Source organism: Chenopodium quinoa, unplaced genomic scaffold, assembly GCF_001683475.1.
Source record: "Chenopodium quinoa cultivar QQ74 unplaced genomic scaffold, ASM168347v1, whole genome shotgun sequence".
Lineage (NCBI taxonomy): Eukaryota > Viridiplantae > Streptophyta > Magnoliopsida > Caryophyllales > Amaranthaceae > Chenopodium > Chenopodium quinoa.
The window spans coordinates 5,094,103-5,166,191 of NW_018742390.1; the positions used below are offsets into that span (position 1 = coordinate 5,094,103).

A 72,089-nucleotide genomic window follows, 5' to 3' on the forward strand; every position below is an offset into this window, starting at 1 on the left:
TTATAGTATAATAATAGACCGCAAACTTCAAAGTTGATACATTTTATCATTCAATTAAATTTCACAATCAAAGTAGTTTAAATTAAAAAGTATAAATAACAATAAATTCGTAGTTCAATCTAAAAATTTAGAATACTATCATATTCAAAATAATAAAAAAAATCATATTTAAAATAATTAAAAAACAACAAAAAAATTACTTCTATTGATGAATTAAACATATTAATTACCTTGGACGGTGATAAATACTCCAACAAATCAAATTCGACTGCTTCCAATCGCTATTTTCTTCGTCTGAGTTCTCTGAGTTCGAGTAGTAAGATTTATTTTAAATCTAACTTTTGAGATTGCTTAGTGTAAATTTATAGGAGGAAAATTTAAAAAAAGGATAGACAAGGGGATTATTTACCACATGTATTTTAATTGTGAAAATTTTAGGAGGGAATAACAGATGAAAATAAAAAAATTCCCTCTCAATTTTTGGGGTTAATTCAGTTTTGAAAATTTCACTATTTTGGATCATAATTCCGCCAAGATGATCAAGAATTTTATTATTTTCCATTTTTTCTGATTTGTTGAAATTGAAGATAAGTTAGGAAGATTTGGTGGGTTGTTTGCTTCTTTTTGGGGAAATAATGGCGGAACATACGAAGGGCTTTGTTTAAGGTGTTGGGGTTTTCTTTTTTTTTTTTTCTTTTTTTTGTTTTGCCTTATTATATTTGTTTGCTTTCCTCCGTTTTTTTGTATGGGATGGGAAAGGAACGATGGGAAAAGATTGAGATCTAGAGTACAATATACATTAACATTATACAACATACTTTCATACATTATACAAAATGAGTTGACTTTTATTGCACTGTTTGTTTACTTAATTTAACTAAAGGTTTTATCAATACATAAAAAAAAATGTGTTGCTATGTAAAATACCTTTGCATTGGTCTTACGTAAATTATCATTGTATCAAATTTTTATACTTAATATACAAATATTTCTTCGCACAAATATAAGTCAAATTGTTCTAATTATTATGAAATAGAGAAGGGTATTACAAGTGTACAACATAAACTCTTGTCTTATGTGTAGTATAAAAAAACTCAAGTGGTACGTAAATACTCCTTTCGTGTTTTTTTAAGTGTTACACTTTGATAGATACGTAATTTTAGAATAATTTAACTAACTTAAATAAAAATAAGAGTAGTAGTTTATTACTTATTAAATCACAGACATATTAGAAATATGAAGAGAGTATCAACATATCAATTTGTTGAATATCAAGATACTATTTAAAATTAAATCAATACATAAAATAATTAGAGTTTGTCTTTCCAAGATAATAAGACAAGGTATATTTTAGATAGCGTGAAGTTACATTAGTTTTCCAAGTATTTCATATGTAATTATAATAATTTACTACTCAATTTTATTTATTGTGCAATTGTCACACTCAAATTTAATTATAACAAATTGGTTATATTCACATTACATAATCTAAGTTAATATCAACTTAACTTCAGCTTAATTTTAGTTCAGTTCAGCTCCAATCAGTTCATTTTAGTTCCTAATTTCCTTCTCTCATAAACAATTCATTTCAGCTCTATTCAGTTAAGTTCAATTCAGTTCCTCAATTTCCTTCTCTCATAAATAATTCATTTCAGCTCTATTCAGTTCAATTCATTTAAGTTCAGTACCGCTTAGTTGTTATTCAATAAATCAGAATAGGCCCTTAGTGTATGTATGTAGTGTCATAGTTTAGTCAATATAAGGAAATCTGTTAATTTTATACTCTCATTCATCTACACATAAGCTAGTTTTGCCTTATAGCATGTTCAATTCAGCTTAATTTCAATTCAGTTCAGTTAGCTCCAATCAGTTCAATTCAGTTCAGTTCTTAATTTCCTTCTCTCATAAAATATTCATTTCAGCTCAGTTTAATTCAAATCAGTTCAGCTCCAATTATTTCAGTTCAGTTCAGTTCAGCTCCAATCAACTCAGTTCAGTGCAATTCAGTTTAGCTTAGTTCAATAAATGTGAACAAACCCTCAAAGTCTATAAAAACTCACACGTGTTAATTATTTAAAGTGTTATATTCCTTCCATTTCATATTAATTATAACACTTCTATATTAGGAAAAAATCCATCATTATTTTATAATTTCTCTCTCACACTAACCCCACTTTAACAAGTATTATACTTCCTCCGTTCTTTTATTATTGCACCATAAGGGTTTGACACAAATTTTTTGATAGTGGAAGAAAGGATGAGAGAGAAAGGTAGAAAACTGCCTTAAAAGGTAAGTGGTGCAATATTAAAAAAAAACGGAGGAAGTATTATTTTTCTTTCCTACCAACCTTACCCACATTAATTTTTTTTTTGTTATTTTTTTCTCTTACTAACAATACTTTATATTATAAGCCTATAAGCTTAGTCTACAATAAATATATATAGTATGTTTGTTGTATTGGACTTATTACATAAATTTAAAGAAATAAATACCAATTTAAAAAATAAAATAAAAGGACATCCCTAATGTCGTATACTCGTATTATAGATTCATAGGCCAGTATTAAAAAAAAAAAAAAAAAAAAAAAGGTGAAATAACCCCTACAATGTTGGCCTTAGTATCCTCCACCGCCAAATCTTCCCATATCTTCAATTTCAACAGCACTAGCCCCAAAAATTTATAGAAAATTTATAGAAAGTGAAATAACCTCTATCTTAGCACGTACTTCTCAAGTTCCCTGCTCAGCCACGAGTCACCGAGTCACCGAGACGGAGCTCTTCTCGGCGGCAAGTCGGCGACCTGATAGAGTGACGGTGTTTAGGGGGTGCTCACTGTTCAGTGCTCTCGGGTTCCAACTCCTCCAAGGCTCCAATTAAGGTTCTCTTCTTGAGTTCTTTCCTTCCTCTTTTGTTTCAATTAGATTCTGTTTTTTTTGGTTAAATGGTTAGAATTTGAGATTTTGAGTATGAATTCAATTATAAATTGAATAATTGAATTGAATTGTAGATTTCAATTAGTGAAGTAGGTTGATTGTTGAATTGTTGAATTGAATCTGCCAATTGCCAACTGCCTTACTGCCTAGTTGAAGTTCTAAATTTTTTTTTAATTAAATTGAAGCTGTAATGATGATTGAACTTGCAACTATGAAATAAATTAATAATGATATGTTCTAATACAAACTTAATAAACCCTTTTTTTTTTTTGAAACCACAAACTTAATTACTTAATAATGCTACATTGCTACAGATTTCAGAAATCTAATTTAATGAAGAGATCCCAAGAAAGAAGTATTTCCATTTTTTTTCAAAAAGAACACAAAGAGAACCACCTGATTTGTTACTTATTTGGAGAAAGATTTGTTCTTGAAAGTACTCTTTTCATTATTTTTGTGTTGTGTATAATTGATTATGTAATTGTCATTTATGTGCTATAAATAGTTTATTTTCCTGAATTTCTGTTCGCTTAATTTTGTGATTATTTATTTGCAGTTATGTTACAACATCTTTAATGTAATTAACTTGTTTATACATTCTTACCAAAAAAATAAAAAAAAAACTAATAAAAACATTTTAATATGATAATTATATAGGAGATCATGGTGTCAAAGAATCGCGAGTGGATGCAATACAAAAAAAGTGACCCTAGGTACAAGATTGGTGTAAAAGAGTTTCTAGAATTTGCTTTTTCACAAAAGAATGCCAAAGCTGTAGTGCCTTGCCCATGTGTTAAATGCAACAATGAAAGAAGAAAATGTAGAGACGAAATAGAGTTAGATTTGCTTAAATTTGGGATTGTTAAGAGTTATACACGTTGGTTGCGACATGGAGAACGGGTTGATGATTCAACAATTCTTGATAATATTATAGATGAGTCAAATGAATACCAATTGCATGAGCATGATGTCATGTCTGATATGCTACATGATGCCTTTGGAGTACAATCTGACAATGTCGTGGGGGACGAGACAATTGGTGTGAGTGAAAGCAAAGATCCTCCGGAAGCAACAAAAAAACTTTTACAAACTAATGGGTGATCTTGAGTTAGAGTTGTATCCTGGCTGTAAGCAATTCTCAAAACTGTCTTCCTTGCTTAAGTTATTCCACATAAAATGCTTAGGTGGAATAAGTGATAAAAGCTTGTCTATGATTCTTGATCTATTTAAAGAAGCATTGCCTGAAGGTAACACTCTGCCAAAATCTTTTTATGATGCTCAAAAGATGATAAAGAGCCTTTCCCTTGAGTCTATCAAAATTGATGCTTGTCCTAATAATTGTATGCTACTCTGGAAGGATCATGCTAATGCTGATGAATGTGTAAAGTGTCATGCTTCTAGATGGAAAATTGATGAACGTAATAATGAATCTTCAACGTCACAATGTAAGCCTAGAAGGACTCCTAGAAAGACAATGCGTTATTTTCCTTTGATTCCCAGGCTTCAAAGAATGTATATGTCATCTAAAACTGCAGCAAGTATGAGATGGCATAGTGATGAGTGTGTTGATGATCCTGATGGTATAATGAGGCATCCAGCGGACTCTAAAGCGTGGAAATTTTTTGATGAAAAATATCCTTCATTTGCCTCCGAACCTCGAAATGTTCGCCTTGGGTTAGCAAGTGACGGGTTTAGTCCCTTTAGAAATGGTCATATTGCTCATAGTACATGGCCGGTAGTTCTTATACCATATAATTTACCTCCATGGCTTTGTATGAAGCAACATTCTTTCATTCTTTCAATGCTTATACCAGGTCCTAAGGGGCCGAAAGATAAGATTGATGTTTATTTGCAACCTTTAATAGAGGAGCTAAAATTACTTTGGGAAGTTGGTGTTGTAACACATGATGCTTCAAAGAAAGAGAACTTTAAAATGCATGCATCTTTGTTATGGACTAGAAGTGATTATCCTGCGTATGGTGATTTATCAGGTTGGAAAACGGGAGAAGTTGTTGGTTGTCCGTCTTGTAATAGCGATACTAGTTCTGAGTGGTTACCAAATGGAAATAAACAGTGTTATATGTGTCACCGTAGATTCTTACCTTTAGATCATAAATGGAGATATGATGGAAGAACCTTTGATGGGAAACAAGAGCTGAGACCTGCACCTAGACCATTATCCGATGAGGAAGTGTTACAGCAAATTGATGCTGAACAAGCTGAATGTAATAAGAAAAAGAGAAAGCGTGATAAGAAAAAGACAAAACAAAAGAAATTATGGCGAAAGAAGAGCATTTTTTTTAATTGCCATATTGGAGTAGTCTTTTGATACGTTATAATTTGGATGTAATGCATATAGAAAAAAATGTGTGTGAAACTGTACTTAGTACACTATTGGATATTGAAGGAAAAACTAAGGACAATTTGAGCGCACGTCTTGATCTAGTTGAAATGAAAATTAGAAAGTCATTGCACCCTATAACATATCCTGATAAATCAAAAGAGCTACCTCCAGCTCCTCATACATTATCTTTGGAACAAAAGAGAGATTTGTGTAATTTTTTGACTAATGTGAAGTTTCCAGATGGCTATGCTTCAAATATTTCAAAAAATTCCCTCCTTAAAGAACGTAAACTCTCTGGATTAAAAAGCCATGATTATCATGTTATTATGGAGCATCTATTGCCTCTTGCTATACGTGGTTGGCCTAAATCATTGTCTTCTCCACTTATTCAATTGAGCACCTTTTTCAAAGATTTATGTTCAAAGGCTTTAAAGATTGATGAGTTAGAGAAACTCGAAAAACAAATTGGGGTTACCCTATGTGAGCTAGAAAGAATTTTTCCTCCTTCCTTTTTTGTGATCATGCTACATTTACCCATTCACCTTGCAAGTGAAGCTTTGATTGCGGGACCAGTTCATTATCGTTGGATGTACCCCATTGAAAGGTAGAAAATTTTCATTTTATTTTTATTTTTTTTATAGTAATAATAATAAATAAATATGTAATGTTTAATTTTTTTATAGGTATCTTGGAAAATTAAAAGGGTATGTACACAATAAAGGTCACCCTGAAGGATCGATAGCAGAAGGGTATCTCTTAGAGGAATGCTTGACATTTTGTTCAAGATATATGGAGGATATAGAGACAAAAATTTAACAAACAAGATAGAATTTATGATGATCGTGAAATTTTTCCAATTGATATCCTACCTATATTTGAGACAAGAGGTAGAGCATTCGGGAAGGAATGTCCTCGTTTACTTACTACAAAGGAATGAGAAGAAATTCACTTTTATGTTCTGAATAATTGTGACGAAGTTCTACCATTTATTGAGTAAGTTTTATATATTTTAGTAAGTATAAAGTTTACTTTTATAGAAAATATATAACTTTACTAATTATCAATCACAGTACACTCGCAATGCTACAAGTAACAAGAGGATGATTTCTTCTCATGAAAGAGAATTTATAAAGTGGTTTAGAGATCAAGTAAGTGTTTATTTATTTCCTATATTTTTTCTATTTTGAAAATATATCTTTTATTATTTCATGAAATGGTGTAGAGATCACAGTGATTGATCTAGTTGCTGAAAAGTAATTATTTATTTTGGTATATATGATGTGTATGACTCCAACATGAATTAGGATTTGCTTCATGATCTTTATTATGTAGAAATAGAATCTCATATGTCTTTGTGCAAAAATCGAGAAAGCATATGATTTATGGATGGTTCTTGATATCTTTTTAAGTGGCAGCAACATTAGTTGGGTGAGTTAGAATAAATCAAGACAAGTATGTCAAACTGCTACTACAGTACAATGTTGCATTCATTTTAGTTATCTGAACAAAAGTAATGCCCCTGAAAAAAGGGGGAAGGGGGAAAAGGAGGGATATTAGAGTTGTGTTTATGAGAGGTGCATTGTTATAATCATATACAATTTTGGGGTTGAGGAGCACTGTATTTTTCATTTCCAAATTCAATTGAGTAGTAGTAATAAAAAGGACCCACTAATTAAACTATGATTCATGTTTGGTGTTTTTGATGGCTTCTTATGTTTTTAGTCATATACGGAGTATTTTAGAAAATGATGTATCTTACACTAGCTCATGCTTTTGTAACATTATCACTTTAATTGCAAGAGCTAGGTTGAGTCCATGTGATTTGATAATGATTTGGGTTTCCCCATTTTCATTTTAGACACAAATTTAATGACATAATAAATTTTGGATTTGAGGATGTACTGCTAAACAAAGTTTTAATGAAATTAACTGTTGTATTATTGATGCAAGCATCTTGTGTGATTCTCTTTGGTGAATCTATGCTTTCCTTGATTACAACATAGATAATCTTTTAATACATTATGGTTAAGTATTTTTAACATCATTTTTTTTATAATCTTCTAATTTATATATTTTATCAATCTTATAGGTGACAATTTTATCAAAGGATAACCATCCAAGTGCTACTACTAACTTAAGAGCATTAGCACAAGGTCCAGATCGTGCAGTGATTTCTGTAAACGACTACATGGTTAATGGATTTATGTTTCGTGCAAAGGATAGTGAAAGGGGAAGAGAAACTCAAAATAGTGGGATCGTTGTGAATGGAGAAACTGGATCATCAACCCTTGATTATTACGGCCTCTTACAAGAAATCATAGAAGTTCAATACCTTGGAGGAAATCGCGTCACTTTGTTTAAGTGTGACTGGTGGGATGTGCATAGTCATGGTCGAGGGATCAATAGCGATTGTTTTGACTTCGTAAGCGTTAATACATCAAAGTTGTTAGCTAATGATCCTTACATTTTAGCTACACAAGCTCACCAAGTGTTTTATGTCAATGATGTTTTGAAGCCAAATTAGAAGGTTATAGTTAAGACCACACCAAGAAACTCCTATGATGTTCCGGAGCTCAATGATCATGATGAAACTAATTATATAGATACTATATATCTATGACCCTTTATTATTATTATCTTTTTCTTTTAATATAATTGTAAAACTATTGCCGTCTAAATATAGGTGATGTTATTTTTTTAATATAATGATTTGAGAGGAGTCCATCAATTATTCCAAGTAATTACAGAATGGAATGGACCATAAGAGATTGTCTCAATAAAATTATTATTGCCGTAATAAGAGTTTTATATGAGTAGTAATTTATAGAACTTTCGCAGCTTTCTTATTGTATGTGCTAGTAGCTATGGAGTAGTTGATAGTCTTGCCTTATTTTTCTACTCTTAATATTTATTTAGATACATATTAAATTTATTGTAGGAATACCAAAATTATATTGTAAATACATTGAAAAAATAAAATATAGAGGCAGATATAGATACAAGGGTATAATTTTGGGGACATGGATACCATTAGAAGTAGTGCCTGACTTGGTGTGCCTCCTTTTTTCACTTGTAGATGTTAGATAGTTGACAATTGATTTGCAAAAAAAAAAAAAAAAAAAAAAAAAAAAAAAAAAAAAAAACTTGACAATTATATTGTTACACGAAAAGTGTGATATGAAAAAGGGCGTAATAATTGACTCTAACTCAACAACCTTCGAACTCCATTGAATTGATTTAAATATCCGGATTCTTCTTCAATTCCTTGATGATCATAGCTTAATGAATTATCAAGCCAATTAATTAGAATAAAAATAATAACTAAAAATTATGAAATTAAACAAGTTTACTTGAATTGTAGTATAATTATCCGATATAATTCTAAAAATTTTGCACATAAATTCTGTGATATCTATAGTCTATACATACAAATTTACTCCGAAAAATTAAAAAACTATTAAGCTACTTTAATCTGAGCGATGGAGGGTGTGAAAACTAACCAAAAGGTAAGATCTATAGAGAGAAAACTAACCAAGTAAATGTTGCAAAATGGAATTAAAAAGCTTAAAAGGTTTCCAAATGAAAGGCTTTTGTACAAGGCTTGCACAAGAAGAATAACCACTTAATTATTTCTCTATTCATGAATCAATATACATACAATTTCCGTTTTTTTTTAAAGTCCACTTACAAACTTTTAGAGGCAACCATAATTTCTCTATTGCTATATAAAAAAAAAACTTTTAGAGGCAACATAAAATTCATTATTGCTATAAATTTTAGAGGCAACCAAAGTTTCACTAATGCTAAAAATGAACTTTTAGAGGCAAATATAAATTCACTAATGCTAAAACTAACATTTAGAGGCAACAATAACTTCATTGATGCAAAAAAGAATATTTAGAGGCATCATATAATCCGCTGTTGCAAAAACTACCATTTAGAGACAATCATACTTTAATTGATGCTAAATATATCTTTTAGAGGCTATGAAAAATTATTTGCCTCAAAGTTTTGCCTCTATAGATAAATTTTCTTGTAGTGATTCTCCTTGTTAGCCATTCATAGTGAACCCTTGCTTGGTTTATAGGAGATAACCGTTAATTTCCTTTGATTGCAACTATTGTTTGCCCCTTGCAATGTTTGAATCAATTGAGTGAATCTATCAATTAGCATAATAGTTAAGCTTGCATGTGGAACCTATATCCCTAGTGTTTAGCAATATTGATTGAATTCTTTGATTTTTCTTGATTCTTGATATCCTAGTCACCAACCTCAACTATTGATATTCTTCGATTTAGCTTGACAATAGCTATAGCATAGTTCCTATTCATTCCTTTGGGTTCGACCCTTGACATACCGCATACTTGTATACGGTCTGTTAAGTGTTTATAAATTTAGTTTGACCAAGGGAGAATTAGATGACGACCTAATTTTACCCCTTGTCAAAATGGCGTTGTTGTCGGGGAATGACATTGGTGCTTTGTTATAGTTGTTGAGTCTATTTCATTTAAAAAAAAAAGATTTTTCTCTTTAAGGCTACACTTGTAGCCGTGCTACTAATCATTTCCTTTGAGTTGTATGCATAGAACACGTGATCATTTACTAGTGACATTTGATCCGGAGATTGAGAGGACTATTACAAGATTAAGGGTTGCTAGGGGATCTTTGAGCTCTAGCATTTCAAGTGAGGAAGAACCGCAACAAGAAGAACAAGCAAGAATGGGAGAGAATCCGAGAGTGGCATTGAAAGAATTGAGGATTCCCGGTGCATATAGATTTGAGAGTGGAATTGCTCCACCTACAACACCAGTAAATGATTTTGAAATTAGGCCGGCTATGATCACTTTGACAGAGAGGCGACAATTTAGTGGAGCCAAGAATGAGAGCTCGCTAAATCATCTCAAGAAATTTGAAAAATACTGCAATACTATCAAGGTGAACGGAGTTTCCCAAGAATTCATCCGCCTCAAGCTCTTTCCCTTTTCTCTCATTGGGCGTGCTTTGGAATGGCTTGACAAGGAGGTTAAGCCGAATTCTCTAATGACATGGGTCGAGGTTATAAAAGAATTTCTAACCCGTTTCTATCCACAAAAGAAAACGACGGAGGCAAGAGCTTTGTTTCAAGGCTTCAAACAAAAGCCAAGTGAGAGCCTCTATGAAGCATGGGAGAGATATAAGGAGTGTCAAAGGGAGTTTCAAAGGGAGTGTCCTCACCACGGAATTCCAACCTATCAAATTATTAAAATTTTCTATGGATGCCTAAGTCCCCAAGGCAAGTCATGCCTAGATGGAGGAACCGGAGGTCCCATCATGAATAGGACGGAAGAAGAAGTGGTGGACATCATTGAGGATGTTGTGAGGTACTATAGAGATTGGCAAGATGGTGAAAGAATCAACTAGCAAGAGTAGCTCTTTGGTGTACTCGGTTGATTTTGGTTTTGATTACCATGATGCAAGGGAACCGATAATAATGTATTGATTACAATTGCATTGAAGATCTCCATAATCAATCAATGACCACTTCTTGATTTTGATTACCATAATTTTGGTTTTGATTTTGGTTTTGATTTTGGAGAATAGAGTAGCTCTTTGGTGTACTCGGTTCCCTTGGTTCATATGATCATGATGCTAGTAATTGCCCTCATGCTTATCTGGATGGTAATGATTATTTTGATAACAATGAGGGTGAACATGTGAACTATGTGTCAAAACAATAATAATGTTCAAAGGTTTGATAATCAAAGGGGTCAATGGAATAGGAATTATCAAAACCAAGGTAATTTTGACAACTATAACCAAGGTGGTGGTTATAGGAACCAAGGTTCTCGAGGTAATAATAACAATCAAGGTTATAGTAGCCAAAATCAAAATTAAAATTATGGTAATCAAAACCAAGGTTATGTAAATCATAATCAAGATGGTGGTAACCATAATCAAGGTTATGGTCAAAATCAAAATAGGGGTAATTGGAACAATCAAGGGAGAGGCAATTTTCAAAATAATGCTCAAAGAGGCCCTCTACCCAAATTTGCTCCAAAGACTCATGTTGATAATTCTATTCACAATCCTCTTGATTATCAACATGAGTCTCAAAGAGGTCCAAAGAAATCATTAAAAATCAAACAAAGTCGTTAAACACTTACATGGCTGTAAGTGATAAGAAATTTAATGAGATGATGACTCATAATAAGATGCTTGAAAACCAGATTTCTCAACTTGCTAATGCTTTGAAAGACCATGCTAGTTCTTCTTCTTTACCTTCCCAAGGCTTAGATCCCAAGAGACCCGTGAATGCTATTGTTACAAGGAGTGGTAAGGTTCTTGAGGAGAGTTTGCCTAGGAAGAGTGGAACTAGGGAGGTCCCCAACAAGGTCTTGGTAGAGGATGAGAGAAATGGTGCTTCCGATTGGGCCACTTGGACGGGGGTAAAATACCCAGAACATCATTCAAAATCGGTGAAGGACTGATAAAATTGTTAACCAGATATACATCCAGAAGAAAAGGAAAATAAAAATTGTTACTCGACTCCTCAGTCGGTTAAAAGACAAAGATACCCGGCTTGTGGGCCGGAAAGACTAAAATGGCATACTGTCGTAGAATAAGAAAGGAGGCTAAGCTAAGGCTATTGGGTCTGCTCCGACTGGTCCTGGCCTGCTGGGATGTTTCTTTCATTTTTCCTATCCAGGACCTGGCCATCTTAGACTTGATCAGTCTGGACTTCATTAGCTTGGACCTGATCCGATTGATTAGCAGCCTGCTCTTCCTCATCATCTGAAACTTCAAAGCCTTGCTTCAGGGCTCATGCCTTGAAAAGAGGTGGAGCTTGCACATTTAGCGCCTGAGCATCATACACCGTAGTGGAGTAATCATGTCTCAGCTTGAGCACCTCAAACTCAATGTTTGGGTGGAGCAGACTCCATGCAATCCACAAGCGAGCTTTAGTGTCCCGCTCATTTTCAACTACCATCCGGTTTTGCTCCTTAGCAATCTCATCTTGGTGCTGGTTCCTTTGCTGAACGATCTCGACACCTAGGCGGATGACGTCTCCCCTTAGTTGGGCGTTCTCCTTATCACCTCCCTCCAAGGCCTTGAGGTCAGATTGGGTATTCTTCAGATCCAGCTCAAGCTTGGCCACCCGGTCGTTAGCGGCGTCGTTAGCAGCTGTCAAGTTCTTTATCAGCTCCTCCTGTTTTAACTCTACTGCTTTAATTTCAACATCACACTTTTTTTTACTGAATTCAGCAGAGTAATGAGCTTGGGTGGCCCTCTTTTTAGCATCATTTACCTCTTATTGTTTCCGCCTGAAGGGGCCCGTCTACCCTCAGCATCACCTAAAAAGGTAGGGCCAGACGGTTGGTTAGCTGCACACTTGAAAATTTTAAAGTAAAAAGTATAAAGTGTGAAGTAGGTGCTAAGTTACTTTAGCCAGCAGGCCCTGGATTCGGTCAAAATCCACCGCCTGCAAATCAGGCACATAGTGTTTCTCTGTTCAGGTAAGGGTCCGCACCATCCTCTTGGTAAACGCCTACATGTCTGGCAGCCCTGAGGGGGTATCTACACCAAAAGAAGTACTTGGTGAGACAGCAGCATAGGCGCCACCTGACTCATGCCGGCTGCTCATTGAACCTTTAGACGGGTAGACTCGAGTCTTGACTCTCATGTAGTAAACCGACCATGGGAGTTCGATTTGTGTCTTACCTTGGACTTGGAGCTGAGAATACTCCGCTTTAGCCGCTGTATAGCCGACTTCAGCAGTGAGTGGCTCGCCACTCTTTGATGCTTCAGAAGCATCCGGCTTTTTCTCTTGCTCTGAGCTTTCACTCAGAGCTTTCCTCACAGCCGGGCTTTTTCGCCTAGTTGTGGGCCTGTCAGGGTTGGCTGAAGAAGTTGAACGGGGAGGGTCCTTTCTTGCTGTTTTAGAGGGGGTTTTGGCCAGCTCATTTCCCGGCGCTTGAATAGCTTTGTAATGGAGCGGGGAATTTACTTGCTACTACCCTGCAAATGAGAATCAAGTAACAGTCGGTCAACTTTCAGATTAAGGGAAAGGGGTACATCCGGTAAAAAATGAAGTTGCTAGGGCAAGCATAGCAAGCAGGCTTACCCCTCCTTTCTTAGCCACCTTGGCCTCCAAGGCGGCTCTCCTCTCAAGCAGCTGCTCCTTTCTCAGCCGAGCAGCCGATTTAGCAGGCGTCTTCTCTGAAGCCACCATGTTCTTTGCGTCTTCTGCAAAAAGAAAGGAAATAGTTGATCAAAAAAGATCAACAAAAGCAGTTAAGGCATTAATATAGACGGAAAATTGCCAGATGTGAAGTAAGTCTACCCTGTAGGAACATGGTGCTAAGCTCACAGGCGAAAAGGAATGCATCATCCTTCAAAAAATCTGAATGGGGTATACAGTTCATTGGGACTATTATTTGGGTCTCATCCTCCAAGGGTTCAATCCTTGTCTTTAAAAAGTTGGGCCCCATTATTTGCTCGTAGGCCCTAGACGGAATTCGGGGAAGGGAACATTTTTTCTCAAGTAACGTCGGGTCCTGATTGTATAGGCTTAGAAACCGATTGTGTCCCAACGTTAGAGTGGAGATCTATTAAAACTTCTCCTTCCAGCCGGACCACTTGGACGGCTTGTCCAAAGACATCAGGTATTGCGAGTGTGTGGTTAGAGTGTACCACGCCCCATACCCGTCTGGAGCGCGGATCATGTAATGCATATAAGCAAACGCCGCAAAACTTGGTTCTATGTTTTAAAACTCGCAGGCGGCGATGTAGCTCAATATGTTTATCCACGAGTTGGGGGTAAGCTGCTAGACTCCCAGGTCATACCCCTTCAAAATTTTCTTAATCCCTTTTGTGGAGGGGAAAGCGAAAGCCGGCTTTGATCACGACTTTGTAGCACCCGAAAAAGTTGTCGACATTTTCAAGATAATCCTCCCAGGCAATTGTTTCCTTAGGAGGCGGAACCTCTATTCTCCAGCCTTCCCCAACCGGATGTGCCTCCGCAAAGGGTCACAAGCTGCTTCTCATAACCACCGCTAAGTCTCTAGGAAGCATCGTAGTTTCCAAGGGATTAGGCTGAACTGGCCCCTTAAACGGGTGATAGTAGTCAGCAGCCATGCTCTCTTGACCAGAGACTAATGCCTCTGATCCGGACCTCTCGATGGCTTCCTTACCGCCTGACTCCCCTTCGTTAGAGCCTAGGGAAGAGGCATCATCCTTGTCGTCTGCCTCTTCCAAGATTCTATCACTTGGGGTTGAGGGGGTGCCATCCGTGGAAGAAGTAAGCGACTCAAAAAGGTCAGGTGGTTTTACATCTCAGACTGCGCATGTAGTCCCAGCACCTGTAGGAGTTTGGGGATGAGCAAAGCAGATCCGAATGTCCAGAAAAGGCACCCCAGGTTCTAGATTCAGCCGTACCAAGAGACCGGCTGAAAGACCTAGGCGGTGTTGTGTGTGTCGATTGAGAGTCCATTTTATTTTGGAAGCTTAACTATACAAGTGGAAAAGTATAAAAAGCTTGAAGGGAGTAGAGGCGATTACCTTTGAACATAGCTCTTGAAAATCTGAAAATTGCTACACGCGGTGACCAAATGCGCTCCTCGAAACGCTGACGGAAGTCTTAAAATTCGCATAAGATGAATACAGAGTCTCTCTCACTAGAAATTCTCTCTTTCTCTCTTTAAAAAGTCAAAAGCTCTATTGAAAATGAGAAGAGATAGGGGGTAAAATCTCTATTTATAGAGGGGTAAAACGGGGGCATCCCTGTCATACCCCAGAAGGTGAACAGTTTTTACTGTTCACCAGCCCCAGAATGCCGCGTATCACAAGCACCACGTGGCCCGCCACGTGCTACCTGTGAGGGGCAAATATATGGGGTAAAAATACACTATTCATGTGGACCAATCAGAGAGGGCCATGTGTCCAACCCAGGCAGCTGACACGTATCAACCTCAAATTCCACCTGGAATTGCGGCCTTCGGGGCCTAATTCCCAAGAAATGGCGCAAAACGGCGCAGCCCACCAAATCCAGGTCAAACGACCTAAGAGAGGGAACTTTTCCCAATGACCCTATAAATAAGGAGAAATTTTCCCTATTTTTGGGATACATTCAATCATTTATTACACTTACCCTACATTCTCTTACATCAGAGAACACCTGATCTCATAATCTGAGAAGATCTTACCTAAATTTCGCACCTTTTCCTATTCTCACTCAAGTACTAACTTGATCGTCGGAGGTGGAGCTCCAACCACCCGGAGTCTCCGTTGTTTTGCAGGTACAGGCCGCATTCATCCAGTCTTCGAGCTGTAACTCTTCTGAGGGACAAAAACACCCAAAACAACATGCTTTCAACTACATCCCTAGTTTTCTCATTAAAACCAAAATAACAAATCTCACATGCTTCCCAAAGACTATAACGATTATAGTCCAAAAACCCTATAAGTCTATGGAAGTAGACATTAAAAGACTCACCATCATATTGAGGAAAAGAAAAACATGTCATTTTTTACACAAAACAAATAAAAATCAAATAAAAGAAAAGTATACACAAGGACCCAGACTCAAGAAATCAATAACATTCAAACATACACTGTTCTCCAGCAATGGCGCCATTTTGACAGGGGGAAAAACTAGGTCGTTGACTAATCCTTCATAAACCAAAAAAAAATTGATAATCATTTAATAAACCTAAATAAAGGTAAGTCCAGGATCGAACCCAAAGGAATAGTTATGTTCAAGTGCTTTCAATTGGGCACCTAAGCTAGGTCGAAGTCGAAGGTGAAGATGTAACACTAACAACTATCAGAACAAAGAAACAAACAAGTAAAATACTAGGAATGGGAATCAACAAGTGATAATGACAATTGCAATAGCTTAGGAAGAACCTGCCAATGATTGGTTGTGAAGACTAATGATAAGATCTATTAATTGGAATCAAAGAGATATATTCTAATTGTTAAGCTAGTGGTCTCCACAAATAACAAACTAGAAGAATCACAATCCAAACCAATCGATAATTGCAATTCCTAAATCAATGGTGTGTATCAATAGAAATCACAATGCAATCTATTATAATTCTCAAGGCCTAATCAAATTACACACATGCTAACCTACATTAATCACTTTAATCTCAACAATCAATCAACATAATTACCAAATTAATCACAATCAATCAATCATACAAGTTTCACCCAATCTTTAGCCAAACAACTATTCAAAGATCATCATCTAATCAACAAGCAACTACAAAAATCAAGAATAAACAAAATATGAAGAACAATTACACTAATCAAGAATCAAATATCAAAATCAAATCAAAGAAACATGAAATTAAATAAAGCAATAAAATTAGATAGAGTTAGAAAACCTCATTGATTGATTATGGAGATCTTCAATGCAATTGTTATCTTGAATCTTCAATCTCTCAAATAACCATTGAAATCCCTCACTTTCTCTCTCTAAAACTACTCCTAAACTAACCTAAATCTAGAGAGAGAAGCTCTTAACCTAAGCTAAAAATATGAGATAGAAAGTCTTAGCTAATCTAAAGATCGTTATCCTAAAATAGAAGATACATCTTGTTGATATGAGTAGTATATAAAAACATTTTAAAGCAATCATGAGGGGTATTAAAGGAGGGGTTTGGAATATACAAATTAAATTTTTTTTGTTTACAGTAATGCTTTGCTCGACTAATGTGTTGAGATGGATTGGAGTTCCATCAACGCACCTCCACTATTTAAGCTTTCTCCACCATTGAAGCTTCCACCTTTTGCCCTCCTCGATCTCAACCCACCTTCCAGCAACGCTTCCACCGACAACCCCACCATCTCTGGTGGCTTTGACGCTTAATTTAACGACAACCCTATAAAAAGGGTAAATTTAAAGCATGGGTAACCCTAAAGGGTAAGGATGTCCATTACCCCATGCCATGAAGGTGGATGGTGGTAATGATGGATATTATTGAGATAGCACACGGGAAAGTAGGTGGTGACATTGATGGGTTTTAGTGAGCAAATGAAAGATGGAGAAAGGTGTCGGTGGTGATTTCATTAGAGGAAGAGGAAGCTAGTTTTGGGAAGAAAAATGAAGAATGGCATTTTGGGTATTCAAGCAAGTAAAATTCCCCGAATGCTTTGGGTTTAGACCTGTATGCCCTAAGGGAGGGCCTTAATTATGCGAGGGCATTGCCACTTCAATTTCTAGAAGTGGAAACAGAAAGCTATCAGGACTTTATTCAACAGAGAATGTGATCATATGCACAATGAGCTTGCAGCTGTTATCATCGATGTCTCATGACTTTTTTTTTTTTTCTAAAAACCCCATACGAGGGACTTAATTTATTAAATCATTAGACGAAACATCAACAATACGAGGCGGAATAGCATCCGACCAAAAACGTTGACAAAAATTCCAAGGTTGGAAATGGGCCAATTCATGAGCTACCTTGTTCCCTCCCCTCTTAACAAAAGACCAAGTAATATTATCAAAGAAAGAACATAAAGCAAAAATGTCATCTAAAACTAAATGAAAAGGACTAAAACCAGCAGCTCTAGCTCTCAAAGCTTCGCACACCACCATGCTATTTGTTTCCATCACAACCTTCTTCACACTTGCCTCTTTTGCAAGCTTCATCCCGAAGAAGATCGCCTTAGCTTCAGCCACCCGAGTCTCCCATCTACCTGCACTTTAATTAGAGGCGCACCACAGGACCTCCCCATCCCTATTTCTACAGACCATACCCAAACCAGAACCCCCATCACCCAAAGCACCAGCATCCGTATTGATTTTCACCCAACCTTCATTAGGTGGACTCCAGAAGGATGGCAGCGAACACCCACTCCCTTGCAGCCTCCCCTTAGCTTTAGAACTCGCCCCCAACCCCTCAATGCCGCATACCGTATCACTTTCCCTGCATTTGGCACTTCATTCTCAATAACTAGCTTATTTCTAGCACCCCAAATCGCCCAACATAAGGTAATAAACTTTACCTTATGTTCCTCCTATTGAAGCTCCCCAAAAACATACTCCCACCAGTCAAAAATCCACCTAAATTCTACAGCATCAAATTGTTGAAACTCACTCCTTCCCCAAATTTCTCTGGCCAACTCGCACTCCTTGATAGCATGTAGGGTCGTCTCCTCACTTTTTTTGCATACACCACAAGTCGGGTCAAAGCTATTAATCCAATGGTGAATACCTCCACAAGTAGGAAGAGCATCTTGGTAAGCTCTCCACGCAAAGACCTTAACTCTTGGTAAAGCATTTAAACACCAGATTTTTGCCCAGTACTTAGTCGAAGGAGCAGCAGCCAAGCTCACTATCTGGCAAAGTATGCTATAGATATGAGCTTAGGACATCTTGATCATTTTGTATGCTCAATAAGCGCTGCAACAGCTTATGTTGCTGATCTCAAGGCTCTTTCTCATCCAGCTTATTGGCTTTACAGTATTGTATATTTTCCTAGTGGTTTGTTTAAAAAATTGTTTCTATAAGACTTTGTTTCTAGTTATTTGGTTTAGTGTTGGACTATGTCAAGAGAATGCATATTTGCAAATAATCGCTTCTTTGAACTTTAGGATGTGATAGTTTTAAGGGCTCTGCCCAAGTAATGCATGCACCTTTGTGTTAAAAAAAAAAATTTAAAGATTGTAATTCAATTAAACAATTTTGGTGGTAATTTGTTGCTGCTTTGCCACTGCAGCTCATGCCTCCGTCTCACTACTACTTCTCTTGCTCTACCACAATAACTCTTACTCATGGAAATCGAGCCCAAGGACCTAGTGAAATAAACGCATTAGCTATGAGTAACTATAAAGGTTAAAAAGATTTCAGATTAGTACTACATAGCAAGTGCGTCCTTAGTACTAGATGAATGATGCTTATGTTCTTCCTTGCAAAGAGAGAAGCAAAGAACCACCTAACGCAACAAAAACCTCTTTGTTTCACACAAATTATAAACCTATCGTTACTACAGTAGTAGTGCTACTTGAGAGAGTTGAGAACATTCCGCAACAAACGATCCACAGAGAAGTACACAATATCACACCAATGGGACCATAATTATAATCAATATGAAAAAAGAATTTTTTTTTTTTTTTTTTTTCCCTCCTTAGCTTATTAAAGCTTATAAAATCAAACAGCAGCAATGAATTAAAACCATTAATATGACAAGCAATACTAAAGAACATTAACACGATAAATACTTAACTAGGTAACAGAAAAATGTTCATCAAACCCGTCTATACAAAGGGATCATCCAAACATTACCAGGTCACCGGCCAAACCAGGCCCTCTGCTGTATTTCTCCATCATTCATTAACTTGTCTAACACAACATTTAGGTCAACTGACTGGCCATTTTCTGTAAGTTTGCGAACTGTTGCCCTAACAACGTCCTTGGGAAAGCCCATACTTGTCACCTTATCGACAACATCATCAACGGGAACTCTGTTACCACTTCCTCCAGAATTTGATCCACCACCAAGCCCAGCAGCAGTAGGAATAGGATGTGGTAAAATTTTAGCAGTGGGAAGCTGAGGATAATTGCTGCCACTCCCAACGGGAGAATGTGGTTGTGCTTTAATGGATAAGCCACTGCTATAATGTGAAGCAGGTCCACCATACGGGTACTGTTCACCAGGCCCTGATGGTGGAACATAAGCAGATGGAATACCAGAATTGGATCTGCCAGTTGGTGGTGGCTCATACATAGAAGTAGGGCTTCCATAGTATGGCTGGGAGTGAGGTGGTGTACTGCTTGGTTGGGATGCTGACTGATGGAGATTCGGTGGGTAAGTCTGAGATGGCACAAATGGACTATCCTCTGGACGATGTCCCAATGGAGGTGAAATGTGAGGAGTGCTAGCACCCACACCAGTAGAATGCTGTTGTTGAGGAGGCTGGGGAGGCTGGGGATACGGTGGGGTAAGGGTTGATAGATATTGTTGAGGCGGAGGAGCAAGTGCAAGGGATTGTTGCTGGTGCTGAGCTGGAGGCAGCATTTGATACTGTTGGCTTGGTGCTTCTTGAGTCTGGCTAGGTGGTGAGAAATAGGCATCTCGCTGAGGCCCAGGCGAGATGTGACCTGGTGGAATGTGGCCTGAAGGAAATTGAGTGGTCCCAGGGGGAGGATGACTGTGTTGCTGAGATGGTGGAGGAGCATTAGAAGGGAGAGGAGCTTGCTGAGGAGCAGCAGCAGAAAATTGTGGGAGACCAGATTGCTGAGGAGGAGCAGAGGCTGCTATTTGCTGCACAGGATCTGGATGGAAGGCCTTCGGAAATTCATGTGACTGCTCTGCCTTAGAAATTTGCATTTTTGCTAACTGCATATGACCTTTCATGACTTCTTGCTTGTCCTTCAAATCATGAACACCATTTTGCACCTGCAAACATAAACAAACAAAAAACAATCATGAGGAAATCTAGCAAGGTCTTGTGACAATAAATCTCCAATATCAATGGGGTAAGGGATGTAATGTCCATCGAGCAGGGAAATAAAATTGCATGCAGCCAACAATAGATAATTTTACCAAAAAAAAAAAAAAAAAAAGGTGTCAAAAAAAACCTATGCTGTAGAATTTGGCATTTTCTACATCCTCGAATTTAGAAATAGTCAGAAACACTCGAGACTTAAGAAATAGTTATGCAGTCTCTGTTCATTCCCCAACTCTTTCAACGCCAATTTCAGAGTGATCAAACTGTGAACCTGAGATGTAAATATTACTACACATGCTACACATTTAACTGAAATTAAATGAGCACATATCTGGTTTCAATTTTTGTTCCTAGCGTTCCAATTTACGAGTACGAAATTAGAGAGGACAGAAGATGGAGTCACCGAATAGGTAAAATTGCATAAGGTTAACATAAACTTGGAAAAAAAAATAATAACTACCTTCTTCGTAGTACAACTTGTCACTACTTGGAAAAATTCTATTAGTCTATTATAGGGTACATTTAGAACTTCACTAAAGATTCGCAAAAATTAGTACAAGGACAAAGCGTCTCTTTAGACATTAGGAGTTTAGGAAAAGAATTAAAGAGTATTTTTCAAAAGGGAAGTAACTTGGTTAAGACTTGTAAGAGAACTATTTGCAACAATAGTTGTCCTAAAATGATCAAAAGTTACCCCAATATAAGTAAAAAGTTAGCTTTATATAAATAAAGGTATCTATGCTTCATCAAAAGTCATTTACTTTAAATAAGTAAAAATCAAATCTCAGTGTGTAACGATAATACTGTAACAAAATTTATCCCATTGCTATTTTAATTTATAATTATCCCTGCAAATTATATGTCAGCCCAAACAAGTTTAAAAGCTATACCAAATTGGCAAAAGTTTACCATAAAACTATTCAAGGCACACTAATATTTATGTAAACTAGATTTAAACAATAGTTTGTGGGTATTAAGATATCCCCGTGTGTGGGGTATGTATTGGAGTCTTAGACTCCGGAGACAACCATTATGTTTTAGAGTAATACAAGTGTAATATTAGCTAAAAATATCAACCAAACTTTTACTCCATTGTCGTTCTTTAACCACACCATTATCTTACACGATTACACCCACTCACTTTTTCCTAACAAACCAACAAATAATAGAAAAAACTAAAGACATAAACTCCAACTGCTCCCATTCGTCCAATTTAGCATACTTAACAGCGTACTAAAGATGGATAGAGAAGACCTAGATCTAATATTGATGGCAAATATATTAACCAAAAAAAAAAAGTGAAATGATGGGGCTTTATGTCACAAGGCTTAAGGAGAGTTGAAACCATGGATGTTGCTTTTGCCGGTAGTCTTCTCTTGCGACCTTTTTCAGCTATGGGCAAGTATGCCACTCATTCTCTTTTGTTCTCTCTCTCCGCACACAACCTTTTATTTATTTGTCAAGACATACATTATTTGGAAACAAAAAAGTGTTACACCTTGTGAGTTTTTTTAAGTGCCCAAGTCAAAACTTTGACCAATGATATTTTAAATTATAGATAACATAACTTATAAGCTATGTTACTTGGACTCGAGCCCCCATGTCCGACACGGGTGCGTGTCCAAGCGTCCGACTCGGCTATTAGGAATAAAAACCCACAAATAATAATACTTAAAGCCCACAAATTAATAATTCTTAAAAATCGTATTACACACACACAACCACACACACACACACACACACACACATATATAGGGGAGGGATCCGATGAGAATAGGCTCATATGTGAGAATCTATTAACCATTACTAAAACAGAAATATGCTGACATCATCATCTTTTTCAAATGTATATGTGTCACTTTCTCATGAAAAAAAAAATTCCCGCCAAATGCATTTATGATGTCATATATGTTTTGTTTGTTTTTTTTTTGTTTGTTTTTTTTATTTTAGAAATTGGTAATTGTTTTATTTTTCATTTTTAATAATTTACATTTCAATCTTTTGACTGTGTCAATAAATATATAAATAAGTTTTATTTTTTATTGGAAAAAATAAATTGATATCTAAAAACTGGCTTTCAATTTTATATTTTGATACCCATGTAATTTATAATGATAGCTGTATATTTTTTATGATTTAAGTTATAAGAATATACGAGTAAATAAATAATAGAAATAAGCTATTTCATTTCAATTATTTTTGTAATTCGTGCATCGCACGAGTCTAATCTAGTTCATACTTATTTGAGAACATATTTTAAATTTAGAACATGTGAGTAAAAATTTAAAACATACGAGGAAAAATTTAGAACATGTGCCTCAAATTAAAATTTAGAAAATATGAGTAATAATTTAGAACATCCGAGAACATCATACTTAACTTTCTGTAGCATAGCGCTAAGAACAAAATGCCTAGAAATTTAGAACCTAGACTCAATGATTCTTAACATATGTAATAGTTCTTAGAAGAAAAAAATTAGCTTTTCAAAATATAGTTTTAATTGGAACATGATACTCAAATTTTAAAACCTTAAACTCAAAAACAAATCTCAACATGTATGCAATATTTTTTAGAACATATGCAACATATTTTAGAACATATGTAATAGTTTTTTGAACATACTTAAATTTTTTAGAACATAATTCGTTAATATTAAACACGAATTGAAATTTGATTTCTGCAACGAATTGATTTGAAATCAGTTTATTCTTGATTTCCAAGGTAACAAAAACATATGAATTGTTGTTTAGTTTTTTATATTCAATTAAAATTCCCTGAAATTTCTAACTCTATAATTTGCCCAATTTGATTGATTTGGATGAAAATTTTTTGATTTCACATATTAAACTATCAACTAAGCTTAGTTTACCTTTGATTAAGCTTCACAATTTGAATTCTTGACTACAATTGTTCAAAAGTTGATACAAAACACATGAAATTCCTGAGCATGTGGTGATGGTGGTCGTCGTGGAGAGGAGAGAGAGTGTTGGCCATGATGTCGGGAAGAAAAAGAGTGATAGTGGTGGAGGTGACGGCATAAAGGCTATGGAACAGGCAGTGGTGGTGATAGAGGAACTAGAGATTGGATAGTGTTGGTTAGGAGAGGAGAGAGAATGTTGAGATTGAAGATGATGGGTTTAATTTAGGAAATTTTGCAAAAAACCACCTTTTAAATCTTGTTTTCTGCACATAACCACCTTTTAAAAAAAATGTTGCAAAAAACCACCAATTTTAAAAATTTTGTTGCAAATTACCACTATTTTAGCCAAATTTATCAATTGTTTTACATTGAATTGGTAGTAAGTTGCAACAAAAATTTTAAAATTGGTGGTTATTTGCAACATTTTTTTTTAAAGGTGATTAAATGCAAAAAAACAAGATTTAAAAAGTGATTTTTTGCAAAATCTCCTTTAATTTATTTTCAAAACATTTACCTTAACATATTAGAAGATAAATGTGTTCTTACATATAAAGTTTTCTCACATAAGAGAGGTGTTCTCATATGAGCCTCTTGTTTAGGGTAATTTTACCCTGCCACGTGGCCCAATCAGAAGGTGACACGTGTCAGCCCCAAATTGGTCTAAAATGGACCAATTCCTTTTCGACAAGTGTCATTCCCGAAATCAAGGGAAAAGGCGGCCTTCAGGCCCAAATCCCGAGAATGCCGCCTAACGGCGCAGCCCACCAATGATTAGGGTTCAGTAACCTAATCAGGGGCACAATTCCTAAAAACCCTATAAATAGGGAGATGTCCCTCATTTTGAGGACACGTTTTTTGATCATTTATTGCACACTTACTCTTTGATAGAGACATCCTGAGCTTGGAATCCGAGCAGATACCTACCTAAATTTCCGCACCTTTTTTCTCCCTTCAAGTTTCTAACTTGTGCGTCGGAGGCGGAGCACCACCCAACTGATGTCTCCGTTTGTTTTGCAGGTACAGCTCACCCCGGATGAGTCTTCGTGTTGTAACTCTCCCGAGGGACAAAAACACCCAAAACATTTGGCGCTGTCTGTGGGGAGAGTACCTCGAAGATGGTTCAAGAGTCTGTACCACCCCCTAACCGTCTGGGCGAAGACCCAGAAGTCTTTACAGACCATGAGGATGAGGATCCTCAGAGAGACTCTGGAGCGGGGCGCCTCACAGGCGGGTCCGAGCAGACCCACTGGGCAGCCGGAAGGGGCAACCCAAACGACAGCTGGATCAGCCCCTGTCACCCGAGACGAACTCATGAGGTTTATGACGAGTTTCAAGGGTGAAATTACAGAGCTGATCACCAAAAGCAGGGCTGGCCCAAGTAAAGGTCAGTCGGCGAAGAAGACTCCTCCAGAGAAGGGGAAGTCAGTCAGAAACCGGCAGCCCACTCCCCATCCAAAGGAGAAGGCAGCCGGGACCATTGATTGGTAAAAAATTCTCTTTCCTGGGGGGAACACCAATAACACTCGTCGGCCTCAGCAGCAGCCGGTGAGAAGTAAAAAATCAACTCTTGATGCCCGGGAGATTATTAACCGGAAGAGAAACCAATCGCTGTCTGAGTCGGCTTCAACGTCGAACTTTCCAGACAGCTTCAACAACATCTCTGCAAGGAGTGTACCCTCCTTGCATGAGAGCCAGACAGGCGGTAATACCGTCCATTCTGGCCCTCATATGATTGGAGTTGTCCCGTATGTGCCTACTCAGGCTTACGGGCAGTATCCTCCTCACTTCATGCAGCCGGCCTTCTTTAGGGGTCAGGCGGCATATCCAAATGTCCAGCCATTGGACTGGCAGCTTCGTCTGTTGCGCCTTGGTGAACAACCTTCTGCGTTCACTCGGGAGATAACCGAGGCGGCACAGCCGGCAAAGGTTAAGAATGTGTTGGTTGATACCTATGATGGTACCACCAATCCGGAAGATCACCTCATGGCTTACACCAACCTCATGTATCTGCAGGGGTTGGACGATGCCACTTGGTGTCGATGCTTCCCGGCTACATTGAAGGGCATTGCCCAACAATGGTTTGGCAATCTGCCAGCCGGATCCATAGATAGCTTCAGGAAGCTTGCCTTCCTGTTTGCTTCCAACTTCTCAATGAACATCCCTGCTAAGAAAACAAGCCTTGATTTGAGCACTGTTAAGCAGGGAGAGAGAGAAGGGCTGCGCTCATATGTCAGGCGGTTCAAACTGATCAGAATTTAGATTCAGGGGCTGTCTGATGAGGTAGCCTTTACAGACTTTTTTAAAGGTCTGAGAGACGGGTCGACCTTTAAGTTCGACCTAGTCAGAAAGCTACATTCAAGCTACCGACCTCTGCTCGCCTGGTCAGCTCCAAGAAGTCTGACAAACAGAAAGACAGCCGGTCAGCTCAGCCGGCCAAACACAAAGAAGAGAGCAAGAAAAGAAAAGAAGTCTGGGCGGTTACTGACTCTCACCAGCCGTCCCAGAAGAAAAAGAAAGAATTTAAACCGTACGTTCCCAAGTACGAGTTTAATAAAGACTGCAACTCCATCCTCATGGAGGTAAAGGACCGACTGTCCATTGAGAAGCCGAATCCTATGAAGAGTTCTGTCCAGACACGGAACAAGAATAAATTTTGTCAGTTCCATGAGGAGGTTGGCCATGACACCAACGACTGCTTCAGTCTTCAGCGTGCGTTGGACCGTCTGGCTAACAAAGGGCTATTGAAGTCCTACATTTCTAAGTCCCCAGCCGGGGCAAAAAAGAAAAACAAGGGTCAGTCCTCCAAGACTACCCCCCAGCCTGCTAGTAGCTTGGATACCGATAAGGAGCCGGTCTACACTATAGCAGGCGGGTTCTCATGTGGTGGCCCTACCATCCGGGGCACCAAGAGCCATCTTCAAAAGATGGACAAAGAAGATGATGAACAGGCGCCAGCTCCTCCTTCCCAGACGTCTTGATCATTGAGAAGGATAGGGGCAGCGTCCGCCGCCCGCATGATGACCCGGTGGCCATTGAATGTAAGGTTGCCAATCAGCTGGTTGGACGGACCCTTATAGACACCGGCAGCTCATCAGACATCATCAGTCTCTGGTGTCTGCAAAAGCTGAAATACAACGTCAGCAGCATGCATCCGGTCACCCACCCCTTGGTTGGTTTTGGGGTGGGATGGTCTACCCAGCCGGGAGAATTGACTTACCCATCCGGCTGGGAGAGAAAGGCCAGGGACGACATATTGTCGTCAGATTCTTGGTCGTTGAGGAGTTGACCGCCTATAACATCATTCTTGGCAGGCCAACCCTCAACGTAGCCAAGGCAGTAATCATCCCGTCCCTCATGCTCATCAAGTATGAGAGGGATGACGGCTCTGTTGGTTCCTTGAATGGGGATCAGAAGACAGCCCGAGAGTGCTATCTCTCAACCGTCCGAGATACTGTGGCCCCAGGCGGTCAGGAACCAATAGACCTTGACAATGTCAAGGATGCCGACCCAGCTCCTGCCCCACCAGCAGCCGGAAAGAAAAGAAAGGCTCCTTTGCCGGTGGAGGTGAAAAAAGAGAAAAAATAGCAATCACTGACCGGTGAACGGTCAGATGAGCTCCGTCCCTAACCGGCTGGCGAAAGCATTGATCTCGTTCTGGATAACAGCCGTCCAAAACGTACTGTTAAGGTTGGGACGGTTGCTCATGCTACCTTGGGTGCAAGCTTGCACCTTTTGCTGAAGGAATTCAAAGACATTTTTGCCTTTGAAGTGGAGGAGATGCCAGGCGTCAGCCCGGATCTTGTTGTCCACAAACTCGCCGTGGACCTCAAAAAGAAGCCCATCCGACAAAAGAAAAGAAACCATGGCGAGAAAAGAAGTCAGGCGGCAGCTGCCGAAGTCAAAAGCTGCTAAACGCCAGGTTCATTCGGCCTTGTAATTTTCCCGACTGGGTGGCCAATGTGGTCCTTGTTAAGAAACTGAATGGGACCTGGCGCATGTGTGTTGATTACACAGACCTCAACAAGGCGTGTCCAAAGGACAGTTACCCGCTTCCAAAGATCGATAGTCTGGTCGATTCTACAGCCGGTCACGCCTTGATGAGCTTTATGGATGCCTACTCCGGCTTCCATCAGATACCCCTGTGGAAGAAAGATCAAGAGAAGACGACCTTCGTCACTGACCAGGGGCTATTCTGTTATACTGTGATGCTGTTTGGCTTGAAAAATGCACCTGCCACTTTCCAACGGATGATTAATACGGTCTTCATTAATCAGATTGGGAGGAATGTGGAGGCGTACATTGATGATATGATAGTCAAATCCAAGCAGCAGGCGGATCACCTTGCTGATCTCCGAGAAACCTTCACCACACTCAGGCGGCATAAGGTTATGTTAAGTCCTAAGAAATGCGTCTTTGGTGTTGAGTCTGGGAAGTATCTCGGATTCCTGATTAATCAAAGGGGAATAGAGGCTAACCCCGAAAAGATACAGGCGGTGATCGACATGAAGTCACCCCGTTCGGTCAAGGAAGTTCAGAGACTCACCGGTTGTCTGGCCGCCCTGGGGAGGTTCCTCGGCCGGTCAGGCGACAAATGCCTTATTTCTTCCAAGCAATCAGGAAGAAGACCAGATTTGAATGGGGGGATGATGCTGAGGCGGCATTCCAGAGGTTGAAAGAGCATTTACATTCTCTGCCTAGGTTGGTCAGTCCTTTGCCTAGGGAGACGTTGTACATGTATTTAGCCGTCTCGGACAATGCCCTCAGTGTCGTTCTCCTTGTTGAGCGAGACGGCGTGCAGCTCCCGGTTTACTTCATTAGCCATGTTCTTAAAAATGCTGAACTCCGGTACCCCATGGTTGAAAATTTTGGCCTTGCTTTGTATATGGCATTCAAAAAATTGAAGCCTTACTTTTTGGCACATCCGGTGGTGATCTACACGGACCACCACTCAAGCGGCCAATGTCTACCTTGGACTCATCCGGGAGAATGTTGAAATGGGCTATTGAAATGCAGAGCCTTGAAATCACTTACGAACCAAGAAAGGCAGTGAAAGGTCAGGCGTTTGCCGACTTCATTGTTGAAATGCCTCGTCCGGTGGCTCCGGATAATCTTGATCAAGTTTGGAAAGTGTACGTAGACGGGAGCTCTACAAAGAACGGCTGTGGTGCAGGCGTAATTTATGAGTCTCCTGAAGGAGACAGATTTGAATATGCACTACGCTTCAAGTTTCAGGCCTCTAACAATGAGGCGGAATATGAAGCCCTGCTAGCCGGCATACGCATGTGTAAGGCGGCAGGGGCCATGAAAATTGACGCCTATTCTCAATTGGTTGTTAGCCAGTACGAGGGAAATTATGAGGCTACCCGTCCGGCTATGATCAAATATCTTCAGGCAGTCAAAGAAGAGGCCGGGGCACTTGAGGAATTCCGACTAAATCAAGTGCCTAGGTCTGAAAACTGGCATCTTCCGCATGCCATGACACGCCTCGGTCTGTCTTTTGGGAAGTCCTGGAAAAGAGAAGCATCTATGAAGATCCCATTGGAGTCCTGGACCGAAGCTCTACCTGGATGGATGGCATCCGGGCTTATCTTTCAGACGACACCCTTCCTGATTCGCCACAGGAGGCAGCCACCCTGAAGAAGCGAGCTGCGAGCTTCGAGTTGAGAAATGGAGAACTCTTCAAGGCGGGGTTTCTTAAACCCCTGTTGAAGTGTGTCACCCCAGAAAAGGGGAGGGAAGTTCTCGAAGACTTGCACTCGGGATTATGCGCCTCTCACATAGGCAGCAGGTCCCTAGCCACATTACTTTTGGCCCACTCTTGAGGCAGACGCCAAGGAATTGGTGAAAAAATGTGACAAGTGCCAAAAGTTTGGAAAATTTATTAATCGTCCGGCTACTGATCTGACGGCCATCCACAGCCCAATCTCGTTTGCAAAATGGGGCATGGACATTCTAGGTCCTTACACGCCTGCTCCAGGCGGAAAGCGCTATATCTTAGTGGCTGTGGATTATTTCACCAAGTGGGTTGAGGCTGAGGCGGTTAAAAACATCAAGACCTCAGACGTAATTTCCTTTATCTAGAAGAATGTTATCACCCGGTACGGGATACCCATGTCTATGGTGTTTGATAATGGTCCTCTGAGACGCCTCAGCTAAAAACTTGGTTGGGAGATCAGGGGATCTCAAGCTATTTCGCATCTGTTGGCCGGCCCCAAGCAAACGGCCAAGTTGAAGCTTTCAACAAACTCATCTCAGACGGCATTAAAAAGAAAATAGAAAGAGCCGGTGGCTTATGGGCAGAAGAATTAATCCATGTCCTATGGGCCATCCGGACAACAGCGAAAGGGGCAACCGGTGAAACCCCATTTCTCATGGTTTACGGTGCTGAAGCCGTCTTGCCCATCAAACATTACGAGCCGACTCTCAGTCATGTTGTATGATGAAGAGGCAAACTGGGAAGCAATGCGCCTGGCATTGGATTCACTCCCAGAACGCAGGGGCAATGCCGCCTTGCGTCATGAGATTTACCGTCTGAGAATGACTAGAGCCTACAACAAAAAAGTACACAAGCGTCCTTTGAAAGTTGACGACTTAGTGTTACGAAAAATGGAGGCAACCGGTAGGGCCAATGAGTTGGGAAAGCTAACACCAAATTGGGAAGGCCCCTACCGGATCTATGAAGAAGTAAGGGACGGCACCTACCGCCTGGAAACCCCAGACGGCAGGCGCCTGCCTAGAACTTGGAATGTAGACAATCTGAAAAAGTACTACTTCTGAGAATGTAAAATTTTTTAAACAAATGAACTAATCAAATCAAACTTTGTTTGCAAGTTGTTATTTTTTTATTCTCCATCCGGGTAATACCCAGGCGGGTTCTCCTTTACCCGACTACGTTTGACACAGTAAAGGTTACATTTGTTGGACCGCCTGGGTAATACTCGGATCCCTTTGTTTGTTTAGGTTTGATACTTTGTTTATTAAACCGCCTGGGTAATACCCAGACTGATCCGTTTAACTAAAAAACTATGTTCGATACTTGGTGTAAATTCAACACTGATTAAGAAACTAAGCACAAAAACGTTTAGTGGCTACACAACCGGTCTCAAACAAGACCCCCTCCGGGTGCAATCGTTGCAGAGAACAGACTATTTGTCGGTTCTACGTATCCATGCAGACGACAAAAATTGAACGACCAAATTGGTCAACTCATAGCCGTCTGACCAAAATAACCTACGAAGAACGAATAAGTTCCTATCAGTCGGTCACCGGATGAAGTTCTCACTTAGGTTATTTATTCCAAAAATTGCACCTCACCCCAATTAGGGCAAGAGTTCAATGGCTATGAAATCTCTACCAAGACGGACATACGCCATCTGTGTAGTGACCGAAACGCCTGTTGGTGTACGGTTGTGCACTTGGTTTGGGGCAATTACTACTGTGATTGATTGACTTACAAACATATCATGTTCTTTGCAGCATCAGACGTTTTCAAGTCAATCAACCAGCTCCAATTGAAACCAATCACACAGCCGTCCAGGGGCAAGGACAGCCGGACTACTGACTAGTTAGGCAAGAAATCGCCGCATGCTTTTGATAAGTTAGGCAAAAGTTAAAATTTGCAAAAAACAAAAATTCAAATGCAAAATGATCAAAACCGACTTAGTCGGTGCAATTCATAAAAGTCCATTCAACCAAATGGTTGTAATGGATCAAATGTTAACCGGGGTCCGGGAGAAAAAAATTGTTAATTAACCCGGCTCCATAGCCGGTAAAAACACAAATACTCGGCACGCAGGCCGGAAAAAGTAAGTTTTGGCATACAATCGCTGAATAAAAAGAAAATTAAAAAAGCAAAGACTGGCATACTGCCGCTGAGGGGTCACTTCTGGCCTGCAGACGGAGCCTCCTGGTTCTCCCCCTTCTCCTCATCATCTGAGGAAATTTGGTGCGCTTCACCGGGACCAGGAAGCTCAGGCGCGGTCGGCTCATTATTGTTGAGCCAGGCTTCAAAGGAGGCAGGCTCTGGCTCGCCTTGCTCTCTCAAGTACACCACGTACTCGGCATAGCTGTGTGTCATTGCCCAGATGCTATAATCAGCGTCTGGGTACAAGGCAGCCCAAGCAATCTTCATACGGGCGTCGTTGTCAGCATCACTCTCAGCAACAAGGCGGTTTTGCTCCGCCTCCAAGGTTGCTGCAAAGTTTTTCTGAGCTTGAGCAGCATCCTTCTCCAGCCTCTCAACCTTGGTTTTCAGTTTGCCAAGGTCCGCCTTGGCCTTCTTGAGCGCCTCATCAGCCTGTTTGGCGCTCTCGTCTGCCTTCTTCTGGGCCTCCTCCGCCCCCTTCTTGGCCGTCTCAGCATCCGTTTCCCGCTGGTCGGCCGCCTTCAGATCTAGCTCCAGCTGCTGGATTTTAGACGCCTGTGTCATAATTATTGCTTTAGTTTCAAGTTCATTTACGATAGTCGAGTGAAAAGCAATATTATCAGCGTCTATGGCGGACTTCTTGGCCCTTTTTACCTCTTCCCGTTTGCGGGAATAAGGACGTTTGAGCCCGTCCACCCGCAGCATGGCCTGCAAAAAAGCAGGCGGTATAAGAATTACAGGCGGGATAAAACGCTTGGAAAAAATAAAATTGAATTGACAAGTTTCTTACCTCAGCTAGAAGGGATAGAATGCGTTCAAGATTGAACGTCTCTATCCCAGGGATATTGTCCTTATCCCTCTTCCGGACGGCTTCCAGCATGGCCTTGGCGTGCCCTTCTGGACGTCTAGCCAGCGGGGAGATTGATCTGCACCACAATCAATACGTGATGAGTGCGAAACTAAGGCAGCACCTATTTGTTGTCGACCGTCTGAGGATGATGTCTGTTGGGAGTGAGATTTCACCCGTAAAGGCCACCCCAGCTCAAGCGGGGATTCAAAAGGGTTCTTACCTTCAGAGCCGGCCAAGCGAGAATCGCTTGCAGGCGTGGTGAACCCCGCGGCTGCTGATAAAGGATTGGCAAGATCAAGGCACATGCTGCCGCCTACCTTCTCGAGTCGCCCCGATACCCGTATCGTCTTAGCCCCGGCTGAGGCGCCAGGAGTTGACGCAGAGGCAGACTTTTTTATTTTATTGAGAACGGCTGGGGCCTCCTCTCTAGCCCGTTTGAGATTCTTCTCAAACGATTTCCCAACTTCTCCCCCCCTGTGAAAATAAACAAGTCAAGGTTAGTATCCGGGCCAGACAGTTTATAAAATAAACTTAAGAAAGGGTCAGGCGCTCAATACCTTGGCCCTGAGCTCGGCCGCAGCCTTCTCCGCAAGATCTTTGCGGATGGTCGCAGAAGACCGCTTGGGAGTTTTCTCCGACTGCAACATGTTTAGTGCTTCTTCTGCAAAAAGAAAGAAATTGGTCAAAATCATAAATCAATTCCGATAGGAAAAATACTACAAATGGTGTGAGCTCAGGCGCATACGTTTATTAAACATGTGCCCTAGCCCACAGGCGGCTAGGAAACATTCATCCCTGAACCAGGCGCTCTTGGGAATCCAATTCTTAGGGACTTTTATTGTTTCCCCGGTTGACAGAGTTGCGTCTGTGAGGCCGAAAAAGTCTGCCTCGATTATTTTGTCAAAGTCTTCCTCTGGGATCTGGGGAAGAGCGCACTTCCTGCCAACAAGTCAGGCTTCTTATTGTACAGACGAAATTCATAATTTTCCCGTGGGCTGACATCAGGTAGAACCGTTGCTTCCAGCCATCGAACTTTGAGACCTTGTCCAAGGTCATCATGTATTGCGGCTGTGTGGTTAGAGTATACCACGCCCTCCAGCCGCCCGGGCTTCTGCTGAGGTAATGCATGCTTGCAAAAGCCTCCCAGCCGGGGTTAAGCCCTTGGAACTTGCAGGCGGCAACAGACCCCAGAATGTTGGTCTAGGAGTTGGGGGTAAGTTGCCAGACCCAAGGCCGTAGCCTCTCAAAATTGCCTTCACCGCCTGGTGAAGGGGGAAGCGAAGGCCGGCTTTGAACGCCGCCTCATAACAGCCAAAATAGTTGTTGGCGTTCTCTTGATCATCCCCCCAGGCGATGGTGCCCAGCGCAGGCGGCACCTGGATCTCATACCCGTCTCCTAGCGGGTGCATTTTCTTAAAATTCTCTAAGTTCTCCCCCATCTGGATTCGGTCCTTGGAGGAGACGTGGATGCTGAAGGGATCGTCCTTCTCACTCCACTTTTTCCTTTCTTCCTCCTCGCTATCCGGAAGAGGGGGCAAGTCATCGCTGCTCTCAGAGGTAGAGGCGGAGCTGTCACTCTCCGTCTCCCCCTCGCTTTGGTCCATGGGGGCAGAGGCGGCCTCGTCGCCGCCTTGGTCACACTCTTCCAAAAAAGAGTCTGTAGGGGTTGAAGGGGCGCGCGGAGGGGATCTCTCCAGAGCCGCCAGACATTTCTCCCTCAGGCGTTTGGTCGAGCCTTCGCTCTTGTAATTCGAGTCTGTGGCCGTCTGCATTGTCCGAGCCATGGTGTCCTGCACAGACACATAACTGGTCGGAATCCATGGCAAAGGGTGGTCCCAACACCCCGAGCCGGCACTCCCAGTCCTAGACTCAGCCGATCCTGGTGACCGGCTGGACTCTAACCTAGGTTGTGCCGTGTGTGTTGGTGATGCATCCATTTATTGCAAGAAATATGTACAAGCGGTGAAAAAAGAAAAGAGCTGAGACAGAGACGGTACCTTTTGATTTGGTATCTGAACGTAGGCGGGACCGGTTGTATTGCTGAAGAACAAACTTTCTTGCTCACATCTGCCTCAAACAAGTGACTTCTGCTCTCTCAAAGTTTTTCTCTCTAGGAAATTTTTGTAAACGTACAAAATTATGAGGGTAAAACGGCTATATAAAGAGGGTAAATTTGGGGGCATTTCCATAATTTATCCGGAAGGTGAACGGTTACTCTGTAACGGTAAAAATACCGCCAACCGGAGCGTGACATGTGTCATAGATGCCACGTGGCGTGCCACGTCACATCTGTGAGGGGCAAATGTTTAGGGTAATTTTACCCTGCCACGTGGCCCAATCAGAAGGTGACACGTGTCAGCCCCAGATTGGTCTAAAATGGACCAATCCCTGCTTGACACGTGTCATTCCCGAAATCAAGGGAAAAGGCGGCCTTCAGGCCCAAATCCCGAGAATGTCGCCTAACGGCGCAGCCCACCAATGATTAGGGTTTAGTAACCTAATCAAGGGCACAATTCCCAAAGACCCTATAAATAGGGAGATGTCCTTCATTTTGAGGACACGTTTTTTGATCATTTATTGCACACTTACTCTTTGATAGAGACATCCTGAGCTTGGAATCCGAGCAGATCCCTACCTAAATTTCTGCACCTTTTTTCTCCCTTCAAGTTTCTAACTTGTGCGTCGGAGGCGGAGCACCACCCAACTGGTGTCTCCGTTTGTTTTGCATGTACAGCTCACCCCGGATCAGTCTTCGTGTTGTAACTCTCCCGAGGGACAAAAACACCCAACACACCTCTCCTTGTATATATATATTTAAAATTTTCCTACCTAGCATAGTGCGATTACACACTCGATCTTTGTACTAAGACATACTACGTATTAGGTAACAAGAGCGCACAAGATTTTAATTAGTTTGAAAATACTCCCAACATTTAGCAGAATATATACTAAGTTATTGTAATTACGCAAACCAAAGAAAAGTGGAAATGGGGACAATGCATGTGGGTACTTTTATATTTTATATTAAAGTGGAGAGAGACACAAGAGTATGTGAGTTATTAAATAAAATTAGGCCAAAAAATGTGGGGTTGTAGATGAAAAAAAAAAAAAGAGTAAGTATAGCTTAAAAAAGGAAAACGAAAAGTCTTTATAGCTTAAAAAAAACCGAAAAGTATGTAGTACTTGGGAAAACGAAGGGATAGAAAAGAGAGGAAAAATTACATAGTTGTCAATATGATTGTAAGTATAATACAAAGCAACTAGTTTCACAAAAGTAAGGGAGTATTATATTTGAAGAGTGAAGGAAGATATACTTACTTCGTTTTTTAAATCTTGCACCACTTGCCTTTTAAAAAAGTTTCATAAATATTACACCACTTGTCTTTTAAAAAAGTTTCACAAATACTACACCATATCCATCTTAGGAAACAAAATATCTCTGTTTACACTAAAATACTCAATAAACCGTTGTTTTAACACTTGAATCTTTACTTTATGTTTACATTAGATGGATAATTTTGTATTTTTATCTTTCTCTCTTTCTTTCCTCCACTACCAAAAAAAAAGTGTGTCCAACCCCTATGGTGTGATATTAAAAGAACAAAGGAAGTATTTATATATTCAAGAAACATTTGTGTGAAAATGTCTTACCGTCATAAGACTATTGTTAGTCACTACAAGCATGTGACCGTATCCCAATTTTTCTCTTTCCTTCGCCCAACATAACTAGAAGGTGTTCATATCATGGTAAAGTGGTCTTATTTAAAAATTTGTATTATCCTAAAATGAGTACATTACAATGAAAAAAAAGGAGGGGGCAGCAATATTTGTGAAACTTCCTAATATGTAAATGTTACAATAATAAAGGAAAATCTAAATTATATTTAATGACGAAAAAATTACAATTTGCAGAGATTAAGAAGCATTATTGTATATACTAAGACACGAAAAAATTCTACACTACTAATACGATAGCAATCCATGTATTGTGACCGACAACAAGAGCTAATCCTGGTATTCAAGTCGGGTTCAGTCGGGTGAAATCAAGTCTTGGTTAAATCAGGTTCATGTTATGTCGAGTCAATCAAGATTCAGAACACGTTCAGGTTCGATTCAGGTCAATTCTGGTTTAGGTTATTCCGGTTCGTTCGCCTTTTCGAATATAGGTCGGATTCGATTCGAGTCAAAATGAGATCGAGTTTAATTTCAGTTCAGGTTGTGTTAGAGTCGGGTTTGGGTGGGTTAATAAGATGGTACATTCGGGTTCGGGTTAGTTTAAAGTCGGGTTTTGGTTCAAGTTCAATTCTAATAAATATCGATATGGTTAAGTTAAACCTATATAATTACGCCTTCCTTAATTTGATCAAGTATTATCAAGATTTTATTAAACGCATATACGAGTAATAGAGAACAAAGGGTATATAAGCTGAATCAGATTGAGGGTTTACAAAATTGTACCAGTAAATGTATGGACAAAAGGTATAAAATTTTATCAAACCTTCCATGACTCGAGTACAGATTTTGATTGGGTCGGGTACTAGTTCGGGTGCGGGTTGTTGTCGAGTCGGATTAAATCGATTGACGGTTACTATCTGGTCGGGTACAAGTTCGAGTTCAGGTCATAAAGTATCGGTCAAATCAGTCGTCGGTTAAGATCACGTCACGTTCAGGTCGAGTTACAAGTCACTAATTTCACCCCATTGTTCGGGTAGATTGGGTTCAGATCAACAGGTCGGGTTCTTGGGTCAGGTTTTTTTTTACAGCTGTACCGACAACATTAATCCAAACAACAATGGCCTAAAAACAAAGAAATTATGTTAAAGAAGGCAGTAAATACCTCTAAAAGGATGTTTTCCAGTTGTCTCATTTTCCCATCACTGCTTCCATGACTATTGCTAACTGATACCTTGAACTCATCAACAGAGTGTTCGAGATGGCGTGTTCTACTCTCCAGCTGGGACAGCCGCGCACTTAGACCATTAATGGCATTCAGGACACTGTCTATATATCTTTTCATTGTTTGATCAATCTCAGATAAAATTGCTGAATCAGTTACTTTCTGAGATTTCTCACAAATTATTCTGTCAGGTTCAACATGATCCACGGAATTGTAGCTCTGAATTATTCATAACGGCAAAAAGTCAGCAAAAGGAAGGGCTACTAACATTCTCAAGTTGAGGAAAAAAAACAAAAAGAAATAAAATTCGATATTTTCTACATACAACAGCTCAAATTAAGCACATTCTTCTTGGGAGACCAGATATTTCAAAATTTCATAAATAACCCATTGTCATTGTTTATAAGCTCCCAATTTCTCAAGAGGCAATACTCAAATGCCTTAATGTAATATTGCTTTTTTAAAACTCCTTATCCATTACCCATTCTCCCTCCTCACATTCAACGCCCAACCTTTGATGCTTATATCTAACAACCCACAGGCATGCAGCCCAGCCATAGAGCAGCTGCTGTAGTTTACCATACATTGCCCCCCATGAGTGGCCAAGACCTGCTAATTTGTTTCACTAAGGTCAGGGCTGGGAGGGGCAGCAACAGTGGATAAGGGAAGGGGTAGTCAGACAGTCAGAAGGGGGTAAGCATTGGTGGAGGCCAGCCGTGTGCCAGTGTTCAAACAGAGGGAAAACTGTAGGGGTGCTTGTACAAAGGAGATGGCTGGAGGGGGTGGAGGAGCAGCAGCAGTGTATTTTAAAATAAAACCATTACATTTTGTTACTCTTATTCAATGAACCTATCCGGTTATTTTTCATAAAACAAAGCTTCATTTAAGCAAGTAACTTCAAGGTTGCTGGTCTGCAATTGGACAAATTAAATTTATTGATATATAAACCTTAAAATTCCTTATTAACACATCTCATATCCTCCACCCTGAATTTTTCTATTTAAAAAATAAAATACATTGGTTCAACAAAAATCCTTAATTGCACACAAAATGACAAAAGTGGTTACATGACTGCATGATATGCATGGCAGTTACTCCCTCCAGTCCACAATGATGTTCTTGTTTGGAATCTTTGACATTTTTAAAAAAGAGAGAATCTTCTAAATTTCTCTTACGCATTGTTTGGATAGCAAAGAAGGAAGGAAAAGAAGGGGAGGGGAAATGGAGGAAGGGAAGGGAAAAGAAAGGGAGGGGGAGGTGAGCTTCATTTTCCCTCCAAATCTCTTCAATTTTTGAGAGATTATGGTTATTATAGAGAGAGGGAAAATGGATCCCTCCCTCTCCTTCCCCTTCCTCCCCCCAATCTTTTACCCAAACAAGAGATTTTGCCCCCCCCCTCCATTTCTCTTCTCTTCTTTTCCATCCATTTCTTCCTATCCAAACAAAGTGTTAATCTATAAGAGCAAATATAGTCATGTGGAATCTAGTTTAATTCATCTTGGTAAGTAGATTACTAATATCTAACTTTTTATAATTTTTGCTAGTGTGAGATTAAAGATATTTGCGGTTAAAGATGGGTAAAAATTTGCATCGATTTACAAAACAGAAACATCATTTTGAAACAGAGAGAGTAAAAGCAAAGAAGAAGAAGCATGATATTTGTCTTTCGGTCCCTAAACTACCTATTACCATTTCATATACAGTCAGTTCCCTGAATCTTTTTTTTCACTAAATATGTGTTCAGCAATAACCATAAACATAACTTGTTTGGCAAAAGAAGAAATTTAAAATCTCCAAAGCATAGCGATAAGGCACACAATATAATCAATTTTTCTACCCACCATCTACAACCAATTCATGCAATTTTTCCATATGATATGTATATATCACCGTCCCACACTTCAATCAATCAATCTTAATCCCATAAGTGGAGTCGGCTACATGAACCAAAAATGTTCATTACGCATAGTCATCCCACGCTTCAATGCTCAATAATTTTCAAACTCGTTGTGAATGTAAATTTACAAATTGCAAGAAAGCTGAAATTCCTAAATTATATATCCCCACAGAATACAGAAGCTAAATTATATCAACCAACACATCAAAAATTGCAGTAAATCCCCAAATTCGGGAGGGGGATAGTTTCTTCGTTGCAAACCTCTAAACTACGATTGATTCCGCACATATCTTAGAGATTACACATATCAAACTTCATAAGCACTCACTAAATTCCCAAACCCCATTGAACAAAAAACACCCACAAACAAAAATGAAAAAATAAAAAAATCGCATAGTTTCACCATTCATCCTAAAATTCAGATAACAATACATTGTCAAACATACAGGAAACTCACCAAAAAAAAAAAAAAAAAAAAAAAAAAAAAAGAGGGTCTAAATTCATCATACAAATGCGTCAATCAATCAACAGAACAAGAGAATAAAGAGAGAAATCATACTCTAAGAGGGGTAGAATTGGACTTAGAATCGAGGGAATTCCAAGACTTAGTGCCAGTAGCGGTAACAGGCGAGGGATCAGCGACGGCGGAGCGATGAATTGGCTGGAAATCGTAGTTGGGTAAAATCTCATCATTGGTATTGTTCAACGAAGATAGTCGAATATCGTTGGTACCCTCTTCTTCAGATTGTGGATTCATCAGATCTACGAAATCGTGGGAATTGGAATCATTATTGTTGTTGTTGTTGTTGTTGTTGTTGTTGTTGAGGTCAGTGCTCTTTGATCGAGATAAGTCCATAATCTGTTTGTCCATGAAGTTTGACGCATTCATTGAACACAAGCGTTAAGTAGAGAAAGTGTGAATTTAGATGGATGAGCTTGGAAGATACAAACAATGGTGGAATATTTGTTTAATCAAAGTGGGAAAGAGAATAATCGACAAGTGAATGAATTCTTTTTAAGGGGAGTTTGGCCTGGCATAGGAGGCTTGTTTTACACTTTTTTGTGAAAATAGGTCCCGTTTAGGAGTGTCAATTTAGGTATTTGAATCGGTTTAGTGAGATAGGTGGGTCAGGTCTGTTTTTAAACTTGAGTAATGCTTAATTATTGTGTTAAGGCGAGTAGTAATCTGAATTTGATTTGAATATTTTTTGGGTAGGTTTTCGGATTGGATGTGATTTTAATATTTGCCCCAAAAACTTACCCGACTAACCCGACCTAACTAGACCTAAGATAACTAGTTTTAGATTTTTAACTCGTATGGATACTTCAATTACCCAAATTGACATTTCTACAAATAAATTTTAATTCACCAAAAGCCATCGCATTTTTCATAATTCACCAAATATCATCGAGTTTTCAAACATTGAGTCCATATCAGTGCATAGCACCATAACACCTATGTACTTAGAAAGTGTATAGGAGGGTAAAAGCATCATTTAATAGGCCTTAGATTTAAAAAAGTGACTTTTGAGATCCCATTATTTTTTTTTTTTTTTTTTTTTGTAATGGTGGGTCGAAATTTTGAAAATGAAAAGATTGTTTTTCGGAAAACAATTTCATTTCCTGTAAATCTTATTCTCTCTCCTCGTGTTCTTGTTTTTCTCTCCTCTCATAAGGTATTGTGCTCTGTTCTAACAAAGACGCGAGGATGGTGTTTCTTGGCAAAGCAAGAGTCGAAGTTTGGGGCGGTGTAATGGATGCGTAAGTTTTAGGTAGCAGCTGCGAGCGTCGTCATTTGATTGAAGGTATGGGCGCAAACCATTTTCTCGAATTATGTTTAATGGTTGTTTGGTGTTAATCATGTATTTATGTGTAAATGTTGTATTTGTGACTTTTTGTTTGTTGTTATGAAGTTTTAAATTATGTAATTTAGGGTTTTACAGTGAATTTAGCGATTTAAGGATTCTTGTGTTGTTTATATGTTTAATTGGGAAATTTTTTTGTTGGTGTGGTTCTAAAACCCTTAATTGGAATGAATTTCTTGTTATGATGTTTTAGTTTATGTGATTTACGGTTATTAAGTGGAATTAACAAATTAGGATTTCTTTTGTTGTTCATTTTTATAATTTGGAATTAATTTGAGGTTTTAAAACCCATACTTGGGATGAATTTGTTGTTATGATGATTTAGATTATGTAATGGTTTGTTAGCCATTAAAATATGTGACCCTCTATCGTTGAAACGTAATGAACAAGCGGAATTGTTTTGGGTGTGGTGGTAGGAGTATTGAATTATGAGTGTTGTGGTATGTGTATGTGAAAATAGTGGAGAAATTTAAGCTTCATCTCTCACTCAAGGAGTCAAGGTTGAACTATTTTACTGTTGTTTGAATTTTTGTTTCTTTTTTTTTTTTTTTTTGGACAACAACAAACTAAACCAACACTAACTAGTAAAACTAATTAAATCGACTCTACATCTATTAGCAATGTCATGGCCTTTAGCAACTTGGTCCCTTCCAACTTTCCAAATGATGCATGTTTTAAATAGCCTTCCTTCACTACTACAAAATCTAGAAAAAAGACCCTTAATAAAAGACCCAGCATCTTAATAATAGGTCTATTTGATGTAGGAGATCTACTTTAAGAGATAACGAGTCTTTTATGTGCAATAGGTCCCACCAATTTATTTAGAGGAGAGATAAGAGACCCGTTGTGGAACCTAACGAGTCTCTTCAATGCAGTAGGGTCCACTAATATTGGGATGGAAAAAACAATAGAAATCTAAGAGACCCGTTGTGAGGCTGAACTGGTTTCTTACCTTATTAATTGTTTTAATTTATATTAGTATTTAGTAAGTAATTTGAGCCTTTATTTCCTCTATTCCCATACCTAACCCGTATCTCTTCCCTTCTCTATAATGTCATCATAGTTATTAACGCCCCACTCTAAAACCCATATATTGAAATTCTCTTAATTATTCTAGCTATCTTCATTACCTTAATTTGTAAATATGCTTTAATGGTGACAAAAGAAGATTCTATTGAGCATGCTTTAATGGTGACGGAAGAAGATTCAATTGTTTAAGCAGTAATTAAGAAGCGAGAGAGAGAGATTGAGAGCTCTTAAAACAACTCAAGCACCTTTCAAACAGTAGATGAGGATTCTTTACAACCCAGAAACAACTCCAAAGATGGAGATGCTGGTAACAATGAAAACAGGTTTTTTATTCTATTTATACTCTCGAATTTTCTTCTTTACATTATATTGATTATAATCCTTTTGTTAGATCTATTGAAAGATTATGTGATTTTGTAATTTGCGCTCTAATCATTGAGATAGATCCAGATTTTTCGAGAAAAGGTCTGAAAATCTATAAGAGAAAGGTCCGAAGATTAAAAACAAGTTTTTTCATGGTGGTTGTTTTAATTTTAGATTTTTTCGTGGGTGAGTATGGTTTTAGGGGGGTTGTTGGGGTGTAGCTTTAGATTGTTTTTGGCTGTGAGGCAGTGGCGGCGGCTAGGGTATATATTTAGGAGGTTTGCTTTACAAAGGCAACGTTGCGGATGTGGAGCAATCTCTCATTGTGGATGTGCTGTTTGAATGATGCTAGGTGTGGAGACTTCTTGCTGTATTTGCTCAGAAGCAGCCTTGTAATTATCAAGCAAAGGATTATTTTCTTTATCTGATTTTTTTAGTTTAAATGTTAAATTAGATTATTGCTCTTCATTTAACTTAATATTGACTTGTTTATTGGCTCATAATTTAGCAAGATATATTTAATTTCATATAACTACATAACATTTTGCATAATTGTTCCTGCTATTGTTATATTATTGGGCATAATTATTCCTAATATTGTTTATATCATTGAAAAGGTAATGCTATTGATAATCATGGAAGGAAGACGGAGTACAAGATACACTATTAATGTATAGTTGTATGGAGTATATACTTGTAAATTTTTCAATAAGCTACCACTTGTAAATTCTAGTAATTATTTTGTAAATTTCAATAATTAATGTATGTGGTTTGTTGAATTACATACTCAAAATGCATTTTCAGTTTCCGCCAATTCAATATAGCAATGAAATTCAAATTTCAAAATACGAGAATTTTTTTTTTTAAAAAAAAAGAAGAAGAAAGAGACCCGTTATGTAGCATATGGGGTCTGTTTGATACCCCACCGAAAAGACCTATTATGTTCAATAACGGGTCTCTTATCCTTCTAAATAATTTTTCAAAGTACTAGTTTGACAAACCTAACTTCTTAATTAACGGGTCTGTTATGTTTTTTAAACAGACCCCTCCAAAGAGGCAGTTTGTTTATCTGACAGACCCCTTAGCTAGATACCCATTGTTTGGCGGTTTGTAAAGCATTTTTCAACGGGTCTCTTTGCTACTTTTTGTAGTAGTGCTTCTTGTAGTATATCTTGTATTGTCCATAGTAACCGAACTTTCCTCCTTTTCGAATGTTGAATTAATTGAACAAGGAAAAGTGACTCAGTACACAGAACAATTCGTTGATAACCTTTCATTCTTGCCCACTTCAGAGCAGCCACACATGCCAAAAGTTCCGCGTGAAAAGAAGAGAGTGCTTTTCCATAGTTACCACCACCTTCCATATAGGTTAGTTGGTCCACCGAGTATGCCCATCCCGTGCCTGCATTTCTACTTATCTTGTGCTAAGAGCCATCCACCATATTGATCACCTCTAATCTATCATCTGTTGGGTGATTAATATCCTCCCTCTCGCAGCCAATGTTTACTCTTTCAAAGCCAGGTGGTGCCCCATTATACGTTGTCTCCTTTACCTTAAAGGCATCACTGCCGTCCACCCTTTGCCAGACAGATAAGTTCTGCATTGCTATATTGTAGTTTCTGAACAAATCCGCAAGATATCCTCCTTCATTACTAAAGACCCTCCCATTTCTAGTTAACCAGAGACTCCAAAGAATCCCAATGAACGTGCCTATTCGTTCATTCTTTTTTCCATCCTTGCTATTGTAGACGCCCATTTGTGTCTCCCCCAAACCAAACCCAGTGATGAATACCTTTCACGTCGAATCATAATCGAATGAAGTGAAAGTGTGGAAAGTCTAGTGTTGCGGTTAGTTTTTAATTCTTTTCTTTCTCTCTGTTTTTGAAGACCTCTTTCATGAAAATAGCTAATCCAGTTTAGTTTGGTCCATAACAAGGGTCCAATAATAGTGTAGTTGGATTGGGCTCAAAAAGACCTTTCCAACGATATATTATAAGCTCAATTTCGATGAATAATGAGGAAGTTATGACCAAATTACTAAACTGGGCCCTGTTTGATTTTTATATGCGGCCCAATGATCTAATGGAGAGCCTATTATGATTAATCATTCATAATGCAATTAGGATTGATTTTGGTCTTCTAGAATCTTCTAGAAGGTTCTTTTGATTCCTAATATAATTAGCATTGATAATTGAGTTTTAAGAGTTTTATTTAGAATAAAAGAAGTGTTTTTAAGGAAATTACAGTTTTACCCCTCGTATGCTTAAATTTTATCAAAATAAGAAAACGCGTGGAAAAACTGATTGCAGCCCGGCACTACAGTCTGTTGCCTGACGATGGGACTGGCGTCGTGGCGACAGGCTCTGTCATCTGGCTATAGGGGCGTGTTTGGCGACAGCGTCGTGTTTTATTCTTTTTGAAACTCTGATTCTTTTTTATCATAATCCGACTGATTTTCTTTATAAATAGCCTCCTATCCGTTTTCAATCACCAACTCTCATCAAGAAATTCTTGATACTCTCTCTCTCTTTTCTAAACTAGCCTTTTCTCAAATACAAAATTCCGCATTGACAAGATCTAGACACACCTAACATAGTTCGAAGTTGCCTTCGCCCTAGACGTGAAAGATTTGATTTCTGAGGGTTTGGTCCTAAATCTAGTCTAAACTTTCTTAATCTTTATTTAATTTAATTGTTTAATTTTATATTTTCCTTGAAGATACTAATGTGTGTATTTTGTTATTAGAAAGAGATACGAGGCATCTAAGTAAGTGCTTTAATTGTTTAATTGATATTTTGATATAAAAATCATGCTTAGGTTGTTATATTGATTCCTAGTATCATGTTAGGATGTTTTATTGCTTCCTAGTATTATATTTAGGGTGATTTGCTTATATCAATTATGATTTCTGTGATGCTTCCTATTCTTTCCTAATATCATGTTAGTATCATGTTAGGGCTAAAGCTTTGATCTTTATTGTTTAGTGACATGCTAGGGTTTGGTATCTTGTTAGTATCATGCCTAGGGTCTTGCTATTATTATGCTTTAACATGAATATGATTATTTTTATGATTCATGATTATTGTAATTATTATTGTTATTATTATGTTGCTTGATGTTTATTGTTATTGCTTGATCACGCCTTTTATGTATGTTTAAAGGGAATTGGTACTTATAATCACGCTTAATAAGACAATTAATAATCTTGTTTAGGGTTAATATGATTATAATCCAAGTGATCGCCAATAATAGATTTATTTGTGCATTAAATTCAACCAACATAGATTAAACAGGTTTAGGGTAAATCTATTGATTGTATGTTAGTCAGAAAGCGCACATGATTACGAGAAGAATAAAGTAGAGGCCTATTATTAGGGCAGGTTCTTTCTCTTTTAGATTGAATTTGTACCTTCATCCCCGAACTTCCAGTCTTGGTTTCAGACTTATTGGAGTTAACGCTCTCTTGTATCATTAAGGGGTGTAACCTTCACCCTGTGAACGGTTTACAAGTTCCTAAAACTTGTTGGCGACTCTTTTACTCTAGCTTCTTTCCCTTTGGACGCCACCATGCTTAAGTGTATGATCACAGTGGGGTTCAAGTTTGGGGTAATGCTTGAAATATACCTTATAATTTTTGGCGACTCTGCTGGGGAGGATTTCTATTTTAATTCCTGAAATTTATTTCGGCAATGATGTAGAATGAGTGGATGAGACTCGAAAAGTTATAAGTATTTCATGTGCGTAATTTTGATTAACATTATTGTCATATGCATAAAAAATATCTCATTGGAAAGACCATCCGTAATGAGTTAAAAACATAGGATTTTTACACGTAGGAAATTTGAGGAATATCTTTCACAACTAGGATCGAAAAAATGCTGCGAAAAACTGGAAAATTTTATCGAACACAGAAAACTCCTGAGGCATGTAGGAACTGGCGTCTAGCAAACAGAGCATGTCGCCGATAATATGGCTCTGTCGCCAGGCGACAGGGCTATATAGCGGTGACAGTCTCTTATGGCTGGCGCTGCGTTCTTCCAATACCGAGCCAGAAATATGAGTTCTAATTTTGACCATTTTCAGCACTGTTGGCTTGATTCTACTTCCTAATTGAGTTTTTCTCACTTTTCCGAAACCCATATGTGTTCTACATATGGACATAACCCTTTGGGAATTCATGCTCCATCTACCTGATTGAACGCTCTATGCAATAAAGGGTACATCCGAGAATGTTGAATTCACCAAACCATGGAAGCGATTTTAACTCGCGGGGTCCCATCCACTCGCGCCAACCCTTCCAAAGGTAAGGCTTCCGCGTGGTGCATCCGGACTCTCTTTGACTAACCCATATCCTGAACTTTAGAGAACTAGAGCCATGGTTAGGTTGCAAACTCATTGTATCATATTGTGCTTACTTGCCTAATTGTGCATTATTTGTTGTGCATACTCTATGTGTTTTTCCTAACCGTTTGTTTGAATTGTGTTTAAGCCTTAAATAAACTAATTAATGACTAAAAGGACTTTGCCTAATTAATTAATTTCAGTAATTAGAGTCTGATAATTTAATTAGAATTGACTTAGTACGACTTTAGGGATGTCTCGTAGGGTAAAAATACTGAAAGCAGTCCCAGATTAATGCTCCAGTAATGGCGCAAAAATTTGGGCTGCAACGCCGAGTGACAACCCTGTCGTCTGGCGCTGCACTGTAGTGTGCGACGATAGTCCTGTTGCTTTGGCGACAGTTCAGCATTTTTCTCGAGTTGTCACGACGCGTCTAATTAAACAGTTTTCTAATCAGTTCGATTATTTTTTTAATAACAGTACCTTTGTTTAGTCCTTAATTGAGTCTAGACACTAAGTCCCATGGTCTTACATACACAAGAGTCAAAGCATGTCACTTGCACTCACAAATAAAGCACACACTAATATGTATGTACACTTTGACCATGTCTAAGAGAGTCTTGTATGTGTGTGTTTTCCGTCATTTTTTTAGGGGGGTAAGTCGGATATTAATTCTCCAATTAAGCCCATATACTCGATTCCCAAAAATATATACCCTATTTTTGCTTTTTTCTTTTTCTTTATAAACCCGTAAAGTCAAAGTCAATTTGAGTCAAGTCATTAAAATAAAAATAGTTTAATGTACAGTGCGTGGTCAAGAAAGGAAGGGAGTTTGATCAGAGACAACCTTTTTGTTCAAGTACAACTTTTTGACAAACCAATCGCTCGAAAAAGGAAAGCCAAGAAGATAATGACGAGTCAAGAAGAAGTTAATGAGCTCAAGAAGCAAATGACTGATGTTATTGAACTGCTAAAAACCTTAACCCTCCAAATTAATGACCCTGTGAAGCAACAACAAATAGAGCTCATGCAAGAAAGCTTGAGCAAGATATCTAATGGTTACAGGTTCCAGGGCATTAGTTCACAAGGGGTCTCGGTGGACAAGGACCTTCTTCCGCAAAAGTTCAATGCCAACGACTTCCCGAAATTCAAGGCAACTGATAACCCTTACTTTCATTTAAGAGCTTTTGAGACAATAATGAATATTAAGGGTATTGATAGAAAAGTATTTCATTCTCTATTTTCCTTATCTCTTGAAACCGTTTGCCAATAATGGTTCTTCTCCCTTGACAAAGAGAAAACTTCTACTTGGGAATCAATTGTAAACGCTTTCATTGATAGGTATAAATGCAATATTCAAGTTGAAACTGATCATAGGGAACTTGAAATACTTAAACAAAAAGAGAATGAAGGTTTCACTTCTTTCTTCAATAAATGGAGAGAAACCTCTGCTAGGATGATTGAAGTACCAAGTGAAAAGGAATCTGTGAGGTTGTTCATCAAAAACCTCCAAGAAAAGTACTCCAAGTGTTTTGGGTATTTTTGTCCCTCGGGAGAGTTACGTCTCAAAGTTTAGTCCGGCGTGAGCTGTACCTGCAAAACAACGGAGACTCCGGTTGGTTGGAGCTCCGCCTCTGAAGATCAAGTTAGTAACTCGAATAGGAGTAAAAAGGTGCGGAAATTTAGATGGGTATCTGCTCGGATTCCAAGCTTAAGATGTCTCTTTCAAAGAGTAAGTGTGTAATAAATGGTAAACCGTGCCTCCAAATGGAGGAAATCTCCCTATATATAGGGTCCTCGGGAATTGTGCCCCTGATTAGGTCATGAAGCCCTAATCATTGGTGGGCTATGCCGCATTGCGGCTTTCTCGGGATTTGGGCCATGAAGGCCGCCTTTTTCCCATTTCTTTAGAATGACACGTGTCAAACAAGGATTGGTCCATTTTGGACTAACCCTAGGGTGACACATGTTACTTTCTGGTTGGACCACGTGGCAGAGTAAAATGACCCCAAACATTTGCCCCTCACAGATGTGACGTGGCATTCCACGTGGCATCTTTGACACGTGTCACTCTTCCATTGGGTGGAAGACTTAAGAGATAGGCGGAAGCCTAGGTTTTGACCTTGCCAACCCTCTATCCGTAGGCGGAGGTTTTACAGCGCCTGTGGGTGGCTCCTGCCACGACGCCCCCGAAGGTAAGGCAAACCCATTTGAGTCCCCGCTTGAGTTAGGGTGGCCTTTGCGTGTGAAATCCCACACCCAACAGACTTCTTCCTCAGACGGTCGATAACAGATTGGTGCCGCCTATATTTCGCACTCATCAAATGTTTATTGTGGTGTAGATCTCTCTCCCCGCTGACCAGACGTTCAGAAGCATACCAAGGCCATGCTTGATGCCGTCCGCAAGAGGGACAAAGACAATATACCTAGGATAGAGACGTTCAATCTGGAACGCAATTTGTCCATTCTGGCTGAGGTGAGATGTAAAGAAGTTAAACTTCAAGCTTTATTTCGCCTGCATATCTAACGTGATTTGTACTTGCAGGCTCTGTTGCGGGTAGACGATCTCAAACGTCCTTACTCCCGCAAGCGGGATGAGGTAAAGAGAGCTAATAAGTCAGCCATAGACGCTGACAACGTTGCTCTATACTCCTATACAATAAATGAACTTGAGACTAAAGCCACGATAATGACACAGGCGGCGAGGATTGAGCAGCTTGAGACGGACTTGGGGGCAGCCAAGCAGAAGGGCGGCGATACTGAGACGACGCTAAAAAAAGCTCAAGATGAACTTGGCAAGGCTCTGGCGGAGCTGGACAAGCTCAAGGGTGTTTCCCAAGAGAACACCGATCTCAAGGCCAAGGTGAAAGAGCTAGAGGACGCGATAGCTTAGGCGCAACTTAACTTTGCGGCAACATTGCTGGTGGAACAAGAGCACCTGGTTGCCGAGAGTGAGGCTGATAATGATGCCCAGATAAGGATTGCCTGGAAGGCCTTGTACCCAAACAAGGAGTACGGCGTCTGGGCACTTGCTCACAAGTATGCTGAGGAGGTTGTATACTTGAAAGAGAAGGGCGAGCCAGAGCCGGATTCCTTTGAAGTTTGGGCCAATACTGAGCTGCCAAAGCCTGAGAATCCCGTCCAAGGTCAAGCGCATGAAATTCCTTCTGAAGAAGAAGAGAATAACGACCATGAGGACCCGTGTGTAGCTTAACAATGATTTTCTGCGGCAGTATGCCATTTTTATTTTTCTTGTTCATTGGCTGTATGTCAAATTACTTTCTTTCCGGCTTGCGTGCCGAGTATTTGTTGTTTTTACTAGCTGAGGATCCGGGTTAATTGACAATTTGCTTCACTTCCTAGACGAGGTCCAGTTAACAATGCTCTACCACAACCGTTTAGTTGGGTAGATTTTAATGAATGTGCCGACTGAGTCAGTTTTGATCATTTTGCGCTTGAATTTTGCATTTTTAGTTTTGCATGTGTACTTGATATTTTTGCCTAACTTATGAAAAGCATGCGACAATTGATAATCCGGCTGTTCTTGCCCGTGGACGGCTGTGTGGTTGGTTTCAACTTTAAGTCGATTGATTGGCTTGGAAACATCTGATGCTTTAAAGAGCATGATATGTTTGCAAGTGAATCAATCACAATAGTGATTTCCCCAAACCAAGTACACAGCCGTCCAAACGACAGGCATACCAGCCTTCCAACCAGACAGAAAAAGACCGTTTGAGAAAATTGCAGGAGGCGAATAGCCGCTTGTCCCTTCATAGGACAGGAGGCAGGTGGCGGCTTGGGGGGTTTGCAATCCAATTATACTTTCCATGTCCTTTACCCCATTGGGAGGACTTGTATAATTTCGGAAGGTAATCTAGGTTAGAACTTAGGTTGGTCACCGGCCGGTGTCTTTTTGGACACCCAGTTCCCGAAGACTTGGTCCCCGGCTGGTGTCTTTTTGGACATCCGATTCCCGAAGACTTGGTCGCTCCTTAGATTACCCAGGTCAGGCGGCTATGAGTTGACCAATGAGTTCGTCCATTTTTTGCCGCCTGAATGCGTACATGAACTCTTTGATAGAGTGCTTTTGTGTGACGATTGCACCCGAAGGGGTGTTACCGGACGCCTTATTTTTCATTGGAGCAGGCGAATTTTGTAAAAATGTATAACCATCTGGAGCCTCATGTCTTTTCCAAGACGGTTGTATAGCCATTGCACAACTCTTTTTGCCCCAACGGGAAAGTCTATACAATTTTGGAATGAAAAGCCTAAGAACTTCGGTCGGTCACCGGCTGATGTCTTAGGACATCCAGTATTTTGAAAACTTAATCGTTCTTTAGATTGTTCTAGTCAGACGGCTATGAGTTGACCAATTTGGTCGTTCAATCTTTGTCGTCTGCATAGGTACGTAGAGCAAACAGGTAGGCTGCTCTCTGCGACGATTGCACCCAGAGGGGTGTCGCAGGACGCCATTTTCCATGTTAGGATAGGAAATTTTATAAAACAAACAACCATCTGGCCATTGGCCTCTATTCTAGGTTGAGACCGACTGTATAGCCACTAAGCGGTTTTGTGCCTGGTTTAGTTATCTGGCTAGTGGCCTCATGTAAATTGAGCGTCAAATTTTCTACTAAGTTTCAAACTTAGAGAGTTCAAAAATTGGGCCGTCTGTGTATTGCCCAGACGGTCTTAAAATTAAAAAAGGAAATAATAATTGAAAACAAAAGGCAATTTCTCAGTAATAGACTTCTTGTTTACAAAAATTTACAACTCAGAAGTAGTACTTTTTCAAATTGTCTATATTCCAAGTCCTAGGCAGGCGTCTGCCGTCTGGAGTTTCTAGGCGGTAGGTGTCGTCTCTATCTTCCTCATTGATCCGGTAGGGACCTTCCCAATTAGGAGTTAACTTTCCCAGTTCATTGACCCTACCGATTGCCTCCATTTTCCGTAACACAAAGTCGCCAACTTTCAAAGGGCGCTTGTGCACTTTAATGTTGTAGGCTCTTGTCTTTCTCAGACGGTATATCTCATGACGCAAGGCGGCATTACCCCTGCGCTCTAGAAGAGAGTCCAATGCCAGATGCGTGGCCTCCCAATTTTCTTCTTCATCATAAAACATGACTCTGAGAGTCGGCTCGTAATGTTCAATGGGCAAGACGACTTCAGCACCGTAAACCATGAGAAATGGGGTTTCACCGGTTGCCCCTTTTGTTGTTGTCGGGATGTCCCATAAGACATGAATTAATTCTTCTACCCATAAACCCCCGGCTCTTTCAATCTTTTTCTTAATGCTGTCTGAGATGAGTTTGTTGTAGGCTTCAACTTAGCCGTTTGCTTGGGGTCAGCCGACTGATGCAAAATAGCTTGAGATCCCTTGATCTCCCAACCAAGTCTTGAGCTGAGACGTCTCAAACTAAGGGCCATTATCAAACACCATAGACATAGGAACCCCAAATCGGGTGATGATGTTCTTCCAAATAAAAGAGATGACATCCTTTAATCTTGATGTTCCTGACCGCCTCCGCCTCCACCCATTTGGTAGAGTAATCCACAGCCACTAGAATGTAGCGTTTTTCGCCTGGTGCAGGCATATAAGGACCTTAAATGTTCATGCCCCATTTAGCAAACGGGACTGGGCTGTGGACTGCCATCAGATCAGTAGCCGGGAGGTGAATAAGTTTGCCAAATTTCTGACATTTATCACATTTCTTCACCAGCTCTTTTGCGTCTAGCTCAAGGGTAGGAAAAAAATAATATCGCCTAACTCTAACGGCTAGGGATCTGCCGCCTATATGGGAGGCGCAGTATCCCGCATGCAAATCTTCAAGAACTTCCTCCCCCTGTTCTGGGGTAACACACTTCAGAAGAGGCTTCAAAAACCCCGCCTTGAAGAGTTCTCTGTTTCTCATCTCGAAGTTTGCCGCCCGCTTCTTCATGACGGCTGCCTCTTGTGGCAAATCAGGGAGCGTGCCGTCTATTAAGAAAGCTCGGATGCCATCCATCCAGGTAAAGCTTCGGTCTAGAATTCCAATGGGCTCTTTATATATGCTTCTTTTTTTACGAACTTCCCAAAAGACTGACCGAGGCGTATCACAAAAGGCAGAAGATGCCAATTTGGACAAGGCATCCGTATGGTTGTTGTCGGACCTGGGCACTTGGCTCAGGGTGAACCCTTCTATGGTCCCAGCCTCCTCTTTGACCACCTGAAGATATGCACATTGCCGGATGGTTAGATTCATATGTACCTTCATACTAGCTAATGACCAATTGGGAATCAGAATAGGCGTCAATTTTTTCTGACCCTGCTGCCTTACACATGCGGATTCCGGCTAGCAGGGCCTTGTACTCTTCCTCATTTTTTGAGGCCTGAAACTTGAACCATAGTGCATACTCACATTTGTCTCCTTCCAGAGATTCATAGATCATGCATGCACCACAGCCATTCTTTGTAGAGCTCCCGTCTACATACACTTTCCAAAACTGGTCAAGATTATCCGGAGCCACCGAACGGGTCATTTCAACAATGAAATCGGCAAACGCCTGACCTTTCACTACCTTTCTCGGTTCGTAAGTGATTTCAAGACTTTGCATTTCAATAGCCCATTTTAGCATTCTTCCGGATGACTTCAAGGTGGACATTGGCCGCTTAAGTGGCTGGTCGGTGTATGTCACCACCGGATGTGCCAGAAAATGAGGCTTCAACTTCTTGAATGCCATATACAGAGCAAGACAAAAAATTTTAACCATTGGGTACCGGAGTTCAACATTTTTTAGTACATGGCTAATGAAATAGACCGGGAACTGAACGCCGTCTCATTCAGCAAGGAGAACGGCACTGAGAGCATGATCTGAGATGGCTAAGTATATGTACAGCGTCTCTCTAGGCAGAGGACTAATGAGCCTTGGCAAGGAGTGCAAGTGCTCTTTCAGCTTTTGAAAGGCCGCTTAACATCATCCCCCCATTCAAACCTAATCTTCTTCCTGATTGATTGGAAGAAGTAAAGGCATTTGCCACCTGACCGGCTGAGGAATCTCCCCAATCCCGCCAGACAACCAGTTAATTTTTGAACTTCTTTTACAGTACGGGGTGAATTCATGTCAATTATCGCATGTATCTTTGTGGTGTTAGCCTCTATCCCCCTTTTATCAATCGGGAATCCAAAAAACTTCCCTGACTCAACACCAAAGACGCATTTTTTAAGATTCAACATGACCTTATGCCGCCTGAGGGTGGTGAATGTTTCTCGGAGATCAGCAAGATGATCCGTCTATAGCTTGGATTTGACTATCATGTCATTGATGTATGCCTCCACATTCCTTCCAATTTTATTAACGAAGACCGTATTAATCACCCGTTGGAAAGTGGCAGGCGCATTCTTGAAGCCAAACAACATTACCGTATAACAAAATAACTCCTGATCAGTGACGAAGGTCGTCTTCTCTTAATCTTTTTTCCATAGGGGTATCTGATGGAAGCTGGAGCAGGCATCCATGAAGCTCATCAAGGCGTGGCCGACTGTAGAATCGACCAGACTATCGATCTTCGGAAACGGATAACTGTCCTTGGGACACGCCATGTTGAAGTCTGTGTAATCAACACACATACACCAGGTACCATTCGGCTTCTTTACAAGCACAACATTGGCCACCCAGTCGGGAAAATTACATGGCCGAATGAACCCAGCGTCCAGCAGCTTTCTGACTTCGGCAGATGCCGCCTGACTTCTTTTCCTGCCGCCTGACTTCTTTCCTTGCCGTGATTTTTTTTCTTTTGCTGGATGGGATTCTTTTTTGGATCCACGACAAGTTTGTGGACAGCGAGATCCGGGCTGACGCTTGTCATCTCTTCCACTTCAAAGGCAAAAATGTCTTTGAATTCTTTTAGCAGGAGGTGCAAGTCTGCACCCAACTTAGCATAAGCAGCCGTCCCCACCTTAACAGTACGCTCTCCGATGGTTGTCGTCCAGAACGAGATCAATGTGCTCTCCGGCTAGCTGGAGACGGAGCTCATCTGACCGTTCTCCGGTCAGTGATTGTTATTTTTTCTCTTTCTTCACCTCCACCAGCTGAGCAGCTTTTCTTTTCTTTTCGGCTGCTGGTGGGGTTGGGCTGGCATCCTTGACATTGTCAAGGTCTATTGGCTCCTCCCCTTGGCCGTCTGGGGCCACAGTATCTTTGACGGCATAGAGGTAACACTCCCGAGCCGTCTTCTGATCCCCGTTCAGGGAGCCAACAGAATCATCATTCCTCTCATACTTGATGAGCATGAGAGAAGGGATGATCACAACCTTGGTTTGGTTGAGGGTTGGACGGCCGAAAATGATATTATGGGCGGTTAGTTACTCAACGACCAAGAATTTGACGACCAGATGTCGTCCTTTTCCTTTTTCTCCCAGCCGGATAGGTAAGTCGATCCTACCGACTAGGTGAACCATCCTACCCCAAAAACCAACCAAGGGATTGGTAACCGGATGCATGCTACTGAGCTTGTATTTCAGCTTTTGCAGGCATCAGAGACTGATGATATCCAACGAGCTGTCGGTGTCAATAAGGATTCGCCCGACTAGCTGATTGGCGACCTTACATTCAATGACGACCGTGTCGTCATGCGGACGGCGGACACTGCCCCTGTCCTTCTTAGTGATCAAAACGTCTGGGAAGGAGGAGCTACCTGACGCGTGCTCATCATCATCCTTGTCCATCTTTCGAAGATGGATTTTAGTGCCTCAGATGGTAGGGCCACCACATGAGAACCCGCATGCTATGGTGTAGAATGACTCCTTATCGGTGTCCGAACTACTAGTAGGCTGGGGAGTCTTGAACGACTGCCCCTTGTTCTGCTTATTAGTCCTTTTGAACTTAGAAATGTAGGACTTTAACATCCCTTTGTCAGCTAGACTGTCCAACGCCTGTTGAAGGCTGAAGCAGTCATTGGTGTCACGGGCAACTTCTTCATGGTAATGGCAGAATTTGTTCTTGTTCCTTGACTGGACGAAACTTTTCTTTGGATTTGGCTTCTCAATAGTAGCTGGTCCTTTATCTCCATGAGGATGGAGTTAGAGTCCTTGTTAAACTCGTACCTGGGGACGTACGGTTTAAACTCTCTCTTTTTCTTCTGGGACGGCTGGTCAGAACTAACCGCCAAGACTTCTTTTCTCTTCTTGCTCTCTTCTTTCTTTTTTGTCGGCTAAGCAAACCGGCTTTCTTTCTGTTTGTCAGACTTCTTGGAGTCTGACTGGCTACCAGGCGTGCAAAGGTCGGTAGCTTGAATATAGCTTTCCGTCTCCCTAAGGGCCGAATGCAACGTAAATTCCCCTTTTCTGACGAGGTCAAACTTAAAGTTCGACCCGTCTCTCAGACCCTTGAAGAAGTCTGTGAATGCTACCTCGTCAGACAGCCCCTGGATTTGGATTTTTACCAGGTTGAACCGCCTGACATATGAGCGTAGCCCTTCTCTCTCACCCTGCTTAACGGTACTCAAATCAAGGCTCGTTTTCTTAGCAGAGATGTTCATTGAGAAGTTTGTGGCAAACAAGAAGGCTAGCTTCTTGAAGCAATCAATGGAGCCGGTTAGCAAGTTACGAAACCATTGTTGGGAAATGCCTTTCAATGTAGCCGGGAAACATCGACACCAAGTGGCATCGTCCCGCCCCTGTAAACACATGAGGTTGGTGTATGCCATTAGGTGGTCTTCTAGGTTGGAGGTACCGTCATAAGTACCTACAAACACATTCTTAACCTTGGCCAGCTATGCCGCCTCGGTTATATTCCACGTGAACGCAGAAGGTTGTTCACAAAGTTTGAGCAGCCGGAGCTGCCAATCCAATGGTTGGACGTTGTTGAATGCCCCCTGACCTCCGAAGGGAGGTGGCTACATAAATGGAAAGCCATATTGCCCATATTGTGCCTGAGGTGCAAATGGGACAGACCCTATCATCATCTGAGGGTCAGTGTGGACGGACTTGCCGCCTGTCCGACTCTCACGTAAGGACAGTGAATTCCTTACAGAAGTTTGTTTGAAGCTGTCTGGAAAGCTCGAGGTTGAGGCTGACTCAGATAGCTACTGGTGTCTCCTCCGCTCAATGATTCGTCGAGCGTGCCTCTAAGGACCTTTTGGCAAAAGGATCTTGGTTCAGTCAAGTCTTGCGGCTGCGTTCTCCTTCTCCTTAGGGTGAGGAGTAGGTTGCCTGTCCTTGACCGGCTTCTTCCTCCAAGATGGAGGTTTCTTATTAGCCGGCTGTCCCTTGCTGGGGCCAGCCTTGTTTTTGTTTATCATCTCCTTAATTTCACCCTTGAAGGAGTTCATAAAAGTCATAAGCTCGTCCCGGGTGATCGGAGCTGATCCTCTGGTCTTCTGGGCAACCAAGGAAGAAGTGTGAATTCTTATATGGTCAATGTGGGAGGGAATAGGCTTACTACGTGAAGCTATTGAATTAGCAAAGAAACAAGGAGATGAACTTCAGAGCAAGTATGCTAAAGTTCCACCTATGAAGAAAAAAGCATTCCCTCTCCAAGTAATTGACACACCCAAGAAGAGTAATAAACTTTATACTCCAATTGGGACCTCCTACGCTAAAATTTTCAAAACGCTTTCCGAGAATGGTAAGGTCAAACCTCTCGAACCGAGACCATTTGAATCTCTAAAGAGGACAGAGAGGTTCTATTGCCCATACCATCAATCAGAGGGACATACCATTAAAAACTGTTTTAAATTCAAAGATTTAATTCAGAAGATGATTGATGATAAAAAGCTAGTTCAAATCCCATAAGAACAAGACATAATCATTAATGGGGTTTGGGACAGCGATGATGAAGATGTCTACCTTAAGGACATGGAAGAACCTCTACTTTCAATGTCATATTCAATAGGTGATTTTTGGGATGAAGAGGACTCACCCATAGACGTCCTCACTGGGAGAATGCAACCTCCCATCTCTACACAACCCATGTCTACCGTGCAACAAGTTCCCATACCTATTATAGAAGACAACGACATTGTCAAGCAATTCAAAAAGACCAAGATCGAAATGAACGTATGGAAACTTCTAGCTATGTCTCGAGAACATAGGTTCGCAGTAATGAATGACTTGGATAAGATAGGGATAGATTCCGACACCACTCCTGAGGGGTTGGCTAACTTCCTTATGAGTGATCTCCCTAGTCCTATCAGCTTGATCATTTTTTCTGACAAAGATTTACCTCCAGAAGGTTACAAGCATTACAAGGCACTAAATCTCACAGTATTCTGCAAGAGGATGAACGTCCCAATGACTCTTGTAGAAAATGGATCAACAATTAATGTCTGTCCACTCAGAACTGCAAGGATGTTAGGCATAAGGGATGAAGACTTAACCCCGTCAACACAAGGAATAAGAGCCTACGACAATACTCGTCGCCAAGATCTTGGTAAAATCACTATGAATGTAACGGTAGGAGCAATAGAACATGCCACCATTTTCCAAGTGGTAGATATAAAGCTTCATTCAACTTATTGTTAGGATGCCATTAGCTTCATGACCTCAAGGCCATCTCTTCACCAGCTTGTAAAAGCCATAGTTGGAGGAATCCCTATCACAATCGATGCTTCACCTATGAGGATTAAAGCTGTTGAAAATCCGATCATTAATGTGGAGCACGATGAGGATGATGAAGACTTGTGGGGCTTTAATGAAGAGGTTTCCTTAATCGAGGAGGATGAAAGGACCCTTCTTTGTCACGACCCCCACTTCAATATGACAGTAAATGCTATTCTTAAGAGACAGGGGCACTTTCCTAGAATAACTCTAGGAAAGAAAAAGGAAATAGCAAAACAAATGGAATTACCTGGCCTCCCTAAGTTTGTTACTTTCGGAATTGGTTTCGAACCGACTTGGGAAGATCTTAAGCGAGTCCAGGAAAGGTCTAAGGCGCGTAGGAACGCTCGCACCCAAAAGAAAGCAATCCCAATGGATCAGTATTCTCCTACTCTTAATGGACAGTTCATAAGAGAAGGAGAGGACTATCCATGCTATGAATTTCCCGAACCTTTTGTTGTAAATGGCATAAGGAAACCGGGGTTCGAAATCTTTCTAGATTGCTACTTTTTAGACGAGATCCCAAATCCTATTCACAAGGAGAAAACACCCCCATGCTTTGACTTTAATGTCATGGGATTACTATTTGGGCGAGAAAAAGATGAGCCGAGATATGTAGAGGATAATTCCTCGCTCATCTAAACGGTCCTACAAAGCGAGAACTTTGACCCTTCAAATCTCTTCACTCCAGCGGAAGGATTAGTACAAGGATGGCGCAAGACGGTCAAGGTGACTACTCCAAGTGGAAGGAAAATCTCCATAACAACACGGCAAGGACCGATGTTTGAAGAGTCGTTTGAGTCAGAGTCAGAGTCTGAGTCTTTTCCTGTAGAGTCTTCCAAGTCTTTAGCTGTAGCACCTCCTATTTCTTCTATTTCTACTCCTAGGATAGTTAGTAATCAAGTCCTTGAGGACATTTCCCTTTTCGATGTAATGATTTCAGAATTCAATAATATGTCTTCTTCCGCTTACTCCTTGTGTTTTTTATTAACACATGATGACGAGCATTGCTTAACTAACAATGAAAATGACAAAGAAATTATTAAAGCAATGGAAACACTTGAAATTAAAACACCGATAATTGAGGATACTAAGACGGTTGATATCTCAAATGATTCAACCATTAAAAGAGAAGTTAAAATCAGATTAACGCTTAATGAACAACAAAGAAACGATTTAATTAATCTACTTAAAGAATATATTGATGTATTTGCTTAGTCATATGAAGATATGGCAAACATTAATAGAGAAACAACTCAACACACCATACCGTTAATTCCAGGAATGAAACCTGTAAAACAAAAGCTGCGTCGAATGAAACCCGACGTAGCTCTTAAAATAAAAGAAGAAGTTCAAAAACAAATAACTGCAGGTTTTATTAAGGTATCTAAATACCCCGAATGGGTAGCCAACGTGGTCCTAGTTCCAAAGAAGGATGGAAGGGTAAGATTGTGTGTCGACTATAGAGATTTAAATAAGGCAAGTCCAAAGGACGATTTCCCTTTACCACACATCGATATTTTGGTAGATAATACAGTAAATCACGCGTTTCTCTCATTTATGGATGGATACGCGGGATACAATCAAATTCTCATGGCAGAAGAAGACATGGAGAAAACAACATTTATAACACCATGGGGTACTTACTGTTACACGATAATGCCATTCGGGTTGAAAAACGCGGATGCTACTTACCAACGAGCAGCGACCGCTCTACTCCATGACATGATGCACAAGGAGGTTGAATTATATATGTAGACGACATGATTGTGAAATCAAAAGATCGCTCAGGACATCAAATAGCCTTAAGAAAATTCTTTGAAAGGCTAAGAAAATACAACATGAGGTTGAATCCATCAAAGTGTGCTTTTGGAGTCACCTCAGGCAAGCTCTTGGGATATGTCATAAGCTCTAGAGGAATAGAGATAGACCCAACCAAGATCAAGACGATCATGTCAATGCCACCGCTCAAAACCGAAAAACAAATTCGAGGGTTTATTGGCCGGTTGCAATATATAAGTAGGTTCATATCGAAGCTAACAACGATATGCGAACCAATATTCAAGAAACTCAAAAAGAATGTGCCAGTTATAAGGGACGATGAGTGTCAAAAATCCTTTGAGAAGATCAAAGCCTATCTCGCAAATCCTCCCGTGTTAGCACCAGCACTTCCAGGGATCCCTCTTAGGTTGTACATAACAGTCACCAAGGAGACAATGGGGGCTATTCTTGCACAAGAAGTAGAAGGTAAAGAAAATGCAATCTACTATCTAAGCAAAAATATGCTCGAGTAGGAAGTACGCTACATACCGCTTAAGAAATTGTGCCTCGCATTGGTGTGGGCCACAACCAAGTTAAGACATTACATGCTCGTGCATACAGTCTTTGTAGTTTCTCAAATGGATCCACTTAAGTATCTATTCGAAAAGTATACACTCAATGGGCGCATATCAAGGTGGATAGTCAATTTAGCTAAGTTCGATGTAAGATTCATGCCTCAAAAGGCTATCAAAGGATTTGTGGTCTTGGATTTCCTAGCAGATTTCCCAATAGAAGATTCCACGCCGATGCATGACAATGAATTTTCAGACGAAGATTTGATGGACACAGAAGATGATACTTGGACTCTATACTTTGATGGAGCCTCAAACCAAAAGGGATGTGGCGTTGGAGTATTATTAGTATCACCTAAAGAAGAGCACGTTCCAATCTCTATAAAGCAAGATTTCAACGTTACCAACAACGCTTTTGAATACGAAGCATGCGTGGTAGGCCTTGAAACAAATTTGGCATTGGGAGTTAAGAAATTACGAATATTCGGAGACTCTTCACTAATCATCAACCAGATTTCTAAAAGATGGAAAGTAAGGAGTGAAAGTCTAGCCCCTTACCAAACTTATCTGGAAACTCTCACCAATAAGTTGGAAAAGGTATAATACACCTATCTACCTAGAGAAGAAAACCAATTTGCTGATGCCTTGGCAAGACTAGCCTCAATGGTTAGGATTCCTACGGAAATTGAGCAAATGCCTTTAACCATAGAGAAAAGGCATAAACCGGCTTATATTCAAGCCATCGAAGATGACGAAGTAGTCCAAGATAAAGAATAAGAACCGTGGTATACAGATATACTTAATTACGTCACCAAAGGATAATATCCTCCTCATGCTGACAAAAGAGCAAAACGAGCATTAAGACTCTTGGCTTCCCATTACCTACTCATAGACAACGAGTTACATAAAAGGGTACCTAAGGGATGAGCTCTCTTATGTGTAGGGAAGAAGGATGCCTAAAGAGCTATGAGGATAGTCCACGAAGGCATTTGTGGAACCCATGTTAATGGCAAGATGCTAGCCCAAAAGATAACGCGAGAAGGGTACTATTGGACTACCATGAATAGGGATTGTCACCAATATGTAAAAAGATGCCCTAAATGCCAAATTTATGCCAATTTACAACATGTTCTTCCATCTCTACTTTACACCTACACCTCACCCTGGCCGTTTTCCACATGGGGAATTGATATTATTTGTAAAATTACTCCTCATGGGACAGGAGGTCTCAAATACATCCTAGTAGCAATTGATTACTTCACAAAGTGGGTTAAAGCACAATCATATGTGTAGACACCCAAATGTGTCTCCCCAAAACCAAACCCAGTGATGAATACCTTTCACGTCATTTGATTATCGAATAAAGCGAAAGTGTGAAATGTCTAGAAATGAGGATGTTTTTATTAAAATATCTCTTCTTTATGTTTTTGAAAATATTTCTTTTCTTACCTATTTTAAGAAAACAGCCAATCTAGTTTAGTTTGGTCCATGATATGAGTTCAATAATAGTGTAGTTGGGTCGGGTTCGAAAAGAGTTTTCCAACGATATATCATAAGCCCAATTCCGATGAATAATGAGGAAGTTATGACCAAATTACTAAACTGGGTCCGGTTTGATATTTATATGCGGCCCAATGATCTAGAGGAGGGCCTAATATTGATTTATCATTCCTAATGCAATTAGAATTGATTATAGTCTTCTAGATTCTTCTAGAAGGTTCTTTTCATTCCTAATTTAATTAGCATTGATAAATTGACTTTAGTTGACTTTTTAGAGTTTTAATTAAAATAAAAGAATTGTTTAAAGGAAAATACGATTTTGCCCTCTCGTACGGCTAAATTTTATCAAAAAAAGAAAACACGTGGAAATTTATTTCCAACGTTTGGCGCTGCACTCCAGAATTTGGCGCCAGCGTGTGTTTGGCGCTACGGTCGTGTTTTATTCGCTTCAAAACTCTGATTCGTTTTTTTATTATATTCGGCTGATTTTCTCTATAAATAGCCTCCTAAAACCTCCATTTTCAATCACCAATTCTCGTCAAGAATTTCTTGATTACTCTCTCTCTCTCTTTTCTAAACTAGCTTTTTGCATACAAAATTCCACATTCACAAGATCTGGAAACACCTAGCCAAGTTCGAAGTTGCCTTCGCCCTAGACGTGAAAGGTTTTAATTTCTGAAGGTTTGGTCCCTAATCTCTATTTCAATTATTTAATTTAATTGTTTGATTATTATTTTCTTTGAAGTTACTAACGCGTGTATTTTGTTACTAGAAAGAGATACGAGGCATCCAAATAAGTGCTTTAATTGATTTATTGATATTGTGATATAGAAATCATGTTAGGGTGTTTTGATCTTCCTAATATCATGTTTAGGGTAACAACTATAATTTCTAATTTCAAATATGACAATTGTGATTCCTGCGATGCTTCCTATTCTCTTCCTAATATTCATGTAAGTATCATGTTAGGGATATATATTTGATCTTTGATGTTTAGTGACATGCTAGGGTTTGTTATTAATCTTGTTAGTATCATGCCTAGGATCTTGCTATTTTATTGTTATTATTATTATTATTATTGTTATTATTATTATTATTGTTATTATTATTATTATTATTATTATGATTATTATGATTGTTATTATTATTATTATTATTATTATTATTATTATTGTTATTGTTATTGTTATTATTATTATTATTATTATTATTATTATTGTTATTATTATTATTATTATTATTGTTATTATTATTATTATTATTATTATTATGATTATGATTATTATTATTATGATTATTATGATTGTTACTATTATTATTGTTATTATTATTGTTATTGTTATTGTTATTGTTATTGTTATTGTTATTGTTATTGTTATTGTTATTGTTATTGTTATTGTTATTGTTATTGTTATTGTTATTGTTATTGTTATTGTTATTGTTATTGTTATTGTTATTGTTATTGTTATTGTTATTGTTATTGTTATTGTTATTGTTATTGTTATTGAAATTGTTATTATTATTATGATTATTATGATTGTTATTATTATTATGATTTTTATTATTATGATTGTTATTATTATTATGATTTTTATTATGATTATTATGATTATTGTGATAATTATGTTGCTTTATTATATTTATTGTTATTTCTTGATCACCCCTTTAATTGCATGTTTAAAGGAAATTTGTAATTGTAATCACACTTAATAAGATAATTAATAATCTTGTTTAGGGTTAATTTGATTATAATTCAAGTGATCGCCAATATTAGATTTATTTGTGCATTAATAATCAACCAACATAGATAAACAGGTTTATGGTTAATCCTATTGATTGCATGTTAGTCAGAAAGCGCACATGAATATGATCAGAATAAAGTAGAGGCCTATTATTAGGGCATGTTCAATCTCTTTTAGGTTGAATTTGTACCTTCATCCCCAAACTATGAACTACCAGTCATAGTTCTAGACCTATTGGAGTTGATGATCTCCTGGATCGTTAAGGGGTGTAACCTTCACCTCGTGAGCAGTTTACAAGTTCCTAAAACTTGTTGGTGACTCTTTTGCTCTATCTTCTTTCCCTTTGGACGCCACCGTACTTTATTGTATGATCACAGTGGGGTTCAAGTTTGGGGTAATGCTTGAAATATTCCCTACAATATGCTAAACTCATTACAAAACATGTAGCACTCTTTATCGAAAGGAATATCATTTGTCAATACTGAGTTCCACATGAGATGATAAGTGACAATGGAACTCATTTTCAAGCTAAATGTGAAGAATTGTTACAAAAATTTGGATTTCAACACCATCATTCTTCCCCTTATAGACCTCAAGCAAATGGATCAGTTGAGACAACTAATAAAAATCTAATGACTATTATCGAGAAAATGATAGAAAATTACAAGGATTGGCCTGACAAACTCCATTTCGCACTTTGGGATTATCGCACGTCAATTCGCACATCAACAGGAAATAAGCCATTCTCCTTAGTTTATGGAATGGATGTCGTACAACCTGTAGAGCTAGAGATACCATCTCTACGCATTGCACTAGAAAGGAAACTCGATGAAGTCGAATGGACTAGAGCAAGGTATGAAGAGCTGATTCTACTTGATGAAAAGCGACTAGAAGCTCTACATCATACCCCATGCTATCAAACCCGTATGGCTAGGCATTTTAATACGAAGGTCAAGACAAGAAACATCAAAGTAGGAGACTTGGTGTTAAAAGTATTAAGGAAAAATGTCTTGGATCCAAGAGGCAAATTTAAGCCTAATTGGTCCGGACCCTACATTGTCAAAACCATCCTATCAGGAGGTGCAGCAAAATTAACTGACATGGATGGCAATGAATTCTCAAACATGACGAACCTTAACCAACTTAAAAAGTACTACCCATAATTACTTGAGTAGGACACTCTAGAGAGCTACGTTTGGACTGATTCCTTAGGAAAGATACGTAGGCAACCCTTTACAGGGTGCGACCACTTTAATTTTTGCAAACCTTGCATCCCAGAAATAAAAAGAAATTCGACAGAATAGCAGCGCCACATAAAGAAGTCTGTCGCCGGACAACAGACTGCAGCGCAAAGCGACAGCGCCTGTCGCCAACCGACAGACAGCAATGCCTAGCGACAACTGTAAAACGGCGGTGCCGCTCTTCTGGGAGTATTTGGGCAAATTTCGGTGTTTTTCGGGAAATTTTCGACTTCCGTACTCGAAAAAATTTCTGGAAAATAAAATAATTTTGTTTTTATTGCTTTAATAAATTAAATTTAAAGGAGTTGATTTAATTAAAAAGCTTAAATTTCATTGATAAAATAAAATTAAAATTAAATTATTGATGGAATTTAAATAAAAGCTTAATAAAACAAATTAACTTTAAATTTAAAACTAAGTCTAATAAATTGGAAGTTAAGCAATGCTTCAATCTTTCTTCTCTTTATTTGCCCTTTTCCAATTTTTATCTACATCCTCTTCATCATCCATGACTTAGCTAGTAGGCATCCTTTAGAAGACCTACATTCAATTTTAGAGTAAATGGTTTCTCCCTTAGCTAGGACTCCATGTTTCTTTTCCACCCAAACCTTCTTATCTGAAGTGTCAGCTTTTCTTTTCCCTTTATCCTGTGTAGAGTCTTTCTTCTTGGGCATCACAGGTGTTTTGAATTCAATCTTTTCACCCAAATGCCCCTTAACAGGAATCACTTTGTCACCTAGACGATTCTTCACATCAGTTTTACTCTGATTTTTCTTCATGTCCTTTGAAAGCTAATTAAGAAGCCATTTCTTCACATCATTGGGATAGGAAGGAGGAACCTTTTGGGTAATCACTTACTTTAAAGGCCCAGCACTCCAATATGTGTCAAATTTTTCTACTTCTTGTGAAACAGGGAATTCATAGGGACGACGAAGATCCCCAGAAGGAATTGTTTGAAGTAGACCGTATTGAAAGGAATAGTGTCCTTCAAACAAGTGTATTATTCTGATGGCGGGTTCAGAATTATTAGAAAGCTAATATATTCAGTAACGTCAAGTGATCGGAATGCCTGGGTGGAGGCCGCTTCCGATCAGTAATAGTAATATAATTAATATTACAGCTTAATCTTGACTGAACCCTTCGGGTCACACCCAAGAAAAATATACGAATCGACTCGACCAATTAATTCGGAAGAAATTAATTCGTCGAGCGAGTGTTAAATATTTAGACGTCGGAAATTCGAGCTTAGAGCGTCAAAACCGAGCGTTGGAAGTCGAGTAAAAAATAATAAAAAGACGAGACGGCAAATTAGTAATAAATCAACAATGACCAAAATACCCCTAGCATCGGAATCCCGAGTGCTAGGGGATTAGCCGAGCTAGAAGCCCGCACCATGTGCGAGACATGCTAGAAAGGCGTGGCTAGCAGCCCGCACCATGTGCGAGGCATGCTAGCACAGCACGGCCAGCAGCCTTCAAGCAGTGTGTGGCGTGCTGGCGTGCGCTGCTGCTAGCAGCCCGCACTTGTGCGTGGCTAGCTAGCAGCGCCCTCGGCATCAGCAGCCCGCACTGATTTGCGTGGGCGTGCTGGGTCGAGCTCGCAGCAGCTAGCAGCCCGCACGGTGCGAGGCTAGCTGGGCCGTGTGCCTAGGTCGGGTAGAAAGGGGAAGCAAGTAAGTATGCTTGCTTTTTAGTGTGGACAAGTGTCACAAGGAGAGGAAGGAGTGGGGAGCAAGTATGGTCCCCTCCTGTCCAAGTGGTCCATACTCCTCTTTACATATGACTAGGACACTTGTTGATTTATTACTTGCTTATATATTTAATTTAATTTAGCTTTAAATTAATTTGTGGAATTTCATGAATTCCACATTGATGGGATTATAACGACAGATATCAGGCGGCTAGGTCCTCTTAGTAAGAGAAGCTACATTACAAGACTGGAAATGTCCCCCTACTAACAATAGGGAACATGTCTTGTTGTTTACAGGGCCTCTCGAAGAGAGAGACTGTGAAAATGCATGGCCGTGCTCAGATGGATTTTAGAAATCATTTGCTTATTGACAATCAAACTCAGATTTCGAAAAACACTTCTGGACGTAACAGAGATGACGAGTAATCTTACTCTGTAGTTCATGAAGAGACATAGGAAAGGGGCTATACACTAAATGCACACTTGTCCGGAAGGACAAATGGGAGATTGAAAGGAATGGTGTCCTTCGAACAAGTGTATTATTCTGATGGCGGGTTCAGAATTATTAGAAAGCTAATATATTCAGTAACATCAAGTGATCGGAATGCCTGGGTGGAGGCCGCTTCCGATCAGTAATATTAATATAATTAATATTACAGCTTAGTCTTGACTGAACCCTTCGGGTCACACCCAAGCAAAATATACGAACCGACTCGACGAATTAATTCGGAAAAAATTAATTCGTCGTCCGAGTGTTAAATATTTAGACGTCGAAAATTCGAGCTTAAAGCGTCGAAACCGAGCGTCGAAAGTCAAGTTAAAAATAATAAAAAGACGAGACGACAAATTAGTAATAAATCAACAATGACCGAAATACCCCTAGCATCGGAATCTCGAGTGCTAGGGGATTAGCCGAGCTAGTAGCCCGCACCATGTGCGAGACATGCTAGCAAGGCGTGGCTAGCAGTCCGCACCATGTGCGAGGCATGCTAGTATAGCACGGCCAGCAGCCCGCAAGCAGTGCGTGGCGTGCTGGCGTACGCTGCTGCTAGCAGCCCGCACATGTGCGTGGCTAGCTAGTAGCGCCCTCGGCATCAGCAGCCTGCACTGATTTGCGTGGGCGAGCTGGGCCGAGCTCGCAGCAGCTAGCAGCCCGCACGGTGCGAGGCTAGCTGGGCCGTGTGCCTAGGTCGGGTAGAAAGGGGAAGCTAGTAAGTATGCTTGCTTTTTAGTGTGGACAAGTGTCACAAGGAGAGGAAGGAGTGGGGAGCAAGTATGGTCCCCTCCTCTCCAAGTGGTCCATACTCCTCTTTACATATGACTAGGACCCTTGTTGATTTATTACTTGCTTATATATTTCATTTAATTTAGCTTAAAAATTAATTTGTGGAATTTCATGAATCCCACATTGATGGGATAAAAATTCCCACTCATACTTTCCTCTATAAATACCAAACTTGGGATTTGGAGTAAAGTGGTTGAGTGGGAGTTAGAAAGAGCATTTCATATTTTGGAAAAACTCTTAAACTCCATTAACACTTGGGTTTTAGTCGGACCTTGCTAACTCCAAGGTAGCGGACCTAAAAAGTCGTGTTCGTCCTTTTTGGGTGGATACCGTTGGAGGCACGACATTTGCTCATGGCTTTAAAGTAAGAGCCCGTTTTGTGAGGGCGAAGCTCGCTTCAAGGGTATGATTCGTTCTTCCTTTTCTCGTGTTTATTTATGCTTTATGGTTTTATTAATTACGAGTGGTTCCTTGGGTCGGGGTCGTTTCCGCGGTGAGTCGGACTCACCAAACCTCAACACGTATTGCCTTTTTACCCTGCAGGGATAATAAAAAGTCATCTTAGTTAAGCTTGGAAGACGGCAGAAAGATTGCTTGTTGACACCAACCATCTTCTCTATTTTCCACCAAGGGATGACCAACTTGATAGCAAAATTGCAAGAGGAAAAGACTCTATTCCACTCATGGCGCCCCATCTTAGAGAAGCGTTTCTTTCACCTCACAAAGCAATTTAGAGTATATTTTTCAATATTGTCAGGAGGACTAATAATTCTAGTCTCTCCATTAGCCATACCTGCAAAAAAAATTCAATGCAAATAAATTAATATCACTATACAATAATATGTTTTTGATTTCTGTAATTAAAAATATTATTTTTCTACCTGTAATAAAATTGGAGAGCCCCGAAAAGGTGCTTTTGGATTTTTCTTCAATTCATCAAGACTAAGCATAGTCTCTCCAACAATTAATGGCATTGGATTTCTTCCAGATTCAATTTGCTCCAAAAGAGTTAATATAATTGCTTGACCCTCATTAGTTCTACCACTAGTGAGAAGATATTGGTTAAGCATGCAAAAGAGAAAATCCCTTCTTCTATAAACATGAAAAGATTCAGAATAAGGTCTATAAAAGTAATGGCGTGAAAATTATTTAAAATTAACTATGCTACCATCTACAATATTTGTTAGATCTCTGTCTCTTAAATTAAAGAAGAGCTCAAAATCTTTATAATAATATTCATATATTCTAGGGATTACCGCAAGATCTAATGAAGGGAAGCCTAAGATTGCACCAAATTCTTCTGGCAAAGGGCTAATTTCATCATACCCTAGTCTAAAACAATGTGTATATGTGTTTCAATATTCTAAGGCCAAATTCTGACCAGAAACTCCTTTTTCGAGGAATTTTTCGTTTTTGACGAAAATTTTTAAGTCTTTTCTAACCTTGAAATTAATGGCATAACTTGTTGATTATGTGTTTGATTATTTGCATTATTTTCTGCATTTTAAGTCCCCTTAAAGCACACTTACTTGGTAGTATTTGATGCTTAAAGGTTGATTTATTTTCACATAATTGCAAACTAATTGCTTTTTAGTGTGAAAATTTTTGTTTTGAGGCTTCCTAAGTGTTAAAGATTCAATCTTTATTTGTGATAAGTGATTGAAACTTTAAAAACCACTAAATTCCATGTTATTTTGTGTTAAAATTTGTTGTTTTAATCATTTTGAGTTGATTGGAAACATAAAGTTTCAATTTTTGTGATAGAAATTTGGTTATCTTCATGTTGGAAGATATAATTTTCAAGGATTCACAAAATTTAGTTGTTGGAATTTTCATTTGAACATTAAAGTTCATAATTTTCCAACTTCCCCTTACTTTGTCAAATTCTCAAGTTTAATTTAAATTGATTAAATTAAAAGTGAGAAATTGCCTCAACTTTGTTATTGCACCAAGCTAAACCAATTTAATTAAGAATGGTTCTTGGAATTATTTTGGTTATTTGCAATTTGAAATTTTATTAAGTTGGACTTGTTTAAAATTTTTTCATTTTTGCTCATTAAGTTAGTTCTAAAATTATTTTAGAATTAATTAATTATGTCTCGCAAAATGGGATCAAATCCCGAGGCCATGGCACGCAAAACGAGGCAAAGAACCACACTTGGTTAGCCGGGCTGCATAGCAGCCCGCATGTGGCTGCCCCGCCTTGCGTGCGGCCATATGCGCGGCAGCAGCACACGACCACAACAGCCACGCAGCAGCAGCCATGGCTGTGCGTGCGCGTGCGTGCGACAGTGGCAGCAGCTCAAGGCTGCTTGCCGCGGGCCGTATGTGCGGAGCTTTTGTGTGTGTATGTGCTTGGTGCGGTGAGGCAAATGGCCGTAGTGTGCTTTGTTTGCACGAGCCGCAATTATTCGAGTTTCTTTGGCAAAACGCTTAAAGCGAAAGCCACTTGAAATGCGGTTGGCTTAATATTTGCTTACTTTGCTGTTTTATTTATTTTAATTAATTTTGTTTATTTTAATTAAAATTTTGGGAGGCTAGGCCTCGGTTTTGAGCGGCATTGACAAAATTTTATTTTGACAAGTTTGGGTGCTACCGACTTAATTAATTGGATTAATTAAGGGAAATACGGAATTTAGTGGGAGCTTCAATTATTAATGACGTCAATTACATAATCGGTTAAACAACTTTGACTAGTTTTAATTAGGCGTGTTAATCGGATTAACCACCTAGATTAGTTACTAGTGCGCGCGTTGTTTAAATGCTTTTTAGTTGTTTGATATTGTAAATTGCATGGGCCATTCAAAAATAGTGAATTGATGAATGGAATGTATATTCTCTCTCACAGGTTTCATGAAATGGCAACTAGTGGGACCCGATTAGGATAGAAAATACGGACTACGTGCCGTTATGTATTTTTGTAAATCTAAATACGGTCTACGCACCGTTATATTTTTTTACCTTAATATTTAGATTATTCCTAGTCGTAGACACTAATATTTGCATAGTTTGGTTAAGTCTTGAAGACGGCGTATCTTGGAAGACAAAGCCTTGAATTGCAAATGAAGACCTTTTGAAGACTTGAAGAATTCAAGGGGTCATGCTAGTTGCCAATATGCATCTACAATTTCGCTTTATATTTTATGCTTATATATACATGTGAATTATTCGTTAGATGCATGTTTAGGTTTTCTTTATGTTGCGATGATTAGTTAAGTTCACTTAAATCAACCAACATAGAAATCCTAGGTCCCTAATAATATTGAGTCAAACTTGCCTTTCCAAAACAACACTTACCAACCGAACGAGGGTGATGGTAGGCTACGCCAAAGCGAGGTGCCATCACTTCTCCAAGGCTCATAAGGCACACCGGGTGTGCACGTTGGTTTTGGTTTAACTCATCGGTATGAGTGAGGAGTCCTCACATACCGTGGCAAAAGAGATACATCGTCAAAGATGCATTAGATGCGACGATTATCTAACCAAGAGTGGCTTAGATCCATTAGCAAGGCAATGCTTACCTTAGAATATTGAGTATTAAGACAAGCCAAAGCATGCTTAACCACTCTTTGTTTCTTCGGATCTTGTAATCGCCTTATTTTTGCCAAATAGGGACAATTTTTATGCGTAAATAAGACGTTTAATAAGATTGAAGTTTGAATGAATGCTATTAAATTTCAAACTTATTATGTTCTTGATAAATGGTTATACTTTGCATTTATATTTATAGTATTCTAAATCAAATAATATAGTTTCCATGATTGGTAAAGGAAATCCTTGAGAATAGTTCTCAAAGACAGGAAAAACATTTCTAAAATACAATTCTCATAAATGACTTTTATAACTAAGTCCGAAAGCACGGTTGGACATCATGTATTCAAAATACTAGGTAGTTTTGATAAAACATGAGGTATTGAGTTGCAAACTCAAGATTGTGTGTTTCACAACCAATGTATCTTTTCGCATCATACATAATTGAGTAGGACT

At 39.5% G+C, this 72,089-nt stretch overlaps 3 protein-coding genes across 5 annotated transcripts in view; 1 reads left to right on the forward strand and 2 right to left on the reverse strand.

Annotated features, from left to right (window-relative positions):
• LOC110700232 overlaps positions 1–962 on the reverse strand; it is a 2,351-nt gene extending 1,389 nt beyond the window's left edge. Inside the window, exon 1 of one of the 3 annotated variants that reach the window (XR_002507175.1) lies at positions 231–959. The gene's annotated coding sequence lies outside the window, so the exon portion shown is untranslated. Of the gene's footprint in view, positions 1–230 lie in introns of all 3 variants that reach the window. The other 2 variants (XM_021877745.1, XM_021877741.1) reach the window with 2 other exon arrangements.
• A 1,405-nt stretch (positions 963–2,367) lies between these two features.
• On the forward strand, positions 2,368–8,423 carry LOC110700249. The gene is made up of 5 exons (XM_021877760.1): positions 2,368–2,878; positions 3,591–5,881; positions 5,961–6,270; positions 6,348–6,425; positions 7,367–8,423. Exon 2 carries the CDS (start codon positions 4,027–4,029, stop codon positions 5,260–5,262), a length of 1,236 nt encoding a protein of 411 aa, XP_021733452.1. The 5' UTR covers positions 2,368–2,878; positions 3,591–4,026; the 3' UTR covers positions 5,263–5,881; positions 5,961–6,270; positions 6,348–6,425; positions 7,367–8,423.
• An 11,038-nt stretch (positions 8,424–19,461) lies between these two features.
• LOC110700258 (formin-like protein 3) lies at positions 19,462–40,214 on the reverse strand. Its single transcript, XM_021877772.1, has 3 exons — positions 39,700–40,214; positions 37,184–37,462; positions 19,462–20,660 (listed from the first exon to the last, which is right to left on the reverse strand). Exons 1-3 carry the CDS (start codon positions 40,027–40,029, stop codon positions 19,551–19,553), a joined length of 1,719 nt encoding a protein of 572 aa, XP_021733464.1. The 5' UTR covers positions 40,030–40,214; the 3' UTR covers positions 19,462–19,550.
• Positions 40,215–72,089: the final 31,875 nt, after the last annotated feature.

What these genes read in the sequence shown, in the direction of transcription:
- LOC110700249 (XM_021877760.1), top strand. Translation starts at nt 4,027, where the DNA reads ATGGGTGATCTTGAGTTAGAGTTGTATCCTGGCTGTAAGCAATTCTCA.
- LOC110700258 (XM_021877772.1), bottom strand. Translation starts at nt 40,029, where the DNA reads ATGAATGCGTCAAACTTCATGGACAAACAGATTATGGACTTATCTCGA. An exon ending in CCAATTCTACCCCTCTTAGA is followed by an intron (nt 37,463 to 39,699) that starts GTATGATTTCTC and finishes TGAATAATTCAG; the next exon opens with AGCTACAATTCCGTGGATCA. An exon ending in TGGAAAACATCCTTTTAGAG is followed by an intron (nt 20,661 to 37,183) that starts GTATTTACTGCC and finishes TTATGTTTGCAG; the next exon opens with GTGCAAAATGGTGTTCATGA.